The sequence below is a fragment of the Elgaria multicarinata genome, chromosome 2, assembly GCF_023053635.1.
Source record: "Elgaria multicarinata webbii isolate HBS135686 ecotype San Diego chromosome 2, rElgMul1.1.pri, whole genome shotgun sequence".
NCBI classification, from domain to species: domain Eukaryota; kingdom Metazoa; phylum Chordata; class Lepidosauria; order Squamata; family Anguidae; genus Elgaria; species Elgaria multicarinata.
The window spans coordinates 109,842,445-109,910,197 of NC_086172.1; the positions used below are offsets into that span (position 1 = coordinate 109,842,445).

At 44.8% G+C, this 67,753-nt stretch overlaps 1 protein-coding gene across 1 annotated transcript; it reads right to left on the minus strand.

The window, feature by feature from the left end:
* Positions 1-313: 313 nt before the first annotated feature.
* Positions 314-40,711, minus strand: LOC134392771 (7-dehydrocholesterol reductase-like). Its single transcript, XM_063117374.1, has 8 exons — positions 40,606-40,711; positions 38,601-38,701; positions 23,688-23,910; positions 23,129-23,216; positions 4,355-4,568; positions 3,807-4,011; positions 2,882-3,013; positions 314-2,223 (listed from the first exon to the last, which is right to left on the minus strand). The coding sequence occupies exons 2-8, from the start codon at positions 38,642-38,644 to the stop codon at positions 1,759-1,761; spliced, it is 1,371 nt and encodes a 456-aa protein (XP_062973444.1). The 5' UTR covers positions 38,645-38,701; positions 40,606-40,711; the 3' UTR covers positions 314-1,758.
* Between the last annotated feature and the right edge of the window lie 27,042 nt (positions 40,712-67,753).

Sequence of the window (67,753 nt, forward strand, 5' to 3'; positions counted from 1 at the left end):
GGCTATGATGTTGTATTGAAAGCTCTCAGTTGTCCCCACACCCAAATATAATATATATATATATATATTATTTATTTATATAGCACCATCAGTGTACATGGTGCTGTACAGAGTAAAACAGTAAATAGCAAGACCCTGCCGCATAGGCTTACAATCTAATAAAATCATAGTAAAACAATAAGGAGGGGAAGAGAATGCAAACAGGTACAGGGTAGGGTAAGCAGGCACAGGGTAGGGATATACCCCTGCTTGTGGAAAATCTGGCAAGAAAGCAAATAAAGCACCTTTATGGCAATATTTTGGGGTACAAGTCTACTGAAAGGAAAGAGAAAAGAAATCTGTTTTATTTACACAGAAAATATCACAGTTAACATATGAACCAGCTGACAATTGCATGAACTGGATTCTACTCTTCTCCCTTGTTTTGTCTTTGAATATGATGTTGAATATGATGTTGTGAATGCAAAGCTTCAAAGCCAGCTAGGGTAGCACAGGGGTGAGTGCAACTTTTATTTAATGGTTGGATTCCATGTGTTACTCTGGGATTGCACCAGCCCGCAGTTCTATCTGCTCTCGATTTTACTCTTTTTTGGTTCATCATCCTAAACAGCCAGTTCTAGGCCTTGATATTCGTAGTTGGGTCTCTATTCCCACCCATGCCCAGGCCCTAGATTGAGCTGTACAGTTTGATACATAAGAGGGGTCATAAACAAAAAAACCCACCAACTTGCATAAGCAGCTTAGGCTAGGCAATTCCTTATCAAAGCAGAGATCTCATTCTCAAATTGGTAAACCATTTGCAATTCAGCTATTCTTCCATTTTCCATCTTGCAGTAAATGCTATGATTTTTTCAATAGTGAAAAATCACATATTACATATTCCAATCACATATTACATTTTTGTATGCACAATCCAATTCTACATGGCTTTTTAAAACTTGACATTGGCCATATCAGAGTATTTCATACACTGGATCTCCAATATTCGAGGGTGGACTTGGTGTGTATCTAAATACACTGTAGAAAATGTCTAAGGTAATTAGTGGGGGCAGTATTTCAACACACTTCTAGAAAGCAAAAATTAATTATCACCAGTCATCCTAGACTCTCTTCCCTTCACAGGTATGCTTTTTATCACAACAGAGGAACTGGTGCAGACGTTTTACCCAACCAGTCTTCATATTTTAAAATGAAACGTCCTTGTTATCATTTGCATTTAGGTTTTAAAGGAGCCTCCAGAATCTCTCATCTAGCTACAGAAAGACTATCTGAGGATCAGATCAGATGGCAATGTGAGTTTTGTTCATTTATAGCTCAGAATTCCCATTCTCTCAGAGGAATGTAACTCAAACACACACCATCAGGAACCACTACGGTATAAGCTACAGTAAAATAACAAAGGGCCTATTTAGCTTCCACTTCATTTTCCCTTGTTGATTGTGCCCCATAGTGAAATAATATGAGTTTTATTATAACTAAGATTTCCTTGATTTTTAATATCAAGCTTATTTGGACAAAAAATAAAATAAAATGTGCAAAATGAACTTTTTTAAAAAATCACGCACACCCCTAAAAAGTTTATACAAGTTTCGTAGCACAATTTATCAGATATATGGATCATATCCCATTAGATGGTCCAAAAGATAAAAGATGATGCCACATCTTTTTAGATCCTTAAAGGACTCTTTAGATCCTTCTTCCATAGAAAATATACTGTTCATACATGGGCTCCAAAGATATACTTAATGCCCAAGGCATTTAAAAAAGCCCTGGAAACAGACGGTATGGTACTGCATCGGTGTACCGCTTCCAGTCCTTGCCGTACTTGTTTAAGCATCGGTGTTCATCCCTGATACAACGGTGGACCAGAAGAATAATCATGTAAATAATGTAGAAATAAGGCAGGATGTCCTCAAAACCACAACACAGACAGTAGGCCAGAGAGCCCATCAAGTCTCCTGTGTAATTAAAATGGCGCGCCACTCCCCAAAATCCTGAAGTCAACAGTTTACTGTAGTGTTTGGTCCCATCAGCTGACATATAGGAGCATTCAATGTATTGGGGCTTCTTGCCCCAGATTTTACAGTTCCCATCAGTGCGACGAAAAAGATCTTTCTGATGATTGGCCATTCTGAAGATACAGTAGCTCACCAAACCCAGCAGTAGAATTCCAACTGCGTTACCTGTGGCAAGCTGAACAGGGTGATAGACCAAGTACAATCCCTGAAAAGAGATGGGTTAAAAGACCTTGTAAGTAGATGTTCTTATTTAATTGGATGTAATATAGTAATGCATGTATGTGTTTGGGATTGTTTGTTTGTTATTAATGTTTTTATTGGTTCTGGTCAATGACCGTAATAAATTTATTCATTCTTATTTAATTGGCACCCTTCCTTTTCTTCAGGAGTCCAAACTAGAGACTGGATCTGTCTTCGGCTAAAGAGAGGATAATTGTAATACTACTTTTATGATAAACACCCTAGTGTGCTCAATAGGTAAACCATAGAGCTCACTTTGCACTGAAAGACAGTATGGCGTTGTAGTGAAGGAATGACAGACATGTATTAGGGAGACCCAGGTTGAAATCCCCATCAGCCATTAAACTTGCTGGTTGATATAGGGGCAGTCACTATCTCTCAACAAGGATGTTGTGAGTGGAAAGAAAAGAACCCTGCATGCCACTTCAAAAGCAAGATGGGATATACATAGAATGAATAAACAAAGGATCAACTACGTTTAAATTATTAATACGGCTTTGGATGTTTGTAGTCATAGTATGTGTTCAAAGTAATTGAACAAGACCTTTGTTGTAGACTAATGATGCCATTGCTATGGCTATTGCTTCTATGAATTATTGAACTTCCCATAATGGAGAAAATACCTGTAGAGTATAGAGATAAGGGAGCCAAACGCAGTCTCCCCAGCCTAGATACCATCCAAAATGATCATGGCAGATGTCAAATGTTTTCAGATACCAAGTTTCATCCCAGAAGAAGTCCAAAACATATATACCCTGAAAAGAACACACTGTCAGATATCACAATAGCTAGTCACAGGTGGGCAAATGAACCAACACTATCCTTCCTGAGAATAAGAAGCTCAGTTTTATCTATATGGACTGTAGAGTCAACAACCATCCTTCTTTGAGTTGCTTCTGCTCAGCCTTAATGATTACCATAGATCTTAATCAATGATCATCTCACCATATTTATAAGACTATGCTATAAGTGATGTTCAATTTTTAATTAACTGTTTGTTTGTTTATATATCCAAAAGATTTATAAGATGCCTTTTAGGGAAAACTCCCATGGTGGCATACAAATTTAGAAACACAACACGCAATAAAATAATGATAAAACAGCACAATAATAAAATCAACATTAACAATTACAAAATTACTAGACTCTTTCTCCTAATTTTTCTCCTCCATATAGAAACGTTCCCAAATAAATGGCCCACCCATCCAGAGTTATATAGTAAAAGGATAAACAAGTGTGATCAGCATGAAAGAGACTTAAGTAAGATGAAGGGTTGTATTCAACTCTGCTCCAGCACTAGCACTAAGATGTTGTGCTAGTGTAAACCAACGCTTGTGCCACGTAACTGGCACTCGCTAGGGCCATGGGGAAAAGTGGAAATTTGCCACTGGACACATTGGACACAAGCCACAATTCATAGAATTACACTATCATTGAGCTACAACTAAATAAACACAAGATTGCATTCTGTTTTAGCTACAAAACATCATCAGCTTTATTGTTAAGAGCATTTAAGATTAACCTAGATTTTAATGAGTCTGTGCTTACCTGTAGGACATTGATAAGTATCATTGAGTTAGTTACTTGTCCATACAATTCCTTCTGTTTTGCTGCATAGGAGAGGTTAATAAGAGTCCATGCTACAATTCCTGGGCGACCATTGAAAAACAGTTTGAAATCAAACCACTTTCCTAAACGAGGATTAAATTCAACCCCCATCATGAAGTTGTAGAAGAAGTTACCAGTGAATTTGCTAAAATGATATATAAAAACACAGAAACAAAAAGATTCATGTAAAAACAACTTAAAAAACTTATTATTTCAATTTATCCCCCGCCTATACATAGAATACTCTAGGCAGCAGTATGAAATTGAGGGAATTTAAATCCCATCTACCAAAGCTGCATGCAATTACGGATGTAAATACATGATGTTCAACTAAAAATGACACATATTCTTTCTATATCTATGATCTCAAGTGGCAAGTTAAAGCAGGGCAGTAGCTAATTAGCTTTATGAAGCTGAATTTGAAAAATGCAGTGCTCATCAAATATGTTAACATCATACATTTAATAATACAAGCAATGCCAACATACCAATCTTTTGCATTAGAAGGGAAAAAGTAGCCTTTTATCATTGCAAAAATGGACACCAAATAGCCCAGAATATTTGCACACCACAAGAGTGGAATCCAGTTGTCAAAAATGATGGTGGGTGAGAACCAGCGGAAGACGTAAACATTTGAAAACCAGAGCGCATGTGTGATAAGCCAGGATTGAAGTCCATTGATCTCATATTTAAGTACAGTGCCTGAAAGGGAAGAGAGAGTGTTGATTCAGTACAGCAGTGATGCCGTGGGTTTGCATATGCTTGTGACCTTTGCAGTTCTTTTCAGGATGTGTGACTCAGGGCATCAGCCTCCTCCCGACCCCTGGGAAAGCCCTCTTTTTCAATCTCTGCACTCCATTTCCAAGCATGGAGACATAGCCAGAAACATGCAGTTATACATCAGTTATACATTTTTAGTCAACAGTAGGATTTTGCTATACAAAGTAAAACCACAGAAAAGGGATTTTTTCATTCTAGGTTTAGCTCATAACACTTGTTTTCTCTAATTCTTAAGAGTTAATAGCTATACACTAACATAGCTATACTGTAAACATAACTATACATGTTTATATAGAAAAACATCCTTCAACTGAGTCTTAAAGCATTTAGAATTTATCCATTCTGAAGAGCTGTTCTAGGATACCTGTTTTAAATTAAATAATGATTAATCTGAGATAGTTCTCACTGGAGTCTGTAGGCAAATTATAAAATTGTGAGAACAACATTGGGCCTGTTCAGACGCACTTAGCACTAACCACAAAGCATGCTGTGGCACACAACACTTTAAGCCGTGGTTAAGGTCGCTAACCCTGCTGCAGATGGCCCGACTGTGGTTAGGGAGTGAGCAGGGTTTAGCAAAACGCATCGCACAAGATACCTTAAACTGTGCTGCTTAATCAAAAGCCATAACCAGCAGGCTTTAAGGTGTCTTCTGAACAGGCCCTTTTGATGTGTGTAAAAGGGAATTTCATTCTGTGAAATAAGTCTATGCTCCAGGTGAAAGGTTAAGAAATCCCCCCTACAACATTCCCGCATGGCGGATTCTAAGTGCATCTTAGACAAAGGAAAAACTTTCAACCAATCAGCGTCGAATGTAGACTGTGAGGTATGAATTGTATTCACCTTAACTTGTATTGGCGATGTAACCTAGTTTATCTCTAATGGACGGTAAAGTCCATTAGAGATAAGAGCACTGACCAATTATGTTACTAACAAGTGATGTAACCAGAGTCTATATATTCTAGAGGATCCCTTTGTTCGGGAGCTCTTAATTTGCTCTTAATAAATCTTAACTTGCATTCTCCAACCTGGTGTGTTCATTGGCAAAGTATACACTGAGGGAGTGGCCTGTCTGGTTCTCGGGTTTGAGGGCTGACAAACTGGCGAGCCAGCCAGGAGAAGCTGCTCAAAAGGCCTGCCCTCAGTTTCCCCCCTACGGCTCCTGTTGCCTTGGAGATAGGGAAAAAGACCAGCGCGCACCAGATTTTTCCGGGGTCATTCCCCTCCCTTGCTGGCAGGGGCTGGGAGGGGGAGTTCTGACGGTGGACACTAGGAGAATCAAGCTAAAATCTGACAGAGGAGAGAGAGAGAGAGAGAGAGAGAGAGGGAGGGAGGGAGGGAGAGATCTTCTGAAATGGGTAAGTTCCTTTTTATTTCTGGATTAAAGGGATAAGGGAAAGGTGAGGGGGCAGTGGTAATAGATCTCACTTAGAGATCTGTTGCACTTAGGAGCAACAGAAAAGCAGAGGATAGGCCTCCCTGTTCTCCTTTTATTGATCTAAGGAAGAATCAAAGCGTTAAACAGGAGATCTTGCGTAGATGCTAAGGTAGTAAAACCTGTATTCAGATAAAGGATCTGAAAGCTGAGCAACACTGCTCTCCTGTGGTTAAAATAAATAAATAAAATAAAATGAGAACTTCCCAATCGAAGATCCCTCTGGCAACTCCTTTGAACTGTATTTTGAAAAACTGGAACAGGTTTGCTAGTCAAACTAAGACAAAGAAACGTTTGAAGTTCTTGTGTATGAAACAATGGCCCCAATATAAGTTGGAATGTGGAGGAATTGGGCCATGATTTGGTAGTCTGAGTTACAATTCCATTTTGCAGTTGAATCTCTTTTGTGAATGCGAAGGGAAATGGAATGACATTATGTATGTGAGTGCTTTTATGTCTTTGTTTCGTGATGAATCAGCTCAAATTTCTTGTGGCTTGCATGGGGGAGGGGGGATGATGGCTTTGCGTGGTTTGGGCAATGGTATTTTGGCACCAAAGTCTGCTCCAGCTCAGGAGGAGGAAAATGTAGCCTTTTTGGTGCCCCCTTTAGCTCCTGTGAGGCAGAGACACCCCCCCCAACAGACAGCTCAGGTGCTGGATGTGAATCATGTGGCATCACAGATGCAGAAGAGTGGGGAGCCAAGCAGCCCACTTGATTCCTCTTCAAGTGGGTCGGATCAGGAGGAGGGGTTAGAGGAGCAAGGAGAGAAGGTTATTTCCCCGCTCCCCTGTGGTGGCCAGAGTGCAAAGCAAAGATGCCGTCTTGGCCCCCTTGAGGCAAGCGGTGGGACCAACAGGTGCTCCGCTGCTCGTCCCTGTCCCTGTCACAACTACTGATCTACTTAACTGGTAGCAGTCAGTTGGATCTTATCGCCAAAACCCCCAGGCCATGGAACCATTGGTCACCACCATAGTCCTCACTCATGACCCTATGTGGGCTGATGTCCAGGCTTTATTGACAGCTCTCCTAACCCCAGAAGAGAAAAGATTGGTTTTGGAGAAGGCAAGGGCTCTAAGCTTAACACAAAATAGAGGGGGAGATCAAGATGCATTATGTCCAAAGCAAGATACCAACTGGAACCCAAATGACGGAGGTGACAAGCAAAGCTTGAATAATTACAGGAGTTTGATATTGGATGGGCTTAAGGAAGCAATCTCTAAACAGGAACACTTATCTAAGCTTTATGAGATACATCAGGCCCCAGAAGAGAATCCTTCTGCTTTTTATGAATGCTTATGCATGAGAGCCAGGCAATGGACTGATTTGGGCCTGGAAGAGCAAGAAAATAATAAACTGTTTACCATGCTCTTTATTGGACAGGCAGCACCCGATTTCAGGAAAAAAATTGCAAAAAAAAAAGAGAGGGTGCTGAAGCCATGAACATTAGCCAGCTAATAGAAATTGCATATAAAGTGTTCTCTAATTGTGAGCAGGTAAAAGAGAGAAGGAGGACAAATGTATACAGACACAGGCAACCTTGTTGGCAGCAGCAACTGTAGAACAGAGAGGACGTGGGAGAGGCAGAGGACGTGAAAGGGGGGGTACCCCCTGTAGAAGGAGCAAGGCAAGGTTACTGGCTAGGATGCAATCAGTGTGCTTTTTGTAAACTGGAAGGACACTGGAAGGATGAGTATCCCAAAAAGAGAGAAGGAGAGAAAGAGGGGAAAGAAAAGTAATGGCGTTGGAAGAGGAATCAGAGTGACTAGAACCGGGGGCTAAAGAAAAGCTTATATATCTGGCTGGCGAGATCACATTACGCCAGTCCTTTTACAACTTCATTGGCTGCCAGTCCAGGTCCGGGCCCGATTCAAAGTGCTGGTATTGACATTTAAAGCCCTAAACGGTTTGGGGCCAGGTTATTTGAAGGAACGCCTCCTCCCATATGTACCTACCCGGACCTTAAGATCATCTACAGGGGCCCTTCTCCGTGAGCCCCTGCCAAAGGAAGTGAGGCAGGTGGCTACTAGGAAGAGGGCTTTCTCCGCTGTGGCACCCCGGTTGTGGAATGAGCTCCCCAGAGAGGTCCGCCTGGCGCCTACACTGTACTCCTTTCGTCGCCAGCTGAAGACCTTTTTATTCACTCAGTATTTTAACACTTAATTTTAACTTAAATTTAAATTATACTGTTTTAACTCTGTATTTTAACCTTATATCAATTTTGCTGCGTGGTTTTATCCTGGTTGTGCTTTTTATATTGTATTTTGTATTTGTATTTTTAACTTGTTGGTTGTTTTATGATGATTTTAATTTTTGTGAACCGCCCAGAGAGCTTCGGCTATTGGGCGGTATAAAAATGTAATAAATAAATAAATAAATAAATAAATAAATAAATAAATAAAATATCTACCTCCCCCAGAGAGCTCCTGGTTAAAATGAAGGTGGGGAAGGAACTGATTCATTTTAAAGGACCTCTGTCTAAAGTTAGAATTCCTGTTGTAGGGGCTATTGGCAAACAGGTGATTTGGCAGTTTGCAGCCCCAATGGAGTGCAAGATAGGAGGGAATTCAGTCTCCCATTCATTTTTGTACATGCCAGAGTGTCCCCTCCCACTGTTTGGGCCAGATTTATTGTGCAAGTTGCAGGCCCAGTTGACATTCTCTGACAACAAAATTGTTATGAAGTTTCCTAATGAAGAGGCATGGAAGGCCCAGGTGTCTTATTGCTGAAGCCAGCAGAGGGAGGTGTGGCTTTGCCTAAAGCCAAGACTGCCAAGGTGCACTTACAGTTGGAACCAGCAGAGGGAGATGGTACTCCGTCAAAACCTTTGTTTTCACAGTTAACAGAAAATGAAGAAATACCCTCTGAAATTGAACAGGCCGTGATGTCATGGGTGTGGGCAAAAGACAAACCAGGAAGGGCTAAGTGGGCCACCCCAGCCAAGGTGGAACTGAAACCAGGAGCCACCCCACCTAGAGTACCACAGTATCCCATAAAAAAAGAAGCTAAAAAGGGACTGGAACCTATTGTAAAGCGTTTTTTGTTGCATGGACTGCTTCATGAATGCCAATCTCCATTCAACAACCCCATTCTCATGGTAAAAAACCCGCATAGTCAAGAGCTGCACTTTTTTCAAGACTTAAGGGCCGTGAACAAATGCACAGCCACGCTCCATCCAGTGGTTCCTAATCCCTACACTTTATTAGCAACCTTGCCAGCCAATGATAAGTGGTTTACAGTGTTAGACTTGAAAGACGCCTTCTTTTGCATTCCACTTGAAGGGAGTCAAGAAATCTTCGCCTTCGAGTGGGAAGACCCAGAAACTGGGAGGAAGACTCAGCTGTGCTGGAAAGTTCTCGTCCAAGGGTTCAAGAACTCGCTAACCTTCTTCAGCCAAGCTTTGAGCACAGATCTCCAGAGATGGGACTGGGGCCCTTCAGGAACTTTATAGCAATATGTTGATGACCTACTTCTATCAGTGCCGACGAAAGGAGAATGCCATCTATTGACAGTGAGCCTGTTGAACTTTTGGGGACAGGCACCGGGTGTCTAAGAAATAAGCACAGATTGAGAAACAACAAGTTAGATACCTAGGATTTGATGTCTCACAGGGTCAGAGAGCCCTGGGCCCCAAGAGAAAGAAGCTATCTGCTGGACAGTGCCACCAAAGACCAAAATACAATTGCGAGGCTTCCTGGGAATGGCAGGATTCTGCAGAGTATAGATTCCAAACTTTGGAATGGCCCGCTTGTCTGTGAGCGATAGTAGTCAGTTATGTTGGTGAAAGAATCTCAAAAGCTCACCTTGGGGCAAGCAATGACTGTATACTCTCCTCATTCGGTGTTGGCCGTGATGGATGCAAAAGGAGGGAATTGGCTCTCTCCAAGTCGTATGGCTAGGTACCAAGCCATCCTTCTGGATCAAGGAGATATCAACCTGCAGATTTCCAACACCCTGAATCCAGCTACCTTGCTACCCCTGGAGCAAGAGGAAGAATTACAACATGATTGCATCCAGACCATTGAAAGTGTTTATGCCAGCAGACCTGATCTCAAAGATGCCCCGCTGCCCAATGCAGATGTGGAATTCTATACTGATGGGAGCAGTTTCATGGAAAATGGAATCCGGAAATCAGGATATGCAGTGGTCACTTTGTGGGACATGGTAGAAGCAAAATCTCTGCCTCCCAACATCTCTGCACAGAAAGCCAAACTTATAGCTCTGACCAGAGCTCTCCAGTTAGCAGAAGGAAAAACTGCTACAATATTTATGGACTCCAAGTTTACACACCCATGGGGCTATATGGAAAGAAAGAGGACTGTTAACTGCCAGCAAAGCCCTGTGAAGCATGGGACGGAAATTTTAAACTTGCTTGAAGGTGTCATCAAACCAACTCAAGTAGCAATGGTGCATTGCAAAGCCCACCAGAAGGATGACAGTGAGGTCACCAAAGGGAACTGAAGAGCTGATGCAGTGGCAGAAAAGGCAGCCCAAGGAGGAACCAAAGAAGTCTCAGTGTTGGCATTGGAGCCTCAAGTGAAGTTACCAGAAGAACCACCAGAGTATACAACCAGAGAAAATCAGCTTGCAGAAAACCTGGGAGCCGTGGAAAAGGAAGCTGGATGGTGGATCTTACCAGAAGGACAAGTGTTGGTGCCAAAGCTAATCCTCAGCCATGTGATCCAGGAATACCATCAAGGCACCCACCTGGGAGCAGATGCCATGACCCAAGGTCTCCAGAGAGTAGTAGTGGGACCTAGGATGCGGAAGATGGCCGACAGTTAGCAAAAATCTGTCAAGAGACTCACTTGAAATAGCCAGACGCTTTACCCCTTGCCTTACTTAGAGTTCACATTGCCCCTAGAGCCAAATTGGGAGTTAGCCCATTCGAGTTAATGTATGGGAAACCCTACCCTAAGAATCCAGTGGTGGAGCATGGGAGCCAAATGAATGTAAGGGGGGAAACATGGGTCAAAAATTATTTGCATTCTCTCTTGGCTGTGTTGTTTTCTCTCCACAGATACCTCCACGAGCAACTTCCTTTGCCGTTGGACATTCCAGTCCATAAGTTCCAGATTGGAGACGAGGTCCTGATCTGAACATGGAAGGATGAACCTCTACAACCTAAGTGGAAAGGGCCTTACTTAGTGATCCTCTCCACTCATGCAGCAGTAAAAGTCCAGGGAGTAAAGGCGTGGATCCATCATACCAGAGGAAAAGAGGGTAAGAGTGCCACTCCGGAAGCTGGCACAAAAACTGGACAACATTGGACAGCTGAACCAATAGAGGGACTAAGGTTCTTGTTCAAAAAGCAACAATGATGCGGAAAGTAACTGTTCTCCTGTGCTTAATGGGAGCGGGAGAATGGTTGTCAAAGTGGTCTGTAACAGGTCAAAGAAGGTTGATGAAGAAATTTGAATCACATCAGAATGTGTGGGTACACATTGCTCAGCAGATAGTGAATACATCTCACTTCTGTTTGAAAGGGGAGACCTCGGCACAAGATGTCTTGACCACATGTATGATAGGGGTGCCCACACCGTTAAAACGTTCAAAATTATTTTTCCAGGTCAAGAAAACCCCCAGAAACCCTGTCACATTTGAAGACTTAGCACAGTGGATGCCAGCTGTAACCAAGCTGAGCAGTGAAATGTTTCATATTCAGGTCTGGAGAGTGACATCACTCAAGGGCTCTGAGTGTGTCCGGTTTGTAGGCTGTACCAAAAATTGTATAAGTGTCACCCAGAAGGGAGACCCCCTTCTGCAGTGCCTTGAAGTCACGGACTACCCATCTTGTCATGCCTATGAACCGCTCCTTCCAGGGTGGTTTTTATTGTGCGGAAGGCAAGCCTATTCATACATCCTAATTAATGCGACTGGGGGACAATAGGCAGACTCACTATATGGCTACCAAGGAAGCCCCAACCAGAGGATGGGCCCCAGCTTCGCCCCCAAACAACCACCTCACCATCCCATCGTCAAAAGCAAGGTGTAGTTTTGGATGAGCCATGTGACAACAACATAGATTTACTGAATAAAGCAGAAACCGTATCTCTAGCAATGTCACTGGTGGGCATCCTGGGCTTGGCTGTAGCCGACAGCGTGCAATTAAACAAGGTGGCCTGTGCCCTGGCCAATGGTCTGAATTACACTTCGCAAGCCATTGCAGATCTAAGTGCAGACATACAAGGGATAAGAGCTGCCACCCTGCAAAATCGAGCAGCCATCGATTATCTGTTGCTAAGACACAACCATGGGTGTGAAGAATTTGAAAGGATGTGTTGTTTTAATTTGTCTGACAATTCAGAGCTGGTAGAGTCAAAAGTGTGGAAATTACACGATATTGTGTCATACGTTACACAAGATCAGGGACTTGATTTCTCATGGCTCACCTCTTGGCTTCCTAATTTCTCATAGTTAAAGCAACTTTTTATCTTCCTTATAGCTTTTGTATGTATATTTCTTATGATCTGTTGTGGGGTACAATGTATGCCTATCTGTTGTAGTGCCTTTAAGAATATGTTGCCAGCCTCATCTAACCATGTATTGCTTGCAATGCCAGCTATCCAGGACCCAATTTGGAAGAACCAGAAAGATGCGAAGAACTTCCTAGAGATGCAAAATATGGTCAAGGGGTATAAGTCTGTTTTGTAAAAAGATATACCTTGAAGGGGGGATTTGATGTGTGTAAAAGGGAATTTCATTCTGTGAAATGAGTCTATGCTCCAGAAGAAAGGTTAAGAACACACACACACACACCAAGATTTCTGCATGGCGGATTCTAAGTGCATCTTAGACAAAGGAAAAACTTTCAACCAATCAGCGTCGAATGTAGACTGTGACGTATGAATTGTATTCACCTTAACTTGTATTGGTGATGTAACCTAGTTTATCTCTAATGGACAGTAAAGTCCATTAGAGATAAGAGCACTGACCAATTATGTTACTAACAAGTGATGTAACCAGAGTCTATATATTCTAGAGGATCCCTTTGTTCGAGAAGCTCTTAATTTGCATTTCGTGCTGGAATGTTGCAACATTTACTTACGAATAAATCTTAACTTGCATTCTCCAACCTGGTGTGTTCATTGGCAAAGTATACACTGAGGGAGTGGCCTGTCTGTCAGCCTGTCTGGCTGACACTTTGACTATTATTTCAAAATATTTCACAATAGAAAAGGAGGGTAGAAATATTTTAAAATGAACAGTACGTTAAGCCAAGCTTGAGAGTGCATCAGATTGCCAGTCTGGCTGTAGCAGTGGAAGGCTTAAGTAGCTGCAATGAGGGAGAGACCGATGATGATGATGAAGATGATGATGTTGACGATAATAATAATAATAATAATAATAATAATAATAATAATAATAATATATTTATTTCTTACCCGCCTCTCCCTTTGGATTGAGGCGGGGAACAACATTAGAACAGGAATCAATATATCTTTTAAATTCATGCTTTAACATTGATCTGGATAGGTCTGCCGGAAAAGGCTAGTCTTTAAAGCTGCCTTAAAATCACACAGAGAGTTAATTTTACGAATCTCCTCCGGCAGGCCATTCCACAATCTGGGGGCGACAGAAGAAAAGGTCCTCTGGGAAACTGATGTCAGCCTAGTTTTAGCTGACTGAAGTAAGTTCACCCCAGAGGACCTGAGTGTGCGGGGCGGACTGTATGGGAGAAGGCGATCCCACAGGTAACCTGGACCCAAACCAGGTTAAAGGTAATGACCAACACTTTGAACTTTGCCCGGAAACTAATTGGCAGCCAGTGGAGTGATTTTAATGTTGGGGTAATATACTCACCCCTAGATGTACCGGTGACCAACCTGGCTGCCATATTTTGAACTAGTTGAAGTTTCCGAACTAGATACAATGGTAGCCCTATGTAGAGCGCATTGCAGAAGTTAAGCCTTGAGGTTACCAGCGTGTGCACTACTGTCTTTAGGTCTTCTGACTCAAAGAAGGGGCGCAGCTGGCGTATCAGCTGAAGCTGATAGTAGGCACTCCTGGCCGTCGCATCTATCTGGGCTGTCATTTGGAGCAACGGATCCAGGAGCACCCCCAAACTGAGAACACAGTCTTTCAGGGGGAGTGTAGCCCCATCCACAACTGGCTGACACACCTCCAAACCTAGGTCAGAGCCCTTGACAGCAAGCACCTCTGCTTTATCTGGATTCAGCTTCAGTTTGTTTTTCCTCATCCAGCCCATTACTGCCTCCAAGCATTCATTCAGAGGAGACACACTATCCTTAGCTGACGCTGTTATTGAAGGCATAGAGAAATATATTTGGGTGTCATCAGCATACTGATAGCACCCCGCCCCATACCTCTGGATGATTTCTCCCAGCGGTTTCATGTAGATGTTAAACAGCATTGGGGATAGGATGGCACCTTGTGGTATGCCATACAACAGCTCCTTTTTTGAGGAGCAACTATCCCCAAGCATCACCATCTGGAATCTACCTGAGAGGTAGGACCGGAACCACTGGAGCACAGTGCCCCCGATTCCCAAACCCCCCAGGCGTTCCAGAAGGATACCATGGTCAATGGTATCGAAAGCCACTGAAAGGTCCAAAAGTACCAGCACGGACACACTCCCCCTGTCAATACTCATGAGGAGATGGTCCACTAAGGCGACCATAGCTGTCTCAACTCCGTATCCTGCCCTAAAGACAGTTTGAAATGGGTCTAGAAAATCTGCATCATCCAAGACTGCTTGGAGTTGGAAGGCAACTGCCCTCTCAATCACCTTGCCCAAAAATGGAAGATTTGATACCGGTCTGTAATTATTAAGGTCCAGGGGGTCCAGGGAGGGCTTTTTTAGAAGCGGCCGTACCACTGCTTCTTTTAAACATGGTGGAAAACTCCCCTCCCTGAGAGATGCAGCAGCTTCTTAAACTACATCACACAGTTTAAGAACACAGCAGCTTCTTAAACTACATCAATATAACATCACAATTAAAATGTACACAAGGGGGGGGAAGCAGGAAAGAAACAAGGAAAAACAAATCAGAGCAACCATTCAATTCACATGCCATGTTGGGATGCCTGAGCAAATAAACTAGGGTGACAATATTTTGGAAACCAAAAAGGAGGACAAAATGGCCGCCCTCAGGAGGCGTGGCCACCCCAACATGCCCACCCCCAAGGCGGAGCCAACTCAACATGTTTGGCCCAAGGGGGTGTGGCCTCGGTCACATTTATTTATTTATTACATTTTTATATGCATTATTATTATCATGTGCATTAATTAGTTCAATGCTCTCCCACAGACACTCACCCACCTGCCATTCCTCTCCTTTTAAAAATTAATTAGATTAGTGCAATGCTCTCCCACAGACCCGCACCCACCTGCCCTTCCCCTCCTTTTAAAAATTAGATTAGTGCAATGCTCTCCCACAGACCCACACCCACCTGCACTTCCACTCCTTTAAAAAATTAATTAGATTAGTGCAATGCTCTCCCACAGACCCACACCCACCTGCCCTTCCTCTCCTTTTAAAAATTAATTAGATTAGTGCAATGCTCTCCCACAGACCCAGACCCACCTGCCCTTCCCCTCCTTAAAAAAATTAATTAGATTAGTGCAATGCTCTCCCACAGACCCACACCCACCTGCACTTCCACTCCTTTTAAAAATTAATTAGATTAGTGCAATGCTCTCCCAGACACCCACCCACCCACCTGCCCTTCCCCTCCTTTTAAAAATTAATTAGATTAGTGCAATGCTCTCCCACAGACCCACACCCACCTGCCCTTCCTCTCCTTAAAAAAATTAATTAGATTAGTGCAGTGCTCTCCCACAGACCCACACCCACCTGCCCTTGCCCTCCTTTAAAAAAATAATTAGATTAGTGCAATGCTCTCCCACAGACCCACACCCACCTGCCCTTCCTCTCCTTTAAAAAAATAATTAGATTAGTGCAATGCTCTCCCACAGACCCACACCCACACCCACCTGCCCTTCCTCTCCTTTTAAAAATTAGATTAGTGCAATGCTCTCCCACAGACCCACACACACCTGCCCTTCCTCTCCTTTAAAAAATTAATTAGATTAGTGCAATGCTCTCCCACAGACCCACACCCACCTGCCCTTCCCCTCCTTTAAAAAATTAATTAGATTAGTGCAATGCTCTCCCACAGACCCACACCCACCTGCCCTTCCCCTCCATTAAAAAATTAATTAGATTAGTGCAATGCTCTCCCACAGACCCACACCCACCTGCCCTTCCCCTCCTTTAAAAAATTAGATTAGTGCAATGCTCTCCCACAGACCCACACCCACCTGCCTTTCCCCTCCTTTTAAAAATTAGATTAGTGCAATGCTCTCCCACAGACCCACACCCACCTGCCTTTCCCCTCCTTTTAAAAATTAGATTAGTGCAATGCTCTCCCACAGACCCGCACCCACCTGCCTTTCCCCTCCTTTTAAAAATTAGATTAGTGCAATGCTCTCCCACAGACCCACACCCACCTGCCTTTCCCCTCCTTTTAAAAATTAGATTAGTGCAATGCTCTCCCACAGACCCGCACCCACCTGCCCTTCCCCTCCTTTTAAAAATTAGATTAGTGCAATGCTCTCCCACAGACCCACACCCACCTGCACTTCCACTCCTTTAAAAAATTAATTAGATTAGTGCAATGCTCTCCCACAGACCCACACCCACCTGCCCTTCCTCTCCTTTTAAAAATTAATTAGATTAGTGCAATGCTCTCCCACAGACCCAGACCCACCTGCCCTTCCCCTCCTTAAAAAAATTAATTAGATTAGTGCAATGCTCTCCCACAGACCCACACCCACCTGCACTTCCACTCCTTTAAAAAATTAATTAGATTAGTGCAATGCTCTCCCACAGACCCACACCCACCTGCCCTTCCCCTCCTTTTAAAAATTAATTAGATTAGTGCAATGCTCTCCCACAGACCCGCACCCACCTGCCCTTCCCCTCCTTTTAAAAATTAGATTAGTGCAATGCTCTCCCACAGACCCACACCCACCTGCCCTTCCTCTCCTTTAAAAAATTAATTAGATTAGTGCAATGCTCTCCCACAGACCCAGACCCACCTGCCCTTCCCCTCCTTAAAAAAATTAATTAGATTAGTGCAATGCTCTCCCACAGACCCAAACCCACCTGCCCTTCCCCTCCTTAAAAAAATTAATTAGATTAGTGCAATGCTCTCCCACAGACCCACACCCACCTGCCCTTCCCCTCCTTTAAAAAATTAATTAGATTAGTGCAATGCTCTCCCACAGACCCACACCCACCTGCCCTTCCCCTCCTTAAAAAAATTAATTAGATTAGTGCAATGCTCTCCCACAGACCCACACCCACCTGCCTTTCCCCTCCTTTTAAAAATTAGATTAGTGCAATACTCTCCCACAGACCCACACCCACCTGCCCTTCCCCTCCTTAAAAAAATTAATTAGATTAGTGCAATGCTCTCCCACAGACCCACACCCACCTGCCTTTCCCCTCCTTTTAAAAATTAATTAGATTAGTGCAATGCTCTCCCACAGACCCACACCCACCTGCCTTTCCCCTCCTTTTAAAAATTAATTAGATTAGTGCAATGCTCTCCCACAGACCCACGCCCACCTGCCCTTCCCCTCCTTAAAAAAATTAATTAGATTAGTGCAATGCTCTCCCACAGACCCATACCCACCTGCCCTTCCCCTCCTTAAAAAAATTAATTAGATTAGTGCAATGCTCTCCCACAGACCCAGACCCACCTGCCCTTCCCCCCCTTTAAAAAATTAATTAGATTAGTGCAATGCTCTCCCACAGACCCACGCCCACCTGCCCTTCCCCTCCTTAAAAAAATTAATTAGATTAGTGCAATGCTCTCCCACAGACCCACACCCACCTGCCCTTCCCCTCCTTAAAAAAATTAATTAGATTAGTGCAATGCTCTCCCACAGACCCGCACCCACCTGCCTTTCCCCTCCTTTTAAAAATTAATTAGATTAGTGCAATGCTCTCCCACAGACCCACACCCACCTGCCCTTCCCCTCCTTTAAAAAATTAATTAGATTAGTGCAATGCTCTCCCACAGACCCACGCCCACCTGCCCTTCCCCTCCTTTAAAAAATAATTAGATTAGTGCAATGCTCTCCCACAGACCCAGACCCACCTGCCCTTCCCCTCCTTAAAAAAATAATTAGATTAGTGCAATGCTCTCCCACAGACCCACACCCACCTGCCCTTCCCCTCCTTTAAAAAATTAATTAGATTAGTGCAATGCTCTCCCACAGACCCACACCCACCTGCCCTTCCCCTCCTTAAAAAATAATTAGATTAGTGCAATGCTCTCCCACAGACCCACACCCACCTGCCCTTCCCCTCCTTAAAAAAATAATTAGATTAGTGCAATGCTCTCCCACAGACCCACACCCACCTGCCCTTCCCCTCCTTAAAAAAATAATTAGATTAGTGCAATGCTCTCCCACAGACCCACACCCACCTGCCCTTCCTCTCCTTTAAAAAAATAATTAGATTAGTGCAATGCTCTCCCACAGACCCAGACCCACCTGCCCTTCCTCTCCTATAAAAAATTAATTAGATTAATGCAATGCTCTCCCACAGACCCAGACCCACACCCACCTGCCCTTCCTCTCCTTTTAAAAATTAATTAGGCTGCTTTTAGGGATAGAAGAACCCTTACTTAAGCAGGCAGCACCTGCAGCGTGTTGTCTCCTTCCTTGCCTGCCCTGGAAATGCCCAGGTTACGACCAAGGAGACTCCCTAATTTCCAAAACGCGGAAACACCGAGCTTAAGACCCGCCCACCTGCTCCATACGGGTCCCTCCCAAAACATTGACGTCATAGGAGAGACCCGTATGGAGCAGGTAGGCGGGTCTTAAGCTGAGTGTTTCCGCGTTTGGGAATACATGGCTCTCGCGGCTATTGGGACGTCACGTCCCAATAGCCGCGAGAGCCGCGTGTTTCCCAAACGCGGAAACACCCGACTTAAGACCTGGCCCGCCCACCTCATCCAATCGGGTCTCTCCTATGACGTCAATGTTTTGGGAGGGACCCGTATGGAGCAGGTGGGCGGGTCTTGGTCATCGCCAGCATCTCCATGGAGGAGACGCTCCAACAGATAGAAGAAGCCCCCAGCGCCACGTGTTTCCCAAACGCAGAAACACCCGGCTTTAAGACCCGCCCACCTCATCCAATCAGGTCTCTCCTATGACGTCGACGTCATAGGAGAGACCCGATTGGATGAGGTGGGCGGGTCTTAAGCCCAGTGTTTCTGCGTTTGGGAAATAAGCATTTTAAGGCTCCCCCGGCTTCTATTGGGGCCTCTCCTTGGTCGCGATGGTGACACTGACCAAGGAGAGGCCCCATAGAAGCCGAGGAAGCCTTTTTTCCCGGGCAAAAGGGAGAGCCATTTCTGGCCGGACGGGGATTTCCCCGCCCATTTCCGGTCTTGTCCGGGCAGATCCGGACGATTGGTCACCCTAAGATAAACAGCCACCACATTGTTAAATTTAAAAGCAGTGACGCTGCAGATATTAAAAGCTTGTTTATACAAGTGTGTTTTAAAGACCAGTGTGAATAGAGGGGAGAAAGCCCAATGGATTTTCCCAGAAGTGTATTTCACAGTTTCAGCACCCCCACCAAAAAGGTCCCGTGGTAGGTCTTGTACCTCTCATCTTAACTCTCATAAAGACATGAGAGAAATCAGGGCTTCCAAGAATGACCTTAAATGCTGGGTTTTCATAGGGTACCTATAAAATAATGCTGGGGTCTTCAATCAACATCTCTCTTGGGGCCTGCCAGACTCCCTTCCCTTCCTGATTTTATTTTTATTTTTAAAGATTTTGTTAAAATGAAAAACTATTAAAATCATGGAAGGCTGGCATGCTTCAAAATGAAGTGGCACTCTCCTGCTCCATCTTTATTTGGCTTCTAAACAGTGGTTTTGTGTTTTGGAGCTTAGAGCCCACCTCTGCTTTGCAGGGCCGGGCAAACCTCATATTAGGCCCAGGCCAGATGAGAAATGTAGGCCCCATTTCAAACGGCTCATTAAGTATTTTTTAATCAGTTCTAAATACATATGAACTAGAACCATTTATTAAAAAGGTAATGTCAAGCACTTCTATTCAAGATGTATATAAGACATCACTTCTTCACCTTCAGAAATGCTTTACGTGATTTTCTTTGGGCAAATTCATCATCAACAACAGAAAAAGCAAGCAACTTTGCCGTGTCATTGTTAATGTTCAAAACTGCTAATCCATTCAAACGTTCTTGCACCATTGCAGACCGAAAGTATGACTTGGTTTGTTTTAGGACACTGAAGCTACTTTGTAACAAATCTTTTCCAAAGGGTCCCCCTTTGCCTCTACCAGGGGGACTTGGAGTAGGCCCCCGCAAAATTGTAGGCCCATGCCAACTGCCCCCACTGCCCCGCCCCCTCTGCCCAGCCCTAATATTTAGTGCTCCGACCACACAAAGGAATTGTATAATTGTGGTACGCTTGATAAACAATGCAACATGAAGTAGTTCACAGTTAAACAAAAACCACCTGTTTCTACTTCAAACTATTTATCCTCAAGATAACACATAAATAGCAACACTCAGCTCCTATCAACTACAGCTGGTTAAGAATATACCACTCGGGAGAATTTTGCATGCTTTAGTAGAGAATTAAGTACCTGCCCAAGTACCTAGTACAAGGCAGCAGGGCTGGGCAGAGGGGGCTGGGCAGTGGGGCCAGTTGGCATGGGCCTACAATTCTGAGGGAAGTTCTTTACTCCATCCATTTATGTTATCAGCAATTTTGGGAGTATCCTTAACAAATTTAATGTATAGAGAAAGAGAGAGAGAGAGAATGAGAGTGAATACCTACTACGGATGATAAATTTTGTTCAATTTGAGGAAAGAACCCTTTAATTCCTCCCCTCTCCCTACGCCAAAACCACCATGATGATGGTGAGTTTTATTGTTTTTTACAACTGATTTACGAATGTTTTGGATATGTAACATAAGATAATATATTATCTCCTATTGTGTCTTTCAGTCTGTAGAAGCTTAAAACGATATGGGTTTATTAAACCGGCAGCCTGTTAATGGTTGCATCTTGCAACCATAAATAAGTTTCTTACTAAGCATCTTGCAACTATAAATAATTTTATAGTTGCAAGACTTGATGTTGCATTGTTTATCCAGCATCCAGCAAGTATAAAATCCCTTGGTGTGGTTGGAGCACTAAATATCATGTGCCTGATATTGTAAATAACCTTCTGTTATATTGTAAGTATATTGTGGTACTGTTATGACATTACATAAAACGTTTCTTTAAATCCTTTACCCTATTTCTGTCCATCGTTTAGTATTGCAGTTTGTATGCTGGTTAGCACCTATTTATGCAGTTCATTTTAACTGCTGCCTTCTATATTGTATAACCATGGTGTGGAGATACAGATTTCTCATACAGCGCTAGAACTCAAGGTCACCAAATGGAATCGATTGTACATTCACAACAGACAAAAGGAATTACTATTTCACACACCAAAATAATAATAATAATAATAATAATAATAATAATAATAATAATAATAATAATTTTATCTAGCCTGTTCTGTAAACCACAGAATTATATTAAAAATCCTGCAGTCAAGGTATGTTTCAATATAGTTTTGCCATATGGTATTTACTGCTGATTCAGCTTTAACATGCTGTGTATACAGTTGGTTGACTCACAGTGCAAACCTGCACTTCTACTAGGAAGACTCCCATGGACTTCAGTAAGACTTGCAGGCAGATTTCAGCCTTAATTCTTTTAAGGAGGCTAAGATGTTTTCATAATAATGCAATGCAATATAGTTAGGTAAGGCAATGCCATACTCATTGCACTGACAAGCAATGATTTTATTAATGCACTACTTCTAGAATAGCTTTACAACAATTCTTGACAGAAGTCCTTCATTAATATTTTACCGGCAAATGGTATAAGGAACTAAAACTCAGTTTCAAGGGGCTACTTTTAAAAGAACAAACCACTGAAAATCATTTTTCATGTGACACAGTTCAAAAGGGCTCAGATTTCGTGGCCTAGAAATGACCTCCCAGGACGAAAAAATATGGCATTAGCCATGATAGAATCTGGCAGTGGCCACTAGCTGACATAGCTTTAAAAGGGTCCAGACCTACTCTTCATGACTTTGTCTATCAACTCCTATCAGCCATGACAGCTAAACTTCATACTTCAACAGAAGGATGCCTATGAATGGCAGGTGCTATGAAGGCTGCTGCCCTCATGTCCTGCTGATACACTTCCTGGAGGCATTTCCCCAGCTGCTGTTGGAACTAGGCTTGGCTAGATGGGCTGTAAGTCTGATGAATGAAATGTGCCTGCTGACTTCTTTGAATGTCTTTAAGTAGGCATTAAAGACCCTATTATTCTGGCAGGCCTTCCCTTTTTAGAATCTTATTGCTGACCATTATATATTGTTTTTATGCTGTATTATTTTATTGATTGCGTTATCTTATTTAAATTATTTTTAACTTTGCATGCTGCGTAGGGGATTTTGTATATTGGTGGTCTATAAATTGAATAAATAACAACAACAACAACAACAACAACTTCTCAGCACTCCACAGATGTCTGCCACCAAGGCATCAAAATGCATTTACCTGGAAGCATGCTGCTTCTGAGCAGAGTCAAAAGAATTTCTACAGTGTGCTCTGATGCATCTAAGTAAGCATACACTTTATTGCAGAGGAGGCAAGAGTCCTCTGTGAAGCCAAATCTAAGTGAATGAGGGAGGGAGAGAGAAAGAAAGAGAGCAGCTAAGGGTCAGGACCCTTCCAACATTCCAAGAAACCATTAGGAGGGCTGTTATGCATATTGCTTTTCCTGACACAGGGATTCATTGCTGTGAAACACGTTCAGCAACACTCATGGAAGGGAAATAATAATTGGGGGGCCATGCACATGACTCAAGAGGAAGCCTATGAGCAATACATTGTTCCCCAGACTTTGTTTCTTAGTAATGCTAGAAAGATTTGTGAAGTAAAGTATTGCTAAGGAAGACCTTACCGGCAGGAGTCACAGCACCTTCTTGCACTCCTCCTCGAAAGGAAGGAAGAAACTTATGGCAAAAGTCAGGAAGCATGAACAAAAACACCTGTAACAGAGTGAATTTATGAGCATCAAACTTCCTTATGATAAAGAGTTTGAATTATCTATAAGCTACATCAGGAGGTTATGAAGGGCAGGGGTGGCAACTTCTGATTTGAGACTCCACTAGTACTTTACATTTTTAGTATTCATAGTTTCAGGCATAACTTGGATGCGACTTGGCTTCCAATACTAAACAACGTCTCATGATTTAACTTATTTATATTTTAAGATCTACAACTGTGAATATTTCAGTGTAGAAGGCTGAATATGAGGCTTGGATGATCGCCTGCACCATTCACAGATAATGAAGAAGATCAGTGTTATAAACAACCTATATACCCAAATTTCTTGTAAACGTGGGCTTTGATCGTAACTCTAAAATGGCAATCAGAAAAATCTTAACATTAATCAAATGCCTGAGGTTGCATTACTTATATCCTGTTGAGTTTCAATGGAGAAATTTTAAGACACGTACTTGGAAAATTACCCAAGAAGTATATAGGGTTGCAGCTTTCCAGGTCAATCCTGGTGTCTTGTTCCAGATATCCAAGAGGTGGGCTTTCCCCGTCAGCAAGTCAATAGCTGGCTTAGTTAGAGAGCAATTGTACTGGTCACACGACATTATAAAATAGTACACAATGAAGGGGGCAAACAGGAGTAGAAAGATGACACTTGCTAAGGAAAACAAGTCGACTTTCCTGAAATACAGAGAAACGGGGATTATCACGCAAAGCAAGAACTGCATAGCTGCAACAAGATGGTGCCTTGACTATGGCCCAGTTCCGACATAACAATACACAATGGTTTGCTCGTGTTGGCACCTTTCCTTTCAGGCAATCTTTCTAAAATAGCAAACACCTTTGTGCAAGTTCATGCTATTAATACCATCATCCTTACAAACATTCACTTCCAGATGCTAAAAGTGTGGCTAATTTTCATAATGGTTAATTGAAACAAAGCAGCTTCTTAAACTACATCAATATAACATCACAATTAAAATGTACACAAGAGGCGGGGGAAGCAGGAAAGAAACAAGCATAAAAACAAATCAGAGCAACCATTCAATTCACATGCCATGTTGGAATGCCTGAGCAAATAAACAAATCTTTTCTTGGTGAAAAAGGCATCTAGTCTTTTGAGAATCAAAACTTTTTCAAAGTGCCTTTGTGGAACCCGTGCTTATCTGAATTAATGAGGACACTAACCACTTCAGGGTGCAGCTGAGATCAGGCTTTGCTCTCTATGTGCACTAACTATGGCTGCAATCCTATACACACCTAAGAGTAAGTCCCATTGAATGTACCACACTTCATTCTTATAAAATTTAGCTTGGGTTGTGTGTTTGTTTGTTTCTGACTGCTTGCTTTGTGCTTTTCCCTTACTTTGATTGTATAAATTTTTCATTTTTGGAGTGTTTGTTTGGTTGGTTGGTTTCCCACCCCCAACCCCTCCCCCCTCTTTTAAACCCTGTGTTCTGTGACTGTGTTTCATCTTCCTTCTTTCTTCTGTATAAAAAAAGTTTTAAAAAGTACCAAAAAAACAACAACCTCTCTTTCTCTCTCTTACTCTGTGTGTGTGTGTGTGTGTGTGTGTGTGTGTGTGTGTGTGTTTCCTTGGACTGTGTGTGATTGTGTGATTGTGTTTGCTGTGCACTGCTTGTTAAGTGCAAACAGCAAATAAAGTTTGACCATTCAAATCAAGTTTGGGCAAAGCATACACACTTGTCCCATTTTCCCAAATAATAAATACATTTATTATTACTACTATTATTATTATTATTATTATTATTATTATTATTATTTATAATAATTATTCATCATGAGAAAAGGCAGCAGGCGCCAGGCTGGGCATGCTAAAAGCAGTGGTGGTCAAGGCAAGACTGGCACCAGTAAGCAGGCAGCCTCTCCTGCTTTGAAAATCAAACGGGCAAGTCCTTGGCTGGCTGCTCCTCAACAGAAGCAGGAGAAGAAGCAGGCAGACTTCTCCAACTTGCTTCTCCAACTTGCGCCCGGCGTTCTCTTTTTGAGGGTGGGAAAAGTGCCCCTTTGCAAGAGGCAGGCTGCAGCAGCATTAGTGCCATTGTAGGAGGAGGAGGAGGAGTATCCCCAACTCCTTCATTATTGCTTGAGCCCGCTAGCCCGCTGATGGACCTGTCTCCAGAACTCATAGATGAGGTCCTCAGCACAGTGGAGGGGCAGGAGGAGGTCCTCCAGGATGTGGGTGATGAGGAGCAGCAGCAGGCCGAGGCTCTCTCCCCAGTCTCATCCAATCCCTCTTCCTCTGTAACCCGTTTCTGTGGCGACACCACAGAGCTCAAGCGGGCAATTGGTGTCATCACGGAAGCGAAAGACAAGCATAGTGTGGGACCACTTTGAGGTGGGAGTGGATGCCCCCTTTGCTTTTTGTCACCACTGTAAGGTCACCCTAAGCAGGGGTTCAGCTGCAGGGCATTATGGAACCAGCAGCCTGAAGATGCATCTGCAGAGGCAGCACCATTTGGTCTTGCTGGGGAAAGAGACAGGCACTTCCAAGGCGACTGGTTCCAGGGGAAAGCAGAAGACTACTGCTGCTGCTGCAACTCTGAGCTCTCCATCTTCCATCCCAAGGGTTAGGCAGGCAACCCTTGAGGACATGGGGTGGGGGAAGTATGGACCCACAAGATGGCGTTTTCCAACTCCCACCAAGATCACCACCTGCGTTGGTGAGTTGGTGGCGTTGGACGACCAGCCATTCAGCCTCGTTGACAATGCAGGCTTCAAGGGCTGATGGCGCTTGTGGCTCCATACTACAAGCTGCTGTGTCGCACCACCCTTAGCAGGCAGGTGGTGCCTTCCCTGTACTGTTCCTGCAGGGAGTTAGTGCTGGCTCATCTGTGCCAGGCAGAGGCACGGATGGTGCACTTAGAATCATAGAATAGCAGAGTTGGAAGGGGCCTACAAGGCCATCGAGTCCAACCCCCTGCTCAATGCAGGAATCCACCCTAAAGCATCCCTGACAGATGGTTGTCCAGCTGCCTCTTGAATGCCTCTAGTGTGGGAGAGCCCACAACCTCCCTAGGTAGCTGATTCCACTGTCGCACTGCTCTAACAGTCAGGAAGTTTTTCCTGATGTCCAGCCGGAATCTGGCTTCCTTTAACTTGAGCCCGTTATTCCGTGTCCTGCACTCTGGGAGAATCGAGAAGAGATCCTGGCCCTCCTCTGTGTGACAACCTTTTAAGTATTTGAAGAGTGCTATCATGTCTCCCCTCAATCTTCTCTTCTCCAGGTTAAACATGCCCAGTTCTTTCAGTCTCTCTTCATAGGGCTTTGTTTCTAGACCTCTGATCATCCTCGTTGCCCTCTTCTGAACACGCTCCAGCTTGTCTGCGTCCTTCTTGAATTGTGGAGCCCAGAACTGGACGCAATACTCTAGATGAGGCCTAACCAGGGCCGAATAGAGAGGAACCAGTACCTCACGTGATTTGGAAGCTATACTTCTATTAATGCAGCCCAAAATAGCATTTGCCTTTCTTGCAGCCATATCGCACTGTTGGCTCATATTCAGCTTGTGATCTACAACAAATCCAAGGTCTTTCTCATTTGTAGTATTGCTGAGCCAAGTGTCCCCCATCTTGTAACTGTGCATTTGGTTTCTATTCCCTAAATGTAGAACTTGGCATTTATCCCTATTAAATTTCATTCTGTTGTTTTCAGCCCAGCACTCCAGCCTATCAAGATCACTTTGAAGTTTGTTTCTGTCTTCCAGGGTATTAGCTATCCCACCCAATTTGGTGTCATCTGCAAATTTGATCAGCGTTCCCTGCACCTCCTCGTCCAAATCATTAATAAAAATGTTGAAGAGCACTGGGCCCAGGACTGAGCCCTGCGGCACCCCACTCGTTGCCTCTCCCCAGTTTGAGAAGGTTCCATTGATAAGTACTCTTTGAGTCCGATTCTGTAGCCAACTGTGGATCCACCTAATAGTTGTTCCATCTAGCCCACTTTTAGCTAGTTTGTTAATCAGAATGTCATGTGGTACTTTGTCAAAAGCTTTGCTGAAGTCAAGATATATGACATCCACAGCATTCCCACAGTCCACAAGGGAGGTTATCCTATCAAAAAATGAGATCAAATTAGTCTGACAGGATTTGTTCCTGACAAATCCATGTTGGCTTCTAGTAATCACTGCATTGATTTCAAGGTGTTTACAGATTGACTTCTTTATAATCTGCTCCAGAATTTTCCCAGGGATGGATGTCAGGCTGACTGGTCTGTAGTTCCCAGGTTCCTCCTTTTTGCCCTTTTTGAAGATAGGGACAACGTTAGCCCTCCTCCAGTCGTCCGGCACCTCACCCGTCTTCCATGATTTTGCAAAGATAATAGACAAAGGTTCTGAGAGTTCTTCCGCTAGCTCCTTCATTACTCTTGGATGCAGTTCATCGGGCCCTGGGGATTTGAACTCATTCAAGGAAATTAGGTGTTCTTTGACCATTTGTTTATCAATCTCAAACTGCAATCCTGCCCCCTCAACTTCTGCTTCACTTTTTCCAGGGGGGTCATAGATCCGCTTTTGGGAGAAGACCGAGGCAAAGTAGGAATTGGGCACTTCAGCCTTTTGTTTGTCGTCTGTTATCAATTTGCCATCCTCATTAAGCAGTTGAACCACCATTTCTTTCCTCTGTCTTTTACTACTCACGTATCTGAAGAAAGCCTTTTTATTGCTTTTAGCATCCCTCGCTAATCTCAGCTCATTCACAGCTTTAGCCTTCCTGACGCCATTTCGGCACTTCTGCGCCACTTGTCTGTACTCTTCTTTTGTAGCCTGGCCTTCCTTCCACTTCCTATATGTATCCCTTTTTGTTTTCAGTTCATCAATAAGCTTTTTGTGGAGCCACATTGGTTTCCTCTGTTGTCTTCTATCTTTTCTCCTTGTTGGAATTGTTTGTAACTGTGCCTTTAAAATTTCATTTTTTAGATACTCCTACCCATCCTGCACTCCTTTTCTTTTTAGGCTCCCTTGCCACGGGACCTTACTTATTATAGTTCTGAGTTTATTAAAATCAGCTTTCCTAAAATCCAGAGTACGTGTATGGCTACGCTCGACTTTTGTCTCCTTCATAATCAAGAATTCAAGTATGACGTGGTCACTTTCCCCCAGAGTTCCCGTAACTGCCACTTTATCCACTAAGTCATCCCTATTGGTCAATAACAAGTCAAGGATTGCTGACCCTCTAGTTCCTTCCACCACTTTCTGTAGGAGAAAGTTATCACCCATACATGTCAGGAATTTCTTGGAAGGGCCGCTTTTGGCAGTAATGGTCTCCCAACAGATATCAGGGTAATTGAAGTCCCCCATTACTACTACATCACACTTCCTTGAAACACTGGCAATTTGTTTCTCAAAAGTTTCGTCCTCGTCTTCTCCTTGATTGGGTGGTCGGTAGTAGACTCCGATTATCATATTCTTTTTATTCCTAGCCCCATTTATTTTAATCCAGACGCTCTCGATGGGGCTCCCAATCTCATCCGCCTGTATTTCTGTGCAGGGATAGGTATTTTTAACATATAGTGCAACTCCACCTCCCTTTCTATTTCTTCTGTTCTTTTTGAACAAGTTATATCCTTCAATTGCTATATTCCAGTCATGGGAGTCATCCCACCAAGTTTCAGTTATACCTATCAAGTCGTATTTGCCTTCATGTAATAAGAGTTCAAGTTCATTCTGTTTGTTTCCCATGCTCTGGGCATTAGTATATAGACATCGAAGACCATGTGTTTTATAGTCTGGCTTTGTTCCTACCTTGTTGCAGACACTATTTTGGGACTCTGTTGGAGCTGTTCTCTGTACTGTGGTGCATTGGCCTTCATCCATTGTTGCCTCAAAATTTACGTCTCCCACCCCCGCAAGATTCAGTTTAAAGCCCTCCTGATGAAGTTCTTCATGCTGTGGCCGAACTCATTCTTTCCAGCCCTTGTGAGGTGCAACCCATCCCTTGCCAGCAGTCCATGTTCCAAGTAGCGTAGCCCGTGGTCCCAGAATCCAAAACTCTCACGACGGCACCACTTTCGAAGCCAGTCGTTCATCCGGAGTATTTTTCTTTCCCTTTCTAATCCTCTTCCAAGAACCGGGAGGATGGATGAGAAAACTACCTGGGCCCCAAAGTTCTTCAGTTTCCTTCCCAGAACTTCAAAGTCTGAAATGATTTCTTTGTAGCTCTGCTTGGCGACATCATTTGTTCCCACATGGATGAGAAGAAAGGGGTATGTGTCCGTGGGCTTTATGAGCTTCGGTAACCCTTCAGTCACATCTCTAATCTGTGCTCCAGGGAGACAGCACACCTGGCGAGTCCATGGGTCTTCACGACATACTTGGGTTTCAATCCCACGCAGCAGGGAGTCTCCCACAATGACTACTCTTCGCTTCTTCTTGGTTGACCTACCTTCTGTCTCTTGGTCACTGTTGCATGGTGCCTCCTGTACTTCTTCCTCTGCAAACTGTCCTTCAGTCTCATTCTCCAGAAGCTGAAAGCGGTTGCTTAACTGCAATGGCTCCACCGGTGCAGAACGCCCTCTAATTCCTCTTCTAACTGTCACTCTTTTCCAGGGAGTTTCCTCTTCATTGGCTTTCCTCCCCTCAGCATACTCCACTTCTGCTTCAGCTGGCTGTTGTTCTTCAATCTCATGTGCTTCTTGTTGCTGTTGCAGTTCCACCGTTCGGTCTAAGAACTCCTCGACTTCTCTTATTCCTTGGAGGGTGGACACTCGCTGCTCAAGTCCTCTCACTTTTTCTTCCAAAAGTGCCACCAGCTTGCACTTGTTGCAGGTGTACGCCATGTTGAGCTCAGGCAGAAACACGAACATTGCACACCCTTTGCAGGTCACTACCTCTAGGGACTCCTTTCCATCCATAATGTCGATTTCTGCTTTTGTTTTTTTCCTTTTTGATTATAGTAGAATTGCCTTTGCTTTGTTGTGTCCTCTCTGAAGGTACACAACTATATGAGGATGTCTTAAGGGAAAGTAATCTTTTGGGGGGTTTTTTGCTTTTGTTTGGTGGTGGTTTTGTGGGGTTTTTTTTCTCTTTATGCTTTTCTTTTTCCCCCCACCTCTTTTTTATTTTTATCTTATTTATTTATTTTTATTATTATTATTATTATTTAGAGGCCTCCCCCTTGGCCTCCCCTGCCGAACTCCCCCTGCCAAACTCCTGTTTGCTCTTCCTGTTCGCTCGCTCCCTGGGAATCTGGCTTACTTTTCTAGCTCCTCCTTGAGCTGGGCCAGCTGCTTTTCCCTGCTTCTGCTCAGCTCCAAGTCAGCAACCACTTCACCTTGGACATTGGTCCAGCGAGGGCGGAGCGCATGCTTACCTGTCCCTGACGGTGTCCTGGAAAGCAGTTTCGCAACCAGCCACTTTTCAACTTATCTACAGGGGCTGTGTGCCCAGACTGGGAAGACCACCAGGTACCAGCAAACACAACAAATGAAGAGATAACACTTAATTTGTATTTCTCACACAGTTCAAACATAAAGGAACAGAACAGTCTTTCTGTGCTTACGCCGAAGTCAAAGCCAGTCCATAAATCAATCCAGTTTTCATAAAGGGTCACGAAAGTCCACAAAGCCAGTCCGAGTTCCAAATGGCAGGAGAGAGTCACAGAGTCCAAGAAGTCCGTAGTCCAACCGGTATAGCAGAAACACAACAAGGCCAAGTTTTCAAGGTCCAGAGCTTTCTCAGGCAAACCAGATCAGGGGCGGATCCGCACGTCGGCCCCAGAGCGCATTTATGCGACTCTAGGGCACCCCAGAAACGATAGTCTGTACTTGCCTGTAAAAAGAAACTAGGAAGAGACGGAGACGCCGCCGCCCAGCTCTCCCCGGCTGGCTCCTCGACCTGGACGGAGAGCTCGGCGGAAGAAGGTTGGGTGGACAGCGGAAGAAGCTCTCTACCCCCGCCTTCTTCAAAAAGAACTCTCCGAGCCGGCCGGGGAGAGCTCAGTGGCGGCGGCGGCGGCAGCGGCGGCTCCGTCTCTTCCTTGTTTCTTTTTACAGGCAAGTACAGACTAGCGTTTCTGGGGTGTCCTAGAGTCGCATAAATGCGCTCTGGGGCTGACGTGCGGATCCGCCCTGAGTCTGACAAGTTCCTGGCCTGCGCACTGTTACTTAAATACCCAAGCCCAGAATCACAGCTGTTCCCTGTTTATCTGGCGTTTAGTAGCAATACTCTTGGATCTGCGTAACGCCTCCTTCTCTGCCCTTTGTTGTTTGAACGATGGCACCAGTAAGATGTTTGTTTGCTCTTCTTCTAAGGCTGAGCTGGAGGGAGCCCCCGCTGGCTGCTGCCCAGCCATGCTGGTACTGGGTCCAGCCTGCGGCTCTTCATTCCCAGACTCTTCATCGTCAGATACCTCCCAGTTCCTAACAGATGGCTCACTGGTGGGCAGCTGTGGGGCAGGAAGCATCCGGCACTAAAGGGTCTGGCAAGGTGGGCTACTGCTGGGCCCTCCTCCATACGCAAGTGATGGACCACTCCCACATGGCGGCGGAGATTGCGGAGGCCATTAACCGCATGGTGGATGGGTGGTTAGCCGGGCACCAGCTCACCCGCGGTTACGTGGTCATGGACGGGGAGCCAACATGGTGAAGGTGGTGCACGATGGCAGATTAGAGGGTGTCCGCTGCATTGCTCATGTCTTGAACCTGGTGGTAAGGGATGGCCTTGGAATGGGCAGCAAGGCCAACCTCGGTCCCCTGGCCGGTATCCGTAACCTCCTGGAGAGCTGCAGGAAGGTGGCAGGGCATTTCCACCACAGCGTCAAGGGCAGTCGATTGCTGCAGGAGAAGCAGGAGGAGTTGAATCTCCCGCAGCACAGGCTAGTGCAAGACGTGGTGACACGCTGGAACTCCACCTACCTCATGCTGGAGCGTATGGTGGAGCAACAGCGTGCCATCCATGAGATGTCCAGGGTCAGGGACATTGGCCTACAGGCAGCACTGGACAGGCAGCAGTGGGAGGCCATATCCCAGCTGGTGGTGGTCCTCAAGCCGTTCCTTGAAGCCACGGAGACCCTGAGCACTAGCTCTGCCCTCCTCAGCCAGGTGATCCCTGTGTGCAGGCATCTCCAGAAACAGATGGGCGAGTTTCTGGAGGCCCGGGATCCCGTGACCGGGGAGCGCTTCGAGCCCAAGGTACGCGAAGCGGTGACTAGGCTGAGGGATGGCCTGATGCAGAGGGTGGAGCCCAGACAGACAGACAAGTTCTACATGTTGGCCACCATGTGCGACCCTCGTGTGAAGGATGGGCTTTGTGGGCCAAATAGCAGGCAGCACTGGGTGGAAATGCTTGTGGGCCAAGTGCGGGCGGCACAGGCCGAGAGGGTGGGGCAGAGTGGGGCAGAGGAGCAGGCCACCACTCCCCACAGCAGCACCAGTCCACTGGTTGCTCTTTGGTTGTTCTTCCACCTCTCTTGACAGAAGAAGACACATGGCACGTTCACTTCGCTGAGCGTAGTTTCTCACAGTTAGGTCTGTTGGGTGCTCCTGTCTGGGCTCCTGGCTTTGAGAAGCTACGTCACACTGCAACTCGTGCCACTCCTTCACTTCACTAGCGCTTTGGGATTGGGCTGCTGTTCTCCAACTGGAATGGGAGGTTGACTCCCGCAGTCCACTGGTTGTCCTCTGGGTGATTAGTGTGAATCTCAAGTTCTCTGGGCAGAAGACACAAGACATGTCCACTGTCCAGCATAGGCCATGTGGCTATTGCTTCGCTGACCATAGTTCCTCACAGTTAGGTCTGTTGGGTGCTCCTGTCTGGGCTCCTGGCTTTGAGAAGCTACCTCACACAGCAACTCGTGGCAGTCATTGCCTTCACCATCGCTGTAGGCCAGGGCTGTTCTCCAACTGGAATGGGACTTCCACTGGTCCACTGGTTGTCCTTTGGAGGGTGCTGGTTGAGGATTGATTTCTCCAGGTCATTCGACACGTCCACTTTGCAGTACTGGAATACTATACAGGTGGATCATCCAGCAACGTTAGTGCTCCAAGCCACAGCATGGTAGATGGCTGCATCATCTTCCACACTCAAAGTAACTGCTTCAATAACAAAAGCAGCAGCAGCATGGGACTATGGAACTCAAACCAGGTCCGGCTTCACTAGCTCCTCTCACTACATTCACCGAGTATTTCTTGCAAGCAGCAGAACTGCTGCTTTCCCACCCCTCCTTTCTCGTTCTGGTTTTCCCAATTCAGTGAAGTCAGGCAGGCTTTGATGTGGTTCAACTTCATATTGTTGTTGTGATTGTTATTATTAATATTAGTAGTAGTACTGCTAGAATTCTGGTTACTATTATTATAATTGTATAATGGCTGGGATTACAGTGCAGTCAATCATCTCTGAAGCAATCCTTGGCTCACTTACTTGTGACTGCAGAAATGTCTGCCTGCCCGCCTGTGCCTGCCTCTCTGCCTGCCTGCCTGGGATCCGTCCTTGTGGGGTAGCTGGATCTGCTGGGAATGACTTCCCCAGAGATCTATGGCTTAGTCGTACATCGTGTGCCTGCCTCTCTAGCCTCCTGGTGCCTAGGAGAGGTACCAGATGATAGGCTTTGTGGGTCAACCCCACCAGCCTCTGGCATGCTTGCTCCCAGTGCTACTGGGGCATAGCTGCCTGCTGCCTCTCCTCTGTGCCCACCTCACAGGGACGGTTTGTGCATGTCTTGCTTTGACTCAGGGGATTAGTCCTTCCTGCGCTCACCCTGTTTAGAATTCTTGAAGTTCCAAGTCAATTTTTGAAGTGTGGAAGAAGGTTCATATTTAGGTTTATCTTTAAATACTCCCCAATTCATGGCATGTTGGGATTTCCTGTGAAATGGCCATGAATAAGTTAAGCCTATTTAGCTGTCTGCAGCTTTAAAAATCCCTGAGATATTTGGATTTCTGAAAATGGGGTGTAGGATTTTCAAATATTCCCCCCAAATCACTGGAGCTTCAGATTTCCTTCCAAATGGGCACAAATATGGATACATGGATAAGCTCTCATGGTGGTGATTTTGAGATTTCTAACATTTACAGTGATGGAGGTATCGAAAGGGGTGTGAATTGGTGTTAGGGGGTGATGCTTAAAATGTTTAAAAAATCGCTAAAAATCAGGGCATACTTGGATTGGATTGAAACTTGCCATGAATGTGGATCTTGGTGGCATCTGTGAGGGTGCCCATTTGCAAGTTTGTATCTGTAAAAATGTCAGAGTAAATCCCATTTCTGAAAATGGCATGTAGTATTTTCAAAAATTCCCTCAAAATCAGTAGAGGCTCAGATTTCCTTCCAACTGGTCATGAATGTGGATACATGAATAAGCTCTGATGGTGGTGATTTTGAGGTTTCTAACGTTAACAGAAAAAAGTTATAGGTATTTGGATTTCAATGCAAGTCTATGCGGGGAAAACAGAGCTCCAATTCGGATCCGGAGCTCCGCAGTGAAGCGGAGTGGACCATAGGCGGATCGATGTGGGTCGGAGCGGACCCGATCTGGAATTTGCAGATCGGGAACCAGAGCGGATCGGGGAGGGGGGGGTTCCTGTGCACTGCCCTAGTTATAAACTGACCTTGAGTTGAAACATGAATGTCCTTATCTGTCTGGGATCCTTCCCAAATGAAACCCTCCCTCATGCCTGCAGGGCATTTCCCAACACCAAAAATGCATTGGTCAAGGTTAACGGCAGTGTTTGTTTTTGCAATTTCAGCGATCAGAGGGAATCTGTGAACTTCAAGGGCAAAACTAGGTGTGACGTGGGAAAGCTGTCTCTTTAAATACAGGCCTGCCCCAATCACATATAAAACATTGTGTGCATTAGATTTAAAGATAAAAGGGGGTTGTGAAAATAAGAACCATGCTGGATCAGACCAGGGGCCAGACAGCTGCCTGTTGAAAACCCAGGAGGACATGAGTGCAAAAGCAGCAGCAGCCTCCCTCTGTGGCATTTCCCAGCAACTGGTATTTGTAGGCATAATGCCTCTGATACAGGAGGCAACACATAGCTAACAGGACTAATAGCCATGGATAGCCTTGTCCTCCATGAAATTGTCCAATCCCTTTTTAAAGCCATCCAAACTGGTGGACATTACTACACCTTGAGGTGGCAAATTCCATAGTTTAACCGACCTTATTCAACTAGGAGATCATTTTGCCGAACTGAGAAGTCCCTAGTATGTTCAGGATTTAACATGGATACGGCTGGCCTAGGGTCACTATAGACCAAGGTGCAGTTCAGACACGCGGGGGCAGGGGAGGTAAATCCAGCCTACCTGGGGGGCCCAGAAGGCCACATGCCTTTCCTTGGCCCTTCCCCTTTCCCCCAACTGCCAATCATTGGGTGTTTTCTTGGCTTTTGTGCAGTCCTCCCCCATTCTAAAAGGCTGAAGTGCCTCCCCTAAGGCTCAGTTACAGGAAGTAAAACCTTTGAGCTAAAATGTGCTGATATTTGGGGCATTTTTTTTTAATGTTTTGGCCCCATCCACAGCTGGGTTGTACTCCTCAAGAGTTTCTCCAAAGTGGAATTTGACCTTCAGATTGGAAGAGATTCTGCACCCCTCTCATAGACAGTAATAATCCCAAGTGTGGTACTGGGCAGATTGTTATAAATAGTAAGAAACTCAAGTTTGCTATGTGAACGACAGCATCACATTACTTGAACAACAAAGTGGTTCACTTAATTAGTCAAAGCACATAATGAATATCTATTCATAATTATGCGCGCTGAAGTAACAACTGCATGTTAATGGACGTCAAAAACTGTGGGCCAAACATAAAAAAGCTGTGAATCGTGTTCTGCAGATACCAGTACTAATAGCAGCATGGTAAGCAGTAGGTTCTTAGCTATTCTCCTACTTCTGCTTGGACGAACGAGAAAACATTTGAATTTAGTTAAGCTCTTAACACTCTGGCCTGCAGGCTGAATTTGCTCTATCAAGACACTCCATCTGGACCATTGAGGCCTTGGGTGAGGCCAAAGCCCAGCCCCCTCAGAGAACAGAGAGGGGACATGAGAGTGTCCCAGGCCCCCAAAGAGTACTCCTTGAGGGCACAACTCAATCAGCTTCACTCCTCACTCATCTTCCCCAACTGGGAAGCGAAAGCAGCTTGGGACTCAGCTGGCACCTCCTTGAGGCACCAGCCGAGTCCTGTGCATATGTATTTCTTTGCATGAATTAGTATTTGTATATCTGTATATCTTCGTGTCCATGAGAGAGACTACGTATATGGAGGGACAAGTGTGTCAGGGGCTGCATGCCAGCAGCGGGTGTGGCCCCACCCATTTTGGGCTGTTCCTTTTCCATGCACTTGTCTGGAGCTAATTCAGTCCTTGGATTGGGTTCCCCATCCCTGATTTGGGGCACCCTTCCTCAAACAGATAGCTTTCAAATGTTTCTGCCCCAGCCAGCACAGCCAATGGTCAGGAAAGCTGGGAATTGTGTTCCAAAACAACTGAAAGGCACCAGGCTGGGGAAAGGTGCTCCAGGGCATGGGTGCTAAAAACTGGCCTCTGTGGGCACTGGACACTTTCCGCATGTAGAAGGGCAGCCTGGGATCTACCCCATTTTCCTGGTAAATGCTTTGGGTGAATGGACCGTATTCAACTAGGAGATCATTAACATTGTGGAGCATCCAACACTGTCGGAGGTGTAGCAACTCCAGAAAATCTTTACTGGCTGACATAATACTCCCAGCCTCCTGCAGTATACCAGTTTGAGAGGGTGTCCCAGCAGGCTTCCAAAAGAGCCTTTACCTTTCAGACACATAAAATTACACCTCCAAAGGACCATAAGGAAATAACCCAAAGAACTCTAATTTATCTCAGGGATTGGCGATAACAAAGGGATTTTTCTATACAGGCTGGTGTGTGTGTGTTTAGAACAACCCTTCTGCAGGCGACACTGCACAACCCCGTGGGCCAGATTAGGCACATGGGCCAGGGGTTACCTTCCCGTTCCCTCACATATTATGCTTTCCCACTTGAATGACTTTGGAAATACTTAGCCGTAATTTGCTCCAGAAGATGTATTTGACCCATGGGTGAAGAAATAGCACACCCTTGTGGGTTTATTCCTTTTAATAATGTCCATTTCTTCCCAAAGAACCTTTCCTCCATTATAGCAAAGCAAGCAATTCAGCAGAAACTGCACTTCCGCCTAAATATTGGCTCGCCGCTCTGACCATGTTACTCCGCTTCTGAAATCTCTTCATTGGCTTCCAATTCACTTCAGAATCCAATATAAACTTCTCCTGTTAACCTTCAAAGCTTTTCACGGTCTAGCTCCTTCCTATCTCTCCTCTCTTATCTCACACTATTGCCCCGCTCGTGCTCTTCGCTCCTCTGATGCCATGTTTCTCGCCTGCCCAAGGGCCTCCCTTGCTCGGCTCCCTTGCTCGGCTCCGTCCATTTTCTTCTGCTGCCCCTTACGCCTGGAACGCTCTTCCAGAACATTTGAGAACTACAACTTCAATCGCAGCTTTTAAAGCTCAACTAAAAACTTTTCTTTTTCCTAAAGCTTTTAAAACTTGATGATGTGCAGACTTTATACTGTTAGTTTTACCCTACCCTGTGCCTGTTTGCATTCTCTTCCCCTCCTTATTGTTTTACTATGATTTTATTAGATTGTAAGCCTATGCGGCAGAGTCTTGCTATTTACTGTTTTACTCTGTACAGCACCATGTACATTGATGGTGCTATATAAATAAATAATAATAATAATAATAATAATAATAATAATAATAATAATAATAATAATGACCAGGTTGCAGGGGTAAGCCTTGGCAGAGGGAAAATTGAATTGAACCATTTTCCACCTCTTTTTTTTCTTTTCTGGCATGTTATGAGCACTCTTCATTGCCTATTTCCTAGGGCCTGTAGGCACTTCAGCCTATGTGAGATTCAAACCAAACAGTCTTGGGGAGGATCCACATGTCGCTCCCAGACCGCTTTTATGTGACCCCAGGGCACCCCGAAAACTATAGTGTGACTTGCCTGTAAAAGAAACGACGAAGAGCCGTCCATGTCGCCGCCAGCACCGGCGAGGAGAGCTCTCCGCTGGTGAGGAGAGCTCGGGAAAAGAAGGCAGGGTGAAAGGCGGAAGAAGCTCTCCACCCCGCCTTCTTTTCCTGAGCTCTCCTCGCCGGCGGAGAGCTCTCCTCGCCGGCGGCGACATGGACGGCTCTTCGTCATTTCTTTTACAGGCAAGTCACACTATAGTTTTCGGGGTGCACTGGGACCGCATAAAAGCGCACTGGGAACAACGTGCGGATTCCCCCCTTGCTAGGTCCTGACTGGTAGAATTCCCTTCCTCCATCAATCATTCCCTCTCCCGGACCGCAGCATAAAGATAAGGTGTTTCTCTGGTGGTAGGATCCTCTTACCAGGCTCTGCCCCATTGTCCTTGGGAGGTTCCACTACCATTCATGACACTTTTATTTCTGCCTTCAGAAAACTGAGTTTCCCTTCGAGCCGTTATTGAAACCTGCAGGAGAAGGGAAGACACACACAAACAAATATTAAACCGTTAACTACAAAACATTTTCAACCCATTCAGGAAATTCTGTGACTTGTATTTATTCTGCTTTTGATAACCACAGGGAGGGCAAAGATGTGGTTCACTCATACACCAACTCCTGACCATGGGGGAAATTCTGCTGAGCCTTTCTTCTGGCTTTGGGAATTTCACTATGCCTTGCCCATGTGTTGTCTCATTTTTGTAGCTCTAAGGGCTAAAAGCTTGAACTATGAAGTCATTTTTAAAAGGACAGTTCTAGATGAGGCGTGCACACAAACTGCAGAATCTGCAAGGCTTTAACTGCCCTGGTGACCAAGGAACCTGCCTGGCTTGCCCAGGATAGAGACAGTTCTGAGTAACAGCTGGATTTTATATTGTCAAGAATGGAGGGTTAACATTTGTCTGCTACTTTCATGCTCCCAGAGGTTGTAGAAGCACTGAAACTGTCACATCACCTGGTGTAGCCCAATATCGGCTAAGCTTCCTCCTCCATATCAAGTCAGCTCCCCGCCCACACCTCACTCCCTGCTTTTTGAAACATCTTGCCTGTTGATCTGAGGATCTTAAAAGCTTGCACACTTTTGTGACCTTTAAGTAGGCCTAATAAAAACATTACAGTAATATAGATTTTAGAAATTTGCTTATGGCCTATCTGGCTACCTTTGTTTTTTGTAGCATCTGGAGTCTCACTGTCATGTATGTATTTTTCTCGCTCACCACTACTTCCAGTTTTCACTTTGGCACTTTCAAAAGGCACAACTATCTGCAAGCCAGAGACTGCCTCATCCACAATTAAGTCGTGGATGAGGGAGATCTTATTATGCACCGATCTGGCATTTAAAAGCAGCATCTGGAGGCCCGAGGGCTGGCTGATACGTTTTCCTATTAACGTTTTCCTAAGCTGCAGTCAGCCAGATGCTGAACTCTTTGAACCCTGTTCAAAAGGACAGCATAGATTTGACTCCAATCGGTTGTATCAACTGGCTATTTTCGTTTTAGGGTGGGCAAACACATATATGGTGCATGCGTGTGTGTTCAGAAGACCAGACACGTATGTTTAACTATGTAACTCTCAAAAGGTGTTGTCATTAGAACACAAGGCAAAGAAAATGGAACGAAAGGCAAGGCAGCCTTGCACCCAAACTATTAATCCTAATGGGAATCCAAAATGGTCACCTTATATAAGCCGGCCTTGAAACGGGAAGGGGAAGGAAAGAAAGAAAGAAAGACAGACAGACTGGGGCGGGGAATTATTGGCAACGTTTTCTTTCTCGGCTGCATTTTGTAAGCAACCTGTTGTCCGCTGGCTGCCAATTTCACAAGTACTCCTTGCCATCTCCAGAGAATTCCTAAACAACTGTGCCTTGTTAAGAGCATTAAGAGCATAAGAAGAGTCATGCTGGATCAGACTGAAGGTCCATCTAGTCCAAAACTCTGTTCACACAGTGGCCAACCATGTTCCCCAGCAACTGGTGCACACAGGCTTAATGCCTCAAATACTAGAGATAGCACTATGTGCTAGTAGCCATTGATAGCCTTTGCCTCCAGGAATTTATCCAACCCCCTTTTAAAACCATCCAAATGGGTGGCCATCACTACATCTTGTAGTAGGGAGTTCCATAATTGAACTATGCGCTGTGTGAAGAAGTACTTCCTTTTATTTGTCCTGGATCTCCCACCAATCAGCTTCATGGGATGTCCCCGGGGCATTCTCCATACCACGCATAATTTTGAACACCTCTTCGAAGTACTTTCCCAACTGTTCATAGCCAACACAGCTACCTTTGGCTGATATCTCGATTCACTCCCACAGAGATGCCCATCTTATTCTACTTAGAATTCTGCTTTGAATCCCCACCCCACCCCCTTACCTGCTCTGATCTCTTTCAGCTGCACCCGAAGAATGAACTCCTTTGTTAGAGCGTGAGGCGTGAGAGTGAGGGAGAAAAGAAACACTAGCTGCTAATATAACGTGCCCTACTCGCGTCTATGGCACACTCCCCCTAATTGCATGGTGCAATCGCTGCCCAATCACACCGCTGGATTGGTGCAGCTACCTCAAACCATCAGCTCAGCTCAGCTGATTCACGTAACCATAGCAACCGCCGGCCGATGACTATTTTGAAGAGGAGAAACTCCACACTGACAAAGCGAGCGAGATCTGCGCGTTCTCCGAACTTGTTCGAGAGCCAAACTCTGTAATAAATATGCATAAAATAATATTACATAAGAATATATTTATTCTAGTGTAATTGCACGTGACCTCGATTCGGATCGGGACCCCCGCGGTCCGCGAGGGGAGGATTAAACATACCCCCTGGGGGTTAAAAAAAAGGGGGGGAAGTCTTAATTGAACCCAATCCGGATTTTAAAACCCGCCTATCTGCCCCACCCCCACCCCCCGCTAGGGTCCCGATCCAGTTTGGCTCCCCTCTGCCTACTGTAGAGTAAAAATGAAGCCGGGGTGGGGACAGACAGCTACTAGAAGGTAAAAGACCTGTCTCAGGGCTCCAGAGACAAAACCTGCGGGCCAAAGTTCTACACCACGGTAGGCAACCTGGTGCCCTCCAGATGTTTAGAACAGCAGCTCCAAAAAACCCGACCCCAAGCAGTATAGCAGTGCTTGGGGATTATGGGTGTTGTAGTCCAAAACTTCTGCAGGGCACCAGGTTGCTTCTGTTCTATACTGCCAGCCAATTGAAGATCTCTCTCTCTCTCTCTCTCTCTCTCTCTCTCTCTCTGTGTGTGTGTGTGTCTGTCTGTCTGTGCACACTCTGCTTTTATGTACATTCTTTGTACTCAAGCTACCAAGATTGAATATGTGCTACCTGTATTTTTCATATGTTATATTAATAGGTATACATTTATTTGTATAACTGTAAGTAAATACGAAAAGCTGGTTTTTCTATTAATTTAAAATTCATTCCATTTCATCCATCCACCTCTCAGCCTGCCCTTCTCTAGGATGTGTAAAAATCTTTGGATACTACACAAAAGGCTCAATGAATGCTTAGGAAATAACTGATGCCACCTCATTACTCATCCATTTTGGTGAGCAATGTAATATGTGTGCAGGGAGTCCTCAAAACTCAGCTACAGCCACTGTGCTATGATTCTACAACATACATTTAGATACATTGAAAAAATTACAGAAGTCGCTGTGCCCCAGAATAACTGTGTGCTTAATTCACCACAGGTCATTGCCCTCTGGAAAGTGGAAAGTTCTTTCATTGAAACTTACTTATAAAAATATGCTCACAATTACAGCCCAGAATTCAACCTTCTGTATGTAGGAATTCCTTTTAAGAGCAAGGACTGCAGGATTAATCAGATTTGTTACAGACATATTGTGATGAGCAGACTGGGATCTTTAGCCTTGTGAAGATAGTGATAGCAGTAAACTATAAAATGTGTCAGAATCAGCATTTGGAAACATCTAGTACACAATGGTGCAATGTCCTACAGACTTGGTTTTGTCTGTTTATCTGTGCTTCAGATATTGAGTCTCTGCCTTTATTTGTCTTGTGTGTTCATGAGGATCTTTTGTTCAAGGTCTCTGGCTTCAAGGACTGTTGGCTTGAATCTCACATAGGCTGAAGTGCCTACAGGCCCTAGGAAACAGGCAATGAAGAGTGCTCATAACATGCCAGAAAAGAAAAAAAAGAGGTGGAAAATGGTTCAATTCAATTTTCCCTCTGCCAAGCCTAACCCCTGCAACCTGGTCCTTGTATATTCAGGCGGAAGTGCAGTTTCTGTTGTCTTGCTTGCTTTACTATAATGGAGGAAAGGTTCTTTGGGAAGAAATGGGCATTATTAAAAGGAATAAACCCACGGGGGGTTGCTATTTCTTCACCCATGGGTCAAATGCATTATAAATATTATAAATAGTAATAATTATAATAATAATAGTAATAATAAATGTATTTATTATTTGGGAAAATGGGACAAGTGTGTATGCTTTGCCCAAACTTGATTTGAATGGTCAAACTTTATTTGCTGTTTGCACTTAACAAGCAGTGCACAGCAAACACACTCACACAATCACACACAGTCCAAGGAAACACACACACACACACACACACACACACAGAGTAAGAGAGAGAAAGAGAGGTTGTTGTTTTTTTGGTATTTTTTAAAACTTCTTTTATACAGAAGAAAGAAGGAAGATGAAACACAGTCACAGAACACAGGGTTTAAAAGAGGGGGGAGGGGTTGGGGGTGGGAAACCAAACAAACAAACAAACAAACACTCCAAAAATGAAAAAAATTATATAATCAAAGTAAGGGAAAAGCACAAAGCAAGCAGTCAGAAACAAACAAACACACAACCCAAGCTAAATTTTATAAGAATGAAGTGTGGTACATTCAATGGGACTTACTCTTAGGTGTGTATAGGATTGCAGCCATAGTTAGTGCACATAGAGAGCAAAGCCTGATCTCAGCTGCACCCTGAAGTGGTTAGTGTCCTCATTAATTCAGATAAGCACGGGTTCCACAAAGGCACTTTGAAAAAGTTTTGATTCTCAAAAGACTAGATGCCTTTTTCACCAAGCAATTTTTTTTATTATTTGCTCAGGCATTCCAACATGGCATGTGAATTGAATGGTTGCTCTGATTTGTTTTTATGCTTGTTTCTTTCCTGCTTCCCCCGCCCCTTGTGTACATTTTAATTGTGATGTTACATTGATGTAGTTTAAGAAGCTGCTTTGTTTCAATTAACCATTATGAAAATTAGCCACACTTTTAGCATCTGGAAGTGAATGTTTGTAAGGATGATGGTATTAATAGCATGAACTTGCACAAAGTTCTTTACGCCATCCATTTATGTTATCACCAAAATTATAATAATAATAATAATAAATTTATTTCTTACCCACTTCTCCATTTTGATCGAGCCCATCCTCTGGTTGGGGCTTCCTTGGTAGCCATATAGTGAGTCTGCCTATTGTGCAAAGTCCCCCAGTCGCATTAATTGGGATGTATGAATAGGCTTGCCTTCCGCACAATAAAAACCACCCTGGAAGGAGCGGTTCATAGGCATGACAAGATGGGTAGTCCGTGACTTCAAGGCACTGCAGAAGGGGGTCTCCCTTCTGGGTGACACTTATACAATTTTTGGTACAGCCTACAAACCAGACACACTCAGAGCCCTTGAGTGATGTCACTCTCCAGACCTGAATATGAAACATTTCACTGCTCAGCTTGGTTACAGCTGGCGTCCTCTGTGCAAAGTCTTCAAAAGTGGCAGGGTTTCTGGGGGTTTTCTTGACCTGGAAAAATAATTTTGAATGTTTTAACGGTGTGGGCACCCCTATCATACATGTGGTCAAGACATCTTGTGCCGAGGTCCCCCCTTTCAAACAGAGGTGAGATATATTCACTGTCTGCTGAGCAATGTGTGCCCACACGTTCTGATGTGATTCAAATTTCTTCATCAACCTACTTTGACCTGTTACAGACCACTTTGACAACCATTCTCCCGCTCCCATTAAGCACAGGAGAACAGTTACTTTCCACATCATTGTTGCTTTTTGAACATGAACCTTATTTATTCTAGTGTAATTGCACGTGACCTCGATTCGGATCGGGACCCCCGCGGTCCGCGAGGGGAGGATTAAACATACCCCCTGGGGGTTAAAAAAGGGGTGAAAGTCTTAATTGAACCCAATCCGGATTTTAAAACCCGCCTATCTGCCCCACCCCCACCCCCCGCTAGGGTCCCGATCCAGTTTGGCTCCCCTCTGCCTACTGTAGAGTAAAAATGAAGCGGGGGTGGGGACAGACAGCTACTAGAAGGTAAAAGACCTGTCTCAGGGCTCCAGAGATAAAACCTGCGGGCCAAAGTTCTACACCAGGGTAGGCAACCTGGTGCCCTCCAGATGTTTAGAACAGCAGCTCCAAAAAAACAACCCCAAGCAGTATAGCAGTGGTTGGGGATTATGGGTGTTGTAGTCCAAAACTTCTGCAGGGCACCAGGTTGCTTCTGTTCTATACTGCCAGCCAATTGAAGATCTCTCTCTCTCTCTCTCTCTCTCTCTCTCTCTCTCTCTCTCTCTCTCTCTCTCTCTCTCCATATTCCAACAACAATTTCAGCTGATGACATAGTCAAGGTACTTATAGCAATGGTGGTTCCAGTCCTACCTGCAGGGTTGATTTATTTTTTATTATTTATTTATTTAAGGATTTTTATGCCGCCATTCAGCCAAAAAAGGCTCTCATGGCGGCTTACAAAAGTATTTCTTGACAGTCCCTGCCCACAGGCTTACAATCTAAAAGACATGACACAAAAGGAAAGGAGATTGGGAGGGAGGAGGAGGAGGGGGGAAAGGAAAGCAAATTCAGGCACTACAATCTTAGTTGGAAAGTTCAGCAGTTACAGGTGACAGCAGGAGGGAGGGGGCTCTCAGCTGGAGCTGGACCCAGGCACGGTGGAGAGGTGCCTGGCTGCTGCTTCCTCCCTCACTGGTGGCCTCTGCAGAGACAGTTGGTAGCAGGAGGGAGGGGGCTCTCAGCTGGAGCTGGACCCAGGCACGGTGGAGAGGTGCCTGGCTGCTGCTTCCTCCCTCACTGGTGGCCTCTGCAGAGACAGTTGGTAGCAGGAGGGAGGGGGCTCTCAGCTGGAGCTGGACCCAGGCACGGTGGAGAGGTGCCTGGCTGCTGCTTCCTCCCTCACTGGTGGCCACTCCAGAGACAGTTGGTAGCAGGAGGGAGGGGGCTCTGAGCTGGAGCTGGGCCCAGGCACGGTGGAGAGGTGCCTGGCTGCTGCTTCCTCCCTCACTGGTGGCCTCTGCGGAGACAGTTGGTAGCAGGAGGGAGGGGGCTCTCAGCTGGAGCTGGGCCCAGGCATGGTGGAGAGGTGCCTGGCTGCTGCTTCCTCCCTCACTGGTGGCCTCTGCGGAGACAGTTGGTAGCAGGAGGGAGGGGGCTCTCAGCTGGAGCTGGGCCCAGGCATGGTGGAGAGGTGCCTGGCTGCTGCTTCCTCCCTCACTGGTGGCCTCTGCAGAGATAGTTGGTAGCAGGAGGGAGGGGGCTCTGAGCTGGAGCTGGACCCAGGCACGGTGGAGAGGTGCCTGGCTGCTGCTTCCTCCCTCACTGGGGGCCTCTGCAGAGACAGTTGGTAGCAGGAGGGAGGGGGCTCTGAGCTGGAGCTGGACCCAGGCACGGTGGAGAGGTGCCTGGCTGCTGCTTCCTCCCTCACTGGTGGCCTCTGCAGAGACAGTTGGTAGCAGGAGGGAGGGGGCTTTCAGCTGGAGCTGGATCCAGGCACGGTGGAGAGGTGCCTGGCTGCTGCTTCCTCCCTCACTGGTGGCCTCTGCAGAGAGAGTTGGTAGCAGGAGGGAGGGGGCTCTGAGCTGGAGCTGGACCCAGGCACAGTGGAGAGGTGCCTGGCTGCTGCTTCCTCCCTCTCTGGTGGCCTCTGCAGTGACAGTTGGTAGCAGGAGGGAGGGGGCTCTCAGCTGGAGCTGGACCCAGGCACGGTGGAGAGGTGCCTGGCTGCTGCTTCCTCCCTCACTGGTGGCCTCTGCAGAGACAGTTGGTAGCAGGAGGGAGGGGGCTCTGAGCTGGAGCTGGACCCAGGCACGGTGGAGAGGTGCCTGGCTGCTGCTTCCTCCCTCACTGGTGGCCTCTGCAGAGACAGTTGGTAGCAGGAGGGAGGGGGTTTTCAGCTGGAGCTGGATCCAGGCACGGTGTAGAGGTGCCTGGCTGCTGCTTCCTCCCTCACTGGTGGCCTCTGCAGAGAGAGTTGGTAGCAGGAGGGAGGGGGCTCTGAGCTGGAGCTGGACCCAGGCACAGTGGAGAGGTGCCTGGCTGCTGCTTCCTCCCTCTCTGGTGGCCTCTGCAGTGACAGTTGGTAGCAGGAGGGAGGGGGCTCTGAGCTGGAGCTGGACCCAGGCACAGTGGAGAGGTGCCTGGCTGCTGCTTCCTCCCTCACTGGTGGCCTCTGCAGAGACAGCTGGTAGCAGGAGGGAGGGGGCTCTCAGCTGGAGCTGGACCCAGGCGCGGTGGAGAGGTGCCTGGCTGCTGCTTCCTCCCTCACTGGTGGCCTCTGCAGAGACAGTTGGTAGCAGGAGGGAGGGGGCTCTGAGCTGGAGCTGGACCCAGGCACAGTGGAGAGGTGCCTGGCTGCTGCTTCCTCCCTCACTGGTGGCCTCTGCAGAGACAGCTGGTAGCAGGAGGGAGGGGGCTCTCAGCTGGAGCTGGACCCAGGCACGGTGGAGAGGTGCCTGGCTGCTGCTTCCTCCCTCACTGGTGGCCTCTGCGGAGACAGTTGGTAGCAGGAGGGAGGGGGCTCTCAGCTGGAGCTGGGCCCAGGCATGGTGGAGAGGTGCCTGGCTGCTGCTTCCTCCCTCACTGGTGGCCTCTGCAGAGATAGTTGGTAGCAGGAGGGAGGGGGCTCTGAGCTGGAGCTGGACCCAGGCACGGTGGAGAGGTGCCTGGCTGCTGCTTCCTCCCTCACTGGTGGCCTCTGCAGAGACAGTTGGTAGCAGGAGGGAGGGGGCTCTGAGCTGGAGCTAGGCCCAGGCACGGTGGAGAGGTGGATTTCAGACAGTAACTTTGGGTGACCATTCCTGGACTTCTAGGCTATTGAATCATGGAGTTCCGCAGGGTACTGACTTGTCTCTAATATGTTAAACATCTATATGAAGCTGCTGGGAGTGTTCATTAGGGGATCCAGAGCCCAGTGCCCTTAGTATGCTGATGACACACAGCTCTATCTCCTTGTGACGTCTGAACCAAGTGAGGCTGTGCAAGTCCTGGATCAGTATCTAGGCCAGATCTACACCACGCAGGATACAACCCTAGGGAAGGAACGACTTCACAACTGGTCCAGACACAGAGATCTTTATTAACTATGTGCATAGGAGAAAGCCCTCACCCCATACAAACCAATGGTGAAAAACTCTCTGCCCATCATCCACATCAGCATACATTTATACTCATCAAAGTTGCTCTGATGAAGTCATACTTTTCCCTCCTCCCTCCTGTGACTGATCACAAGTCCCATACATGTTCCATAAACAGAAAACCATTCTTACATAAACAATGCCATATTTTGGCAGCCTATGACCGGTACAAAATGTTTCATTCTGTTCTTTGATAATTACCTCAAGGAGAAATAGGAATTCCAGAGTATGCTCTGACCTTTCAGAAAAGCCTAGTCAGAGGGCTTTCGGTGGTAAATAGATGACACGATGCGCCTCTAAGGCCTTAGCTAGACCTAAGGTTTATCCTGGGATTGTCCCGGGTGTTGGGTTATTGTGCCAGAACTTTTCTCTCTCTGGAACTCTGTTTGTGCTCAGAAACAAACACACATCACGCAGGTCTTACACAGCAGAGCTGGTTTATTTCCTTCAGGCTTCTGTGCAGTTCAATTCAGATCAGTTCAGATCAGCACACTGAGGCATACACAGAGAGCAGTGATCAGAGAGCAGTGATCAGTTCCATTTTACACAAGTGAGAAACTATATACAGATCTACACAAATCTTATCTACATTACATACAGCTGTGATGAGGCTAACTTAGAATCTTGGCAAGGTTCCCAGAACAGCCTCTATCTCAAGGTAATTGCCCACAGATAGACTTTCTCTGTTTAACCCTGAGATAGCCATACACACACAATTTTAATGACTAAGCAAGTATTTCTTTTCATATACTTAACAGTCCTCCTCTTGCGCATGTTGTTTAAATTGTGTTACAATCTGAGACCCAGCTTTAAAAGCATCTCTTTGTGTTTTACCATTGAACGTTCCACCTGTCCTTCCTCATTTTGTTTTACTTTGAATACCCATTTACTGTTAATGGCTTTACGACCTTCAGGTAAAGGTACTAGCTCCCACGTTTCATTTTTTTCCATTGCTCTGATTTCCTCTGACATTGCTTCATGCCAGCCCTGAGCTTCTGTAGGTTCCATCTCCTGAATTTCCTCAAATGAAGTAGGTTCATAGGCTATTAGTAAAGCTCTATGAGAAACCTGTTTGCTTTGGTATTCATCTGAATAACGAATTGGAGCTTTGCGTTCCCTTTCTGGTCGCTTTGGCATAGTTACAGGCACAGTTTCCTCCTTTACAGTTTCTTCCCCCTCCCTCTCTTGCTGAGATTGTTCAGGAATTTCTTCTGTTTCTACAGCTTTCTGTTCTACAGGCAAACTTACATACTGTTTTGTTTCCTGCATTTGTTCATGAAAAACTACATCTCTGCTCACAATTACACTTTTGTGATATGGAGACCACAAACGATAGCCTTTTGTTTGTGTATCATATCCCAACAGTTTACATTCCAAACCTCTTTGAGCTAGTTTTCCTGGTCTGTTTTCTTTCTGAACATGAGCAAAACATTTACTTCCAAAAACCCTTATATGTGACACTCTAGGTTTTCTTTTGTAAAACATTTCATATGGAGTTTTTTCATGTACAGAGTGGTAAAGCCTGTTTAACAAATAATTTGAGGTGGACAAAGCTTCTGCCCAGAACAGATTAGACAATCCTGACTCTTTCAATAGAACTCTTAACATGTTCTGCAAGGTTCTGTTTTTCCTTTCTGCAACTCCATTTTGAAATGGTGAATATGGAGCAGTAAGGTCATGTTGTATACCCTCATCACTGAGGATTTTTTTAAATTGGTTGCTAAGAAATTCACCTCCCCGGTCCGTTCTTAGATTAGCTATAGGTTCTTTAAATCTATTTTTACTCCACTTAACAAACGCTTTGAACTTTCCAAAAGTTTCACTCTTCTGTTTTAACACATACACAAATCCAAATCTACTGTAATCATCAACAATAGACAAGAAAAATCTGTTTCCTCCTTGACTTGTCTCAAAAGGACCTGCAAGATCTGCATGTATTAATTCAAAAATTCTTTTTGTTGTTCTCTCACTATGTTTTGGAATGTTTGACTTATGACACTTGGTTTCACTGCATACATTACATTCTACATAGTTAGAACATGGTTTGATTTTCACCCCTTCACACAATTCTGGAATCTTAGAAATTGTTTTATAGTTAGCGTGACCAAACCTTTTATGAGTTAAATGGATACACTCTTGGTGTGGTTTGCAATTGGCTATTGTTTTTGTTGTGACTTTGCTGGCTACAACTTCATTTTCTGTACAAGTATTAATTACATACAAAGATTCTTTCATTATTCCCTGCACACACACCTTGTTTCCCTGTTTTATAGTACAATTTTCTTCAGTAAAACAAACCTCATACCCCATTTCTGTTAACTGAAACACACTTAGAAGGTTTGTTTCTAATTCTGGTACATATAAAACACTTTGTAGTTCAACTCCCAGACAATCAAAATATACATTACCCACACCACAAATCTGGATTTTTGTTCCATTTGCAAGGGTAACACACTTTTGCTCTGAAGTAGAAGTTTCCAAGGTAACAAATGAAAGTTTGTCTTTTGCCATACTTATTGAAGCCCCAGAGTCCAAAAACCAAGGATTCATTGTCTCTTTGATTCTTGCTAGAAGACACTTCTTTGTTGATTCAGCTTCATTCATGTTGTTTTCTTCTCTCCACTTTGCTGTCAACAGCTTTTTCTTCTTCTTGTTGCAATCCCGCCTTAAGTGTTCTGTGGAACCACAGTTAAAGCATTTCCTTGCCTTTAATGCAGCCACCACGTCAGAAGATTTATGGCTTTGTTGAAATTCAGCCACAGGATGTTTAAAGCTCTGTTGTTTTGAAGCTTGTCTTCTTTCATAGGTTTCCAGTAGTTTTCCAGCTACATACTCGAGGGTTAAATTTTTCTCCTCTTGACTTTCCATCATGGTGACAACCGCGTCGTACGATGAATCAAGACTTGACAAAATCACATAGACTTGGTGTATAGTTGTAAACTCCATCCCTCGTGCCCTGAGTTGATTGAAGATTTCTCTCATGCTTTTCAAATGGTTTGACATAGACTCCCCTGGTTTCAGCTTCATTCCATACAGCTTCCGGGTTAGAATTATTTTACTGCCCGCTGTTTCTCTTTGATATACAGCTTGTAGCGCATTCCAGCACTCTTTTGATGTATTCAAAAACTGAATGAAGGAAATTTGAGAGTCTTCCACAGCTAATGCAATAACTGCCATTGCTTTTGCATCGTCCTTAAACCATTTAGCATTCTGTGGATCTGCTCTATCTGGTGGATCCTCTGTGACTACATACCACAGTTCAGCCTGAATCAGATACATTTGAATTTTGTAAGACCATAATGCATAGTTAGAGTCATTCAGCTTTTCCAACAATTGATGCAAACCAGACATATTAGCTCCTGCCATTCCCTCTGCTTTAGGAATTTGTATCTCACCGTCCTCCTGCTCAGAGTCCTCCTCAGAGTCAGCCGACTGAGATTCTTCCTCACTTTGCAGCACTGGCTTTAGCTTGATGTCTTCCTTCATCAACAGTTTTCTGTTTTAGCAGACTCCTGGTTCTGGTTCTGATACTGCACCGTTCCCACCAAGTTCTGGTTCTTCTGCCTGGGTTAGGCTGGCGTAGGCTTCCTGGACTGGACTGGGCCCATAACCTTTGTTGGGTTATTGTGCCAGAACTTTTCTCTCTCTGGAACTCTGTTTGTGCTCAGAAACAAACACACATCACGCAGGTCTTACACAGCAGAGCTGGTTTATTTCCTTCAGGCTTCTGTGCAGTTCAATTCAGATCAGTTCAGATCAGCACACTGAGGCATACACAGAGAGCAGTGATCAGAGAGCAGTGATCAGTTCCATTTTACACAAGTGAGAAACTATATACAGATCTACACAAATCTTATCTACATTACATACAGCTGTGATGAGGCTAACTTAGAATCTTGGCAAGGTTCCCAGAACAGCCTCTATCTCAAGGTAATTGCCCACAGATAGACTTTCTCTGTTTAACCCTGAGATAGCCATACACACACAATTTTAATGACTAAGCAAGTATTTCTTTTCATATACTTAACACCGGGGTCATCCCTGCTCATGTAAATGACACACAGGATGTCCCGGGAGCAGGCAGGGACGACCCTGGGACGATCCCGGGATAAACCTTAGGTCTAGCTAAGGTCTTAGTTTATGTTGCTCAGCCTGGTTCCTAAACACAAGCAGACGTGTCTCTTGAACACGTAACACATAACCCTGGCAGATAAGGAGCCAAGAGTTCAAGACAGCCTTGGGGCTTTCTGTATCTTGTTGTTTTTAAAGGCACAAAGGTGGGGCTAGAGGGAAAGTGTCAGGAGTGTGTTTCAGCAATTGATTCACCTCAAATTGAGGGGCTTCTACATGGGCATTTTCAGATTTCCTTATCAAATGGTTTGAAAACGGTATATGTAATGTATCCTGGGCCTGAACAGTTGTCAAAACCATTATAAACTGGAATAAGCAGTAGTGTAGATCCTGCCCTGGATTCAGTAATGGGCTGGATGAGGGCCAATAAAAGTTTAAGTATGGATTCAAATGGTCTTACATTTCTCAGGGCACATTCTTCAATATCCTCTCTCCTAATAAACCTACCCACTTGATGCCAAGCTAGCTAACCATGTTATTCCAGCTTCCTTCAGGTGAGTCCTCCAAAATTCCTTGGGAAGGGGCTGAGCTTTCAGGTAAAATTCTTTCAAACTGTGGAGTTCCTTTTGTTTAAAGGCCATTATATCCATTGGACAATCTTTGTTATGGAAGGCTGGATGACAATATAAGGGAATCATAGGGGATAACCCTGGTAGTAATTTTTCTTTCCTCCCTTTTCATAATTGCAAAATTGCTCTCAAAGTTAATATTAAGTTAATTTTTATATATAAAAATGAATACACTGTCTCTGATGGTAACAACATTCTCTCAACCTGTACCCACTGATTATTATCATCAGTCGATAACCAAGAGAGGAGGTGTTGTAACTGATATGATTCATAATATAATATTAAATTAGGAATACCCCATCCTCCTACTTCACATTGCCTGTATCTAAAAAAGAAACAAGAAACACGACAGCATGCAGCAGATCCACTAATCCCCAACAGCTGGACAAGCATCTGTCAGGGATGCTTTAGGGTGGATTCCTGCATTGAGCAGGGGGTTGGACTCGATGGCCTTGTAGGCCCCTCCCAACTCTGCTATTCTGTGATTCTATGATTCTATAATCCTGCTTTAGATTACTGGATAGCAATTTGCTCACCCCCCCTCCCCGAATCTGACTCTAAATTACGTTTCTGCCCCTGTGCACTAGCTGGAAGGTATCATCTCCCAAAACTCTGAATGGGTATAATATTCGAAGGCTAGACATAGATTTCTAGCTATCAGAGAACATTAAGGGTGCAATCCTATGCATGTTTAGACAGAGAAAAGCCGTACAACCATGCTGGCTGGGGAATGCTGGGAGTTGTAGGATTTTTTTATTTATTTCTGTCTAAACATGCATATGATGGTGCCCTCAGTTGTAAACCATACAACTAACATTTCTCTCCCCCATCTCCACTCTCCCATTTGTGTGTGTGTGTGTGTGTGTGTGTGGAGAGAGAGAGAGAGAGAGAGAGAGAGAGAGAGAGAGAGAGAGAAGGGGGATACATATATCAGGCTTCTACAACTTGGTGTCCTCCAGTTGTTTTGGACTACAACTCCTGACCATTTGTCTAAAAGTCCCAAAACTGGGAGGGAACCAGGTTGGGGAGGGCTGGTGTATATGAATTTAGAAGATATTTTGTGAAGGACAAATGGCCCAGTGGCAAAGCACATAGAATGCCTTAAGTTCCCCTGGCATTTCCAATGAAAAGATATCAGGAAAGCCCTCTGAACAGATGGAGACTGGCTTATGATAATTCTTGCCTACGGTTAATATCTCCATATTCTAGTTTATAGTACAGATTACAGCTAAATTGTACTATGATCTTCATATTTGTGATATGAGCTGAGGATGATAAGCAATAACTTCCAACAACTTTCTAAAAGGCTTTAGTAGATGTCACTTGCTTAATCTTTATTGGTAAAATGTGCCAAGGATACAGATATTTCCAATAATTCATTTTTCAAACAGTATCCATGTGTTTCTAAATTGTCTGAATGTGGATAACTGTAGGCTACCCTGGTGTTCTCTTTTAGTATTTTTTTTGAAGGGCTGCCACAGGACTGTCCTTTATTTTGAAGGCATCCTCTGTTTGAACCGCTGTCCAATCCAAGTCTCATCTCAAGACAAAGTAGCATCTGAAGGAAGAGCTGGCCTTGAAGTTGTCCATCAACAATGCCTGGAGAGCAGATTTAGCAGGCAGGCAACTGCTCACGCACTGCATTTCTATTTATTCAAATTTTATTAAGGCAACGCAGCATGGGTTTTAGCCAGATACAAGAGTCATGATATAAAAACATTACATTACAGCATTGTATTAAACATCAAATATTGAACTTTTACGTATAAAACATCACTGTGGTATAGCTGCTGCAGCTTTAACTGTTGTGATGAAGAGGGAATTTCACCAGGTTCTCCATACATACAAATGACACCTGCTGAAATTCCCTTTTCTATGCAACTGTTAAACATACAGGAGCGCTGTCCTCCTTTCCATACAGCTAGGGTGACCATATAAAAGGAGGACAGGGTTCCCGTATCTTTAACAGTTGTATAGAAAAAGGAATTTCAGCAAGTGTCATCTGTATGCATGCAGAACCTGGTAAAATTCCATCTTCATCCCAACAGTGAAAGGTGCAGAAGCTATACTAGAGTAACAACATTTAAAAGAGGGCAGGGCTCCGGCAGCTTTAACTGTTGTGATGAAGAGGGAATTTTACCAGGTTCTGCATGCATACAGATGACACCTGCTGAAATTCCCTTTTGTATGCAACTGTTAAAGATACAGGAGCCCTGTCCTCATTTTCATATGGTCACCCTACAGGAGCGAGACATGCTTAATCCAGCAGCGACTTGTGACTCCGAAGTCAGTGGGGTGGTGAATCTGCTCTGGGTTTCAGCCAGAACTCTAAAGGAGCTTTTCAAAGTGCTGCACCTATTTTGGCGATGGGGTTCAACACATTGGAGAGCTCCTTTGGAGTTCTGGCTGGTTATAAATGAAACTTGGCACGGATTCATAGCCCCACTGACATCGGAGTCACCAGCCCCCCCTGGTGACCCTATGAAAAGGAGGACAGGGCTCCTGTATCTTTAACAGTTGCATAGAAAAGGGAATTTCAGCAGGTGTCATTTGTATATATGGGGAACCTGGGGAAATTCCCTCTTCATCACAACTGTTAAAGCTGCAGGAGCCCTGCCCTCTGGATTTTAGGAAAGCTGATTTTAATAAACTCAGAACTATGATAAGTAAGGTCCCATGGCAAATGAGCCTAATGAGAAAAGGAGTGCAGGATGGGTGGGAGTATTTTAAAAAATGAAATTTTAAAGGCACAGTTACAAACAATTCCAACAAGGAGAAAAGATAGAAGACAACAGAGGAAACCAATGTGGCTCCACAAAAAGCTTAGAGATGACCTGAAAACAAAAAAGGATACATATAGGAAGTGGAAGGAAGGCCAGGCTACAAAAGAAGAGTACAGACAAGTGGTGCAGAAGTGCTGAAATGGCGTCAGGAAGGCTAAAACTGTGAATGAGCTGAGATTAGCGAGAGATGCTAAAAGCAATAAAAAGGCTTTCTTCAGATATGTGAGTAGTAAAAGACAGAGGAATGAATTGGTGGTTGAACTGCTTAATGAGGATGGCAAATTGAAAACAGATGACAAAGAAAAGGCTGAAGTGCTCAATTCCTACTTTGCCTCAGTCTTCTCCCAAAAGCAGGTCTATGACCGCCCTGGAAAAAGTGAAGCAGAAGTTGAGGGGGCAGGATTGCAGTTTGAGATTGATAAACAAATGGTCAAAGAACACCTAATTTCCTTGAATGAGTTTAAATCTCCAGGGCCCGATGAACTGCATCCTAGAGTAATGAAGGAGCTAGCGGAAGAACTCTCAGAACCTTTGTCTATTATCTTTGCAAAATCATGGAAGACGGGTGAGGTGTCGGACGACTGGAGGAGGGCTAACGTTGTCCCTATCTTCAAAAAGGGCAAAAAGGAAGAACCTGGGAACTACAGACCAGTCAGTCTGACATCCATCCCTGGGAAAATTCTGGAGCAGATTATAAAGAAGTCAATCTGTAAACACTCGCCAGCCCCAGTAGGAGGCGCCGCCGCCCTCCGGGCCATCCTCCTCCTCTGCCGCCTTTGTTGGCCGGGGAGGCACAGAAGGGGCAGGAAGCCACGCCGGCAGCTGCTGCTGCTGGCAGGCGAAGCGGCACTCAGCTCCCTTGCAGCCGGCGCTTGGCTGCATATGGTCACCCTAGCCATATTCAAAGGAGGACAGGGCTCCTGTGTCTTTAACAGTTGCATAGAAAAGGACATTTCAGCAGGTGTCATTTGTATGCATGCAGCACCTGGTGAAATTCTATCCTCATCGCAACAGTGAAAGCTGCAGGAGCTATACTAGAGTAACCACATTTAAAAGAGGGCAGGGCTCCTGCAGCTTTAACTGTTGTGATGAAGAGGAAATTTCACCAGGTGCTGCATGGTTCTTTTTCTTTGCTGGGGTACATGACAGCACCTCCGTACTTTTCTCCTGTAGAAAGGAGAATAATTGATAACTGCTAAGCACCTAAAGTAATTACTGGGGGTGGGAGGTGGGGACAGGTTTTTATTAGATACACCAAATCCAATAACGGCAGTTGTAAATATCTCTTTGTTATCAGTGGAAGGTGCCTAACTGCATTTCAACAAGTAGGAGGCTGGCAGAGTTGCCACTTTAAAAAAAGAACCCATCAAAACTGCTGGCGCACTTGTAGGCCAGCTAGTGTTAAAAGTTTAGTCAGCAACAGAGAAGAGTCTTGTGGCACTGTAAAGATGAACGAATATGGACTAGAGCCCACTTTGTTAGAGTGATAAATACTCATAAACAAATAAAATATTAGCCTCAATTCACAGATGGAGGGAAGGGAAGCATTTCATGGCCTTTGTATACAAGTTTTTTCCCCTTGCAAAGTTTCGACATTTTTATGCAAATCTCAAAAGTATACAAGCTGAGGAAAACAACAACAAAGAGCCTTGGGGCAACTCAAAGACTAGCAAGTTTGTTATGGCATAAAGCTTTTGTAGACTATAACCTGACAGCCATCATCAGACAGCTAACACGGGTAGGGCCCTGGGGGAGTTATTACCTGTAAGGGCATAAAAAATGAAAGTATGGAGATAGTGAAAAGAGGGTTGTGGCAGGGCAAAATCTGAACCAAAGCAAACCCCCTGAACCTATTTGAAATGTTGCCCTGAGTATGGAATCATATGGTACAACAGAGCAAGGACATGCCTCTGAGCATATGCAAAGTGCTTTCCCCTCACTACCGAAAGACCACGGCCCACCCTTATGCACAAGACAGAGGGCAGGGCATTCAGCTCAAAACATGAATTCCAAGACGACTAGGAGCTTGACAGTTATCTAGAAATCAGTGAGAGAGGAGTTACCTCTCCAGAAGAAGACAGACACCCATTAGAAAGAGAGAAAATATATATATTTCCAGCTTGGTGGAAGAAGGGGGACATTACCTGCTGGGCGCTGCCCCCAGCGCAGTCCCCTGCGTCCATGACCCTGAAGGTGCCCGTAATCTCCACAAGGACCTGAGCGCCACCATCTTGGCTTGTGGCACCGAGGTAGCCAACAGACTTCAAAACTACGCATGCGCTCATTGACTTCAATGCTTCAGACCCGCCATTATTAGTATGGGCTACGGAAAGTGAGGGCAAAGAAAAAGCCGAGCTCACTTCGGAGGTTACTACTGAGCATGCTCCATTGCACAGGAGGGTAGTTTGCAGTCCGCTGTGTCGGAAGTGACGTTATTCTGGGAAAGGAAGGACTTGTTTTCCTCACTGTGGCTGGAGTAGGAAGTGCTGACCTTTGTGGAGGATGCTAGACCAGTGAGTAGATCGTGGAGGGTGGGAGGGAAGGGGCGGCAGCTCCTCGCGGCCTTTTATTCTGTTGGGAATTGGGGCCCGCTTTCAAGGCGTCGTGCTCGATTTGTCTGTGCGGGGCTCCTCTTGGAAGGAAGGCAGGAAGCGGCCACTGGTCTAGCTCAGCCTTCCCCATCCTGGTGCGTTTCAGAGGTATTAGACTACAATTCCCAGCATCCCCCAGGCAGCATGCTTGTCTGGGGGCATCCTGGGAATTACAGTCCAGCACCTCTGGATGGCGCCAGGTTGGGGAAGCACTGACTATCCAGTATTGTTTCCCGTCGCCTTCTCCAACCTGGAGTCAATCTGGGTGACAGCAAATTATGGATAGTTTATTATATATACAGTAGGGGTGTGCACGGACCCCCCGCTCTGCTTCTCTTCCAGATCTGCGATTTGCGGATCGGGCCGCTTCGCTCTGCCCCCGCTCCGCCTATGTCCGCTGCAGAGCTCCGGATCCGGATCGGAGCTCCGTTTTTCCCCAATAGGGTTGCATTGAAAGCTAAAAAAGTATACAACTTTTTTTCTGTTGAAGTTAGAAACCTCAAGTTTGGCACCATGACACCTCATGGACGTATACACACGCACGCCAAGTTTCAAGCCAATCCCATCATCCCCTGATTTTGGGGGAATTTTTGAAAATCGGGCGCCCCATTCACACCCCTTTCGATAGCTCCGTCAATTTGCACGTTAAAAATCCCAAACTCACCACCATGAAAGCTTATCCATGTGTCCACATGGATGCCCAGACTCAAGGCAACCCCATCATCCCCTGATTTTTGGCGGGGCTCTAACCACTAACGCACCACCCATAACCCTAATTCACACCCCTTTAGATAGCTCCGTCAATTTGCATGTTAGAAACCTCAAACGCGCCACCATGATAGCTTATCCATGTGTCCACATGGACGCCAAGTTTCAAGGCAATCCCATCATCCCCTGATTTTTGGGGAATTTTTGAAAATCGGGCACCCCATTCACACCCCTTTCGATAGCTCCGTCAATTTGCATGTTAGAAACCTCAAACTTGCCACCATGAAAGCTTATCCATGTGTTCACACGGATGCCCAGACTCAAGGCAATCCCATCATCCCCTGATTTTTGGCGGGGCTTAACTCACCTCAAATTGTCCCATTCTACAACTATGTCAATTTGCAAGTTAGAAACCCCAAACTCAGCACCATGATAGCTTATCCATGTGTCCACATGGACACCAAGTTTCAAGGGAATCCCATTATCCTCTGATTTTTGGTGAATTTTTGAAAATCGGGCACCCCATTCACACCCCTTTCGATAGCTCCGTCAATTTGCACGTTAGAAACCTCAAACTCACCACCATGATAGCTAATCCATGCGTCCACATGAACGCCCAGACTCAAGGCAATCCCATCATCCCCTGATTTTTGGCGGGGCTTAAACCTTTTAACTCACCCCAAATCAAGTCCCATTCTACAACTACGTCAATTTGCACGTCAGAAACCTATCCTTTGGTCCCATGACAGCTTACCCACGTGTCCCCATGGACACCAAGTTTCAAGGCAATCCCATCATCCCCTGATGTTAGGGGAAGTTTTGAAAATCGGACACTCCAGTATGTCAGGGATTTAAAGTTGCAATGCAGACAGCTCAATGGGGCCAGTTGAAAGGAAATCCCAACATGCCATGAGATAACCCTAAATCTTCTTCCACACTTGAAAAATGGATTTTTGAACTTGATAAAGTCTAAGTGAGCGCAGGAAGGACTTCTCCCCTGAGTCAAAGCAAGACACCATCCCTGCGAGGCGGGAAGGGGAGAAGGGAGGGGAGAAGGGAGGGAAGGCAGGCAGCCAGGCAGGCAGGCAGCATGCCTTGTAGTGCCACAAGGATGGCTTGAGCACTAACGCATAGCAAACCAACCCGTAAACGGGCGCAAGGAGGAAGTGAGGCAAAGATGGCTGGTTGTTTCTTTCTAAGCCAGCAGTTACGCATTGAGGGGCACAGAGGAGGACGACTGGGAGCAAGCGTGCCGGAGGGTGCTGGGCACGAACCGCAAAGCCCATCTCCCAGGCACCAGGCAGGCAGGCAGGCAGGCTGCGGGCATTTCTGGGGGCACAAGGAAGTGAGGCCAGGATGGCTGGTTTCTAAGCCAGCACTGCAGTTAGTCACGCATTGCAAATGCAAACCATCCCAGCGAGTCGGTCACCGAGGAGGAGGACAGGCTTGCAGAGGGGCAGGCAGAGTGACATGTCATAGATCTAGTATTGGGGAGGAGTCAGTCCCGGCAGATGCCCCACCACAGTAGCACCCTGGGTGGGCGTTGGAAAACGCCATCTTGTGGGTCCATACTTCCCCCACCCCATGTCCTGCAGGGTTGCCTGCCTAACCCTCGTGGGGATGGGAGATGGAGAGCTTAGAGTGGCAGTGCCACCACTAGCAGCAGCAGCAGCTGCCGCCGCCGCCGCCGCCTTCGGCTTTTCCCTGCAACCAGTCGCCTTGCCCGCCTCTTTCCCCAGCAAGATCGACTGGTGCTGCCTCTGAAGATGCATCTTCATGCTGCTGGTTCCATAATGCCCTGTAGATGAACCCCTGCTTAGGGTGAGTTTGCAGTGGCGACAGACAGCAAAGCGGGGATCTGCTCCCAACTCAAAGTGGTCCCACACTATACTTGTCTTTCGCTTCTGTGGTGACACCACCAATTGCCTGCCTGAGCTCTCTGGTGTTGCCACAGAAACAGGGGTTGCAGCGGAAGAGGTGTGGGATGAGACAGGGGAGAGAGCCTCGGCCTGCTGTTGCTCCTCCTCAGCACCCACCGCCTCCTCCTCCTCCTCCTGCCCCTCCACTGTGCTGAGAAGAACCTCGTCTAGGAGGTCTGGAGACAGGTCCATCAGCGGGCTCGTGGGCTCAAACGATAATGAAGGAGTTGGGGATACTCCTCCTCCTCCTCTAATGGCACTGCTGCCACGTGCCTCTTGCAAAGGGGCACTTTTCCCATTCCCACACTCAAAAAGAGAACGCCGGGCACAAGTTGCAGAAGAGACTGCCTCTGCCTGCTCCTTCTCCTGCTTCTGTTGCGGAGCAGCCAGCCAAGGAGTTGCCCGTTTGATTTTCACAGCAGGAGAGGCAGCCTGCTTACTGGTGCCAGCCTGGCCCTTGCTACTTTCAGCACGCCCCGCCACAGACATGCGCCTGTTCCCTCTTCTCATGATAATATTATACTAATACTACTAATGATATCTATAAGAATATACTAATACTACTAATAATATGTATAAGAATAAAATGTTAATACTACTAATAATATGTATAAGAATAATATGTATAAGAATATAATAATATGTATAAGAATATTACTATATGTAGGGAAATGGGACAAGAAGTGTGTGTATGCTTTCCCAAACGGGATTTGAAATGTTCAATCTGTGGCTGTTGCACTTCACAAACAGTGCACTGCACACACAGCACACTCACACAATAACACAGTCACACACAGAGTCCAAGTAACAGAGAGAAGAAATAGAGAGTAATATTTTTTTGGTATTTTTTGGTATTTTTTTTGTATATAGAAGGAAGAAGGAAGATGAAACACAGTCAGGCTTTAAGAGAGGGGAGGGGGGGACAACCAACCAACCAAACAAACACACACTCCAAAATTTAACAATAAAGTTTATATTAAATCAAAGTAAGGGAAAAACACATAGCAAACTAAGCAAAAAGTCAGAAAGAAGCAAACAAACACACACACGCGTGCCAAGCTAAATCCTAATCTATCTCCAAACACAGCAGCAGTAACTAACTAAAGTAGCTCCTCTCTCCACGAACGCCAAACCCACAAGACGCTACGAGCTCAAAGCTCTGAGGGTGCCTCTGCCTTAGTCCCCCCCTCGAACGCTGGGATTGGAGGATGCTTCATGAGGTGATCAATTCTCATCAGGATTGGGAATTGAATGTGCCTGTCATCACTTCAAAAAAACCCAACCCCCCCCAAAACGCCGGTTTACCCGCACTGTTCCTGTTTACCCGATTTTAAAAATATATAGCACGCGAACCACAGCACGCAGAGAGCTGAGAGTAGGCTCAAAATGACCCCCATCCACGACTCTCTAAGCACAAGAATTTTCAGAACAATAGCTTCAAAAACAGCACAGTTATCCCCCTTTCTTTTCCGCAATGCAATCCTATGGGCGAAATGTTTCAAGATGACGATCGGATAGGACCGCAGAAACCGGAGCGCTCCGAAAATGGCCGCTTCTCTTCGCCTCGCTTCTAGGGGTCCGCGGTCCGCTTCTACTCTGCCTCTGGGCAAGGCGGAGCAGGCCAATTCGCTCCTGCTTCTACGCTTCTAATCGGAGCGGAGCACATGCCTAGTGAAAACTATACAACAGGCCCATTCAATTATCATTTACTGAAAACTTAAAGAAGAGGCCATAGCTCAAGGATAGAGCACCTACTTAGCTAGAAAAAGTCCAGAACTAGGATGCCAGGGACTAAACCTGGGACTTCTGCATGCAAAATAGTTTACCGTTGAACCATGTTTGTTCTCATTCCTATGAAGTTTAGTCCTATCTTGAGCTTTCTAAAAGCCATCCTCACATGTGCAATATGAGGCTCAGGGTTGTCTAAAGATGCCAAAGGCCTCTCTATGGAAGCTCCCAGGAAACAGTCAAGATTTTCCCCGTCGTTGTCATAGCATGTCCAAGGCATTCTGCTGCTGACCTGGAAACCAGCATTCTTTCTTACACAAAAGAACTCCAAAGAGACACTCAACTACAAAATTGCTGAATTAGAGTTTATCAGAATATATATTAGTTTATGATTTTATTTCCTCTCACACTACAGGAGATTTGTTTGTATCCAATGTTAGCACTTAAAGTAGACCCATTGAAATTAATAGAAATACAGCATGTTAGACTTAATGTTGGATACCTTTAATTGTTCTTATCACAAATTATGACCTCCATGTGCTAAATTATTAAACCCTTGCCCTCCTGAAATGTGTGCCTCAGATTTAGCAATCAATCTTCATATAAACTGTGCAGTTTTTAAAAGTTCTGGTGGTGACTTCTCTAAATTGTTTGCAATTAACCACCATTTAATAATACATTACTCAGGCCTAAGCTAGACCTAAGGAAACAAAGCCCTATGAAGAGAGACTGAAAGAACTGGGCATGTTTAGCCTGGAGAAGAGAAGATTGAGGGGAGACATGATAGCACTCTTCAAATACTTAAAAGGTTGTCACACATTGGAGGGCCAGGATCTCTTCTCGATCCTCCCAGACTGCAGGACACGGAATAACGGGCTCAAGTTAAAGGAAGCCAGATTCCAGCTGGACATCAGGAAAAACTTCCTGACTGTTAGAGCAGTACGACAATGGAATCAGTTGCCTGGTGAGGTTGTGGCCTCTCCCACACTAGAGGCCTTCAAGAGGCAGCTGGACAACCATCTGTCAGGGATGCTTTAGGGTGGATTCCTGCATTGAGCAGGGGGTTGGACTTGATGGCCTTGTAGGCTCCTTCCAGCTCTGCTATTCTATGATTCTATGATTATCCCAGGCAATTGGAGGGGTCATCCCTGCCTGTTCTCGGGATCCCCTGTGTGTCATTTGGATGCACAGGTATGATCCTGGGACAATCCTGGGATATAGGCCTGGTCTAGTGGTCTAGCCGTGGCCTCAATCTCATTCATGTAATTTTTCTGTCCCACAAGTACACAAATTATATTAGCGGAGTCAGATGGCAATAATAAACCATCCATTCATAAAATGTAAGAATTGGATTATCCGCTTAATAGAAGCAGATTGACTTGCTGCAATTTCTAAGAGTTGCATAAAGTGGAAAGAATGGTGTTCTTTCCATGAAGTGAAGAGGAATCTTTGCCTGCTTTCTCCGATTTCGAAGAGTTGCTGTAAGTGGAGAGACCTTGTCTCCTTTTCATGAAATGGACTGAAATTCTGTCAATAACCATCATTGTGCTGTGTGGTTTCATGTCATAAAAATAGTTTTTGCATGTAATAGGCAATCCACATCAAGGCTACCACATATAAATTATGGGCTTTGGATAGGAATGTCGCAGGCTGAGTCTCTTGTACTTCATACTCTCTCTACCCTACTATTCACATTGTCCCCATGTAAAGTATGTGAGCACATGAACACACATACACACAAACTGAGGATAACACTGCATGCATTTGACAAATTTGGTTGTAGTTCTGAGAGCTGATACCCCAATAAATCTTCATCTTCAAGGTACCAACAAATTTTTGCTATGGTTACCAATAAGTTTGCTGGCGGCTCCAGAACTTTGAAGAGCCTCCTCTTCTCACTTAATTTTTCCAAATGACTTTGGCAGGAGTGCTGAACTTATTGCCCCTCTTCTTGTAGAGTGTCTTTCACTGCTTTTGCTGCAGTATATACCTGCATGAAATTCTCCCCCATCCCCAAGCCCAATCTTAGCGCAGAGCTACCAGGGTGGGTGGGAGGGAGAAAGACAGCACAACAGAGCTGGGGGGTAGGAAGCCTTCTGCAGAGAGCTCTGCATAGGCAGAATACCAGAAGTCAGGGAGAAACGCCACGATGCCCTGTTTTGTGAGGCCCAGGGTTATCTGGCTGGCTGCAAATGAGCTGTGCACCATTCAAAAGGATGGGTAGATGGATGGATGTAAATGTACATAGTAAAAACCCAGGTCATGCACAGCTGTCCATTTTAGATCCTTCTTTGTTTTGAACCATTAACAGCAAACGGTTAACAGCAAATGAAAATTTAACCCACCTCTCCCACCTGGAAGATACAGCCCCTGGAACAGAGCAGGAAGACGAAGTTATAGACCCAGTTTCTTTGGATACAGTACCAAATAAAGAAAAAAACATGGCTGAAGGGGGAAAAGCAATTGACAGTAACCCTCCCTCTTTAGCGGAAATTAAGGCAGTTATAAAAGAGAATAATATCATTATTTTTTAAAAAAAATGGATCAGCAAATGAATGAATTTAGACAACAAATGCGTGTTCTTGCGGATAAGACGGCAGAAAATTCGGATAAGATCAAAGAGATAGAGGCAAAAGCGGATTTGGACCAGAAGAAGCAATAGGCTTTTGAAAAATCAACTAATATTCAATTTAAGGAGTGGGAATTACGACTGATTGCCGTGGAGGACCAATCTCGTAGATCTTCAATTCGAATAAAGCAGCTGAAGCAGATACAAGGAGAAGATCTTAGAGAAATCATTCTGGATTGGTTCAAAGAGCTGATGCCTGACATACTAATAGACGGATCGGATCTGGATCGAGTCCACCGTGTGGGGGGGCAAAACTACAAAGGGACTAGAGACATTTTGGTGAAATTTGGTAATTATTATAAAAAAGAGCAAATCATGAAAGAATTGAGATCTATGACCCAATTACAATATAAAGGCAAAGCAGTGCAAATTTATAATGATCTTTCTCAACATACATTAAATTGGAGACGGAGTATTAAACCAATAACTGGAATGTTAATGCAGAACAAAATTCCTTATGCATGGGGTTACCCGGTTTTCTTAAGATTTACATATGGGAGGAGGGAACACAGAGTAACCTCATTGGATCAAGGTAAAGAGTTGCTGAAGAGGCTGGGTCTGGATGGGAAAGCAAATGGGGCTGGAGTGGGTGGGGGAGGGAACGAGGCTGGGACATCTGGGGAGTAATAGAATTGTTAATTATGTCTTGAGATAATTGCAAATAGAAATGCCAATATAGAGACTTGCCGGCCAGGCGCAGCACTGCCTCCCCCCCCCTTTAAAGTAGATGGCTGGAGTATTAGACTCACGGGGATATGGGGGGGATTAGAGTGGGGGGGTGGGGAGGGGGGGAAGGTAGGAGGGGAGGGGTTGGGGTAGGGGGGTGGAGGTTTTTTGTATTGAGTTTGTGTTTTTATGTAAGTAAATTTGAGTTGCTGAGCACAAGGGATCGGAAGAGATTTCAAAAGGGTGACTATGGATAAAAAGATAAAAGTATCAACACTCAATGTTAAAGGTCTGGGGGCAGTCGTAAAAAGGAAGAGAATAGAACAAATGTTTAATAAAGAGGGATCAGATATTATAATGGTCCAAGAGACACACCAAGGCTCCGAGAATTCGAATATGATAAAATTAAAGTGGTTAGCTTATTATGAAAAGTCATTAGGGACATCAAAAAAAAAATGGAGTGGCCACTTTGATTTCAAAAAAAAGTGGGTTTATATTAGAAGAAATAAAAAAGGATGACAATGGCAGATATCTTATGTTAAAAGGTAAAATTGAGGGAAAGGTTTATACTTTAATTAATGTATATGCCCCAAATGAGAGACATAGAGAGTTTTTTATAAAGTTGTTTAAAGAAATAGAAGAATTCAAGGAGGGGTATGTTATATTAGCTGGGGACTTTAATATGGTTATGGATAATAGATGGGACAGGTCTAATCCCACTAATGTTGAAAAGAGGAATAATATAACTATATTGAATAAATTAGTAAAAGAAAATGATTACTTAGATTCGTGGCGTTTACTCAATGGGACTAGGCCTGGATTCTCATACTTTTCCCCAGTTCATCATACATACTCCAGGATAGATTATATATTTGTCTCAAAAGATTTTGCAACGAAGATTTGCAAAATGGAAATGGGGGTAATAAAAGTAACTGATCATGCCTTGTTAAGTTTAGAATTTACAGTTAAGAAGAATTATAAAGAGGCATATAGATGGAAGTTGAACACAAAAATACTGAAATATAATAAAGTGGTAGAGAAAATTCAGAAGGAACTGTCAGAGTCATGGGAAATTAATGAAAAGGGAGGAACAGCTGGGTCAGTCGTTTGGGACACCATGTAGGCTGTAGTAAGAGGAATCTGTATTAGAGAAACGTGTCGCTTAAAAAGACAACAATGTGTAGAGCAGGAAAAGTTAGAGATAGAAATTAAAAATTTGGAGGGAAAATATTGGCGAGATAAAGATAAATATAAACTAGTGGAAATACAAGCTAAGAAGAAACAATTAGAAAATTTAAACATAGAGGAGGTTCAAAAGAATTTAATGTATATGAAAAGGGAATATTTTGAAAACAGTAATAAGAATTCGAGGTTGCTTGCCAAGCTCACACAAAAAGAAAAAGGGAGGAATGGGATAGAAACGTTGAAAGATAGCCGAGGGAATTATTGTCATGCAATGAAAGCTAAAATAAAAAATTTTCAGGAATTTTATCAGGAATTGTATAAGGGTAAAGAAATTCAACAAGAAAAGGTGGAGGAGTATATTGGAAGGTTTATAAAGAAGGGAATAAAATTAGAATATAAGGAGTTAATGGAGAAAGCAATAACTCAAAGAGAAGTCGAAGAGGTCATTGATAAGTTAAAAGTTGGTAAATCACCGGGAGCAGATGGTTTGGGATCAGAATATTATAAGGTCTTCAAAGATTATTTAGTTCCAAAATTAATGGAACTTTATAATAGGATATTAATAGGAGAGAAGATACCTGAATCATGGGAGCATTCATTGATAATTCTGATCCCAAAACCAGATAAAGATTTGACTAATCCCGATTCCTATAGACCTATTTCGTTAATAAATCAGGATGCTAAAATTTTCACATCTATTATGGCTAAACGGCTAAATAAATTTATATCAGAATATATAGGAGCAGATCAATGTGGGTTTGTGGCAAGAAGGCAGATGCATAATTTAGTGGGAAGAGTCTTAAATGTAATAAATGTAATAAAAAAAGCAAATATTAAGGCAGGTATTATGGCATTGGATATTTTTAAAGCTTTTGATTGTGTGAGCTGGCAGGCACTAAAGATTATTATAGATAAATTGGGATTTGGAAATAAATTTAAAAGTGTAATAGAACAGTTATATTCCCAAAATACAGCGGTAGTGGTGGTAAATGACGGACTCACTGAAAAGATACGACTAGCCAGAGGAACAAGACAAGGACGTCCGCTCTCGCCGGTCCTGTTTGTAATGGTTATGGAAGTTTTGGCGAAGGCACTAAGGGAGGATGAAGAGTTAGAAGGAATTGGAGAGATAAGGGAAATAAAGTTAAACATGTTCGCAGATGATACATTATTGACCATTAAGAACCCTTTAAGAAAATTAGAA

Excerpts from the sequence above, each read along its gene's own strand:
- LOC134392771 (XM_063117374.1), bottom strand. The coding sequence starts at position 38,644 with ATGAATGGTAGTGGAACCTCCCAAGGACAATGGGGCAGAGCCTG. Across the intron at positions 4,569-23,128 it reads AGGTGCTGTGACTCCTGCCG|GCACTGTACTTAAATATGAG; the intron begins GTAAGGTCTTCC and ends CTTCCCTTTCAG. Across the intron at positions 3,014-3,806 it reads TACTTATCAATGTCCTACAG|GGTATATATGTTTTGGACTT; the intron begins GTAAGCACAGAC and ends TGTTCTTTTCAG.